General features: G+C 32.0%; 1 protein-coding gene across 1 annotated transcript; it reads right to left on the bottom strand.

Annotated features, from left to right (window-relative positions):
• Window positions 1-258: 258 nt before the first annotated feature.
• Window positions 259-45406, bottom strand: LOC125054721. Its single transcript, XM_047656751.1, has 6 exons — window positions 45265-45406; window positions 18860-19291; window positions 12868-13048; window positions 6284-7313; window positions 2147-2148; window positions 259-1507 (listed from the first exon to the last, which is right to left on the bottom strand). The coding sequence occupies exons 2-6, from the start codon at window positions 19236-19238 to the stop codon at window positions 439-441; spliced, it is 2661 nt and encodes an 886-aa protein (XP_047512707.1). The 5' UTR covers window positions 19239-19291; window positions 45265-45406; the 3' UTR covers window positions 259-438.
• Window positions 45407-51976: the final 6570 nt, after the last annotated feature.

Below are 51976 nucleotides of genomic sequence, written 5' to 3' on the forward strand. Positions count from 1 at the left end.
ACTCACTGACCTTAGTGGTTTAAATTTGTGAAGCTTGTATACTCGCAACTATCAGTTTTAGCTTTGTAATGCAAATGCTACTGATTGATTGATGTTATACAGCTCGATAAGAATATATTTCTGTATTATGATGTATTTGAGAAAGCTTTTTATACAGTTACCATAGTCAAGCACCTATTGTGTAAGGATAATGTAATTTCTATTTTTTGCGGGTTATTAAATGCATCTGATGTTCTGAAGAACTAATGAAACCAAATATAACTACAAAACCTTTAATTGATAACATAGCACTTACATCGGCAGTTTTTATTTCCATTATCCATAAAACTATTACCTTAAAACAATCATAAATATATAAATAAACTTATCTATTGTCAAACATTATTAATTTTATTATAAATTATGTTTAAATGCATTTTACTTGGCACGGCCAATTTGTTACACAAAACTCTCGTTACTTTTAAAATCGTATACAAATATAGTTTTATCTTGCTCTGGCACACACACATATCTGTTTCTATCACATTCATGCACGAGTGTTGCGCATACGTTGTTAGTTTTAGCGTCTAGATTTAAAATCTGTATTTGCTTATCAGGAACAGTTTCTGAATTTATTTCAACATGTACTTCTATGTCGCTAGGTTTTTCTACTTTGGCATCACGTTTAACGTTATCAGCATTTATAATGCTATCCAAGTCATGATTAAGTTCATTCATCGCTGCTATGATCTTCATACTATTTCGTCGTGTGTTCTCGACATTGATAATTTCACCTACCTTCATCTGTTGTACTTTTGTATCGAAGATTTCTTTGACCTCCTTAATTTTCTTACTTTCTCTGTTTAGAAAGAGTTTTTGTGAAGAAGTTCTATTACTGTAGCGTCTCCAAAAAGAATCGTTAGCATTCTGACTGCTGGAAAACCCAGTCGATGTGGTAGTATTAAAAGTGTCTCTTCTTTGCATATTTTCCCTCAAGTTTCTACCACATCTCATCAATTTGTTCACTCTCAACAGTTTGACAAATCCTTCTCTAAATTTTGAAGACATCAAGTTGTACAAAATCGGATTGATCGCTGAATTAAGGTATAGCATTACTCTACAAAAGTATAAAAGTATATAGTAACCATCTATTCCTAATGACATTATTGTCTCTGGGGGAAATACAATTATCCATAGCGTCAGGGCCTTAAATGGAAGGAGGCAAATAAAGAATGACAGAACAACAGTTCCCAGCATGAGGATCACTTGCTTCCTATACCTCAGTACGTTTCCTGCATTGTTTGTATTTTTGCTATTATGAGCAATAAGTACGGGATTCTCCATTAGGTTCTTAGCGATTACACTATATAATACTAAGAGGATGCCAAGAGGGATGATGAAGAAGATGGCGATGATGAGAATGAAGAATAGAGCCGACCAGAAGGTGTCAGCTTGTGTGAGGCAAACGGGAACTTCAGTACCGTCGTCGTAACGTTCGTATGTAAACGTTGCAACAGCCAGGATGGGACTGTGAACAAAGAAAATATTATTTATTTTATTTATACGAATTGTCGTACATGTATTGCTATGATACCTTAACGTAAATATGCTAACTAGTAAAGCCATATATTTTCAGCGACACAACCTACATATGCTATGTAGGTTGCCATGCAGGTTGCCATGTAGGTTGCTATGCCATATTTTTTAGTTTATAAAAAAACTCAATAATAAATTTTAGGTTTTTTTTTCAGATAAGTCTGCGATTTGTTATTTATGAGAGAAGGCAATTTCATATCCTAAAGGATTCGAATAAATTAAATATTTTCATATATATATCATTTTTTATCACACATAACTATGAAATAAAATAAATACCTATGTATAAGGTTATTTTGCCATCAACAAACATAGACTCCTCTAACCTAGATCTATAAAGATACATTGAAAAAGCATCACCTATATTGCGAGTTAAAAATCGAGGCTTTATTAAAGTACTTCTGGCTTGAAGTCAGTTACGTCTAACATAATATTAGTTCCAGCAGAGAATGTTTGCTCGGAAAATATCTCATTTCAACAATTTTATAAAAATACTTTCAAGGTGTTTACTTTATTACATTAATAAGGTATGGTTAACCTTTTGTGTGTGAACTGTCTGAACTATTCATACACCTTTTTTTTTTATATCAGGCACGCGATCAGGCAGTTCTGTGGCCGAGAAGCTGGGCAGTATGTCAAATCTTCCCTTTCCTAAAAAGGGACTTTATTTGCTTAAACTTAGGTCGAGCAAAGGCCCGCCCGGGCGACAACTTATAAAAAAATATTAGGCGAACGCAAGAAAAGTTTTTCGTTGATTTCTACGGTCTTACGTACGCATTGCACTTGCGATAGTGTGATATTTAGGTAAGTAAAATTTCAGTTTAAAAAAGTAAACCCTTTAAGTTAAATTTTGTTTATGTTTTAAAGAAATACATAATTACCTTAATACGATTTCATAACTTTCATTTTAAATCATCCTCATAGAATTTCCTATAATATTAATGTAATAGACAGAATTTTTACCTAACGCTTACCATTTTCTGCATACTAAACGCAGAATTTGGTCAAAATTTGGTATTTTGATTAAAGCAGGATACAAAAGCTAGATGCTGCCAGTATTTATCGTACTTCTTTTGTTCAATACAATGCCTGTAGCAATATCTCTGGAATGACAATATTCGCATACCGTGTATACTCAGCGGGAGCGTTATAACTAGATTCTTTTGTTTACTGCACTCTTCCCAGTTATTGACGATTTATCATCTTAGGAACAACAGATGTATAACTGGTATTGTTTTTATCTGTGATATTATAGATTTTCAGAATTTGTCCGGCAGCAATTATTTTTAAATTTGTGTTGATGTAAACAATTTGATAACGCAGGACAAGGTGATCCATTCTTAACTGTACACTTCTGATTCTAAGCAAATGCTCTTGTTTACTTAACTATTAACAACGAAGAAAAAAATACTAGAAAAAAATTACTAAAAACCTATATAAATAAAAATTTATCGCAATATATGTGCTTAGCAAGCACAAAACTTTAAGGCGGTTGTACCAATTTGAGTATTTTTTTTAAATATATTCCTTGAACCTTGAGGAAGGATTTTATGGAGAAAAAAATAGTTTTATTTAATACTAAATAACATAATCATTTTATTTACAATTAAGTATACAGTATTTACAATTTTCTTCACCTACAAGGTAATAATAAAAATTATTAAAAAGAAAATAACTAGTACTTTTAGTACTTAGATTTTCATTCCGGAGAAGCGAACAGTCCATAGCAAAATGTTCCCTATGTTGGCTACTAAGAAGGTAGGCTAAATAAAAAACCAAGGCGAAACGAAGTTCACGGGGTCAGCTAGTTCAATATAAAACTAGTCGTAGTCACCTAATAACTGAGGAGGAACATGTGTGGTTGAAAATTGCGATCTCGACTGTTTTATAATATAATTTTCTAATATTTTTATATTAATAACTAGCTGAACCGGCAAACGTATCGTTTGTCATGTATATTATTTCTAGGAAACATTTTTTTATTTCAATAAAAATAACTATCTACTATAATAAAAAAATAGAGGTTGATCGTAGAGGGGTGAAAAGGGTTGTATGTATTTTTGTATGCTGTATCATAAAAAAAAACAAAAAATTTTGACTAAAAAAAAAATTTGGGCTGGACTACACTTACCATTTAGGGGGACGAAAAATAGATGTTATCCGATTCACAGACCTAACCGATAACAAAATTTACTAAAATCGGTTGAGCCATTTCGGAGGAGTTTAATTACAAACACCGTGACACGAAAATTTTATATATTAGATAATGATTATAAAGAAGTACAGAAGAAAGACTAGATTTTTGTATGCAACGAATAAACTCAACCACTACTGAAATTATTTCATAAGAATGCTACGTTATCTCTGGGTAACAAAAGCTTTGCAATACGCATTGTAATCCGATAAAAGTGCTCTTATAGAGGTGTCGTAAGTAAAAGTCAAGATGTGTATTGTATATAACATTAACCCTACAAAAGCTGACACTATAAGAGGAAATTCAACCCACTCGTTTACTCGATATAACTTGTCTATTCGCAGCAAATGCGATACGATGAGGTTTCAAGTGGCTGAGATACGAGCGTCGAGAAACAGACCAATATTACTCATGAGTAAAATATAGTTTTATGATCGTAAGGTAAGAAAATATTAGCAATTCTTAACCAATAGTGGATATTTTTCTTGATTTGTGGGACTTATAACTTTCTCAGAATGGTTTATCTTTGAAATTGTAATTAATAAATTGCACTCAGTTATTTTTTATTAAAACTATTTCGTAGTGTACTCTAAGTATATCGCCGTGTATAATTAATATTTATTCGATTCCATACATCTTCCCTATCGAGTATTCTATTCCAGTCTCGTAGGACAAAAACTATGAAAATTCTAAAATTAGCTAATACCATTTTTATTGTGTTCTTATTATAACTATACTATTAATTATTCTAATATCAAACTTCGCAGATTAAAAAACGTTTACATAACATGCAATAATTCATATTTTTAATTAATGATACTTATAATTGTTATAAGGAGAAAATGCCTAATAAAATTATTAGTTAAACAGACTCTCATAATATAGAAGCCGGAAAACTGTAAAGGGAAACCGTATGTGAAAGCCAATAATCAAAGTTCATGTAATAATAAAATAACAAAAGATTAATATACATTTATTTACTAATTCTTACAATAGTCTTTTTGGGGAAGCATAGAACCTTAATTTTACTTATACTAATTTGGCACCTTGTTATATACATTACACAATCCAAATCTGATTTAATAACGCCTTTTGACAAGCTTGGATATTTACTTAAAATTATGAATTATTTAGTATCATCATGCAACATTCAAATTAATATAAATAAACTATGACTTTGCATGACTGAAACTGTCAGAGACTTTATTTGGGACTTTTTCTTTTTTTTCTTTTGTTTTTGGTAGCAGTATTTAGTGTGTGATCCTATCACCGTACTGCCGAACTTCAGCTTTGGAGCAAAATAAATTGTTACACTGGCCCGTATGGTGAATATAAACACCAAGGAAACTAGCATGCCTTAGACTCAAATACATCAGCAATATAAAGCTCATGTAGATTATCCTTATTAGAGTGTGTCATAAAGCTGAATCAACAATTACTAGCAAAAATTATTACCAGAACCAAGAACGTAGAGCTTTGAGCCAGTGTTAATAATAATTATCTAATCATAAAAAAGCATTGGTGCTAAAATCCTTGGTTTTCAAATTTCTGCTTGTATTGTCTTTATAGGCAAGGCGATTATCTTCTGTAGATAGTGTCCGAAAACACCGTTAATGGTCTCCTCACGATGCTTTTTGAGTTATGGGTGTTTCATACACGTAAAAGTAAAAGTAGAATGTGGCTATTTGTCAAGCTCTTATGTGATAGAATTGTAAAACATTACAGAAATAAAATTATATTTGTTTACAAGTAAATTAATACATTCATAAAAAACAGTGCAACACACGAATACCGGACTAGCTAGGTGGCAATTGATTTATGAATGCAAAACGGAATTAATATACTATACACGTTTTAATTAGGTATATCTATGTAAAACAATAACTTAAGTAACAGATTACATTTACATTTACTCGGAGTCTTTTCATCCTTTAATTTCCCTTTCTACGGATCGTAAAATATTTAATTTTGTAATATTTCGTATGTAAGTCGGATGTAAGAAATCAATGTTGTCTATAACATTTGAGTGTATGGAAATATAACAAAGCAAACTCAGTACATAAAGCTGTCGGAAAAGTTTCAGTCATGGCTTAAATAACCGTATTTGCTTATGAAAAGATCTGACTAGTTGAGGTATTACCAAACTTTGCACAATAAACTCTAACTCCACAGCTAAAGAATACACAGTAAACAGCTAAAAAACTATCCTAACTATCAAGAGTATCATGCACAAAAATAACAAATGTCTTTTTATAACGTTTAATGTTTGTACGATATTATACTCGTTAAATAAGGTTACACAATTATTATGTTACAAATCTTAAAAAACTCCAAAGTCCACGCATTTATATTAAATAAGGTATAATTTTATATATCATAGTCATTCGTATCAATTTCCACTATAAATAAAGGCATATATGGCAAGGCTCATGATTTGTAAATTGGGGTTTCAATACTGCTCATATTTTATCTGTGGCACATTCACACAAAACTCTCTGGAAAGTCATAATCCACACTCTTGGACTTGAAGCCGACGACGCAATCAACCTTTATCTTTTGATAGACAACGAACTTTTTATTGTCTTCCAAACTCTTCGCCTTGGCACTGTTTATCAGGACCGTTCGCCTCAGCGATCCATGATCACGATTACCATCCAGCTCAATATCCAATCTATTTTTAGTATTAACATTGGAATGACCGATAAATCTCGGAGTGTCTCTATCTCCAGGCCTATCTAGAGGCAATATATTCTCTACTTCCGTCATATTACCTTCACTACGCATTCTGTTTATTTTCGGTTTAGACTCGCACACCGGAGCTGACTGCTGCCTTATAAATCTCTTACTTGTAAATATGGCGAAGAAATTATGTCTTGCGACGTCTTTGCTTTCCTTCTCCGCCTCTGTTTCGCTTTTATCGAAACTAGTCCGGTGTGTAAACAGTTTTTTCAAGCTATTAGTCGTCCTAGATAAGCTGCTACTTGTCGTTGATCCATTTGTCACTGTTCTCTGCACTCGCCTGTTCTGATTTCTGTCCGTTGCTCTTTTATAACAGATGCATACTTTGCAGAAGCCGACGCGAAATTTCGAAGACATCAAATTATACAGTATTGGATTTATCGCGGAATTTATATACAGCATTATTCTAGAAAAATATAACAAGTTGTACCATTTCTCAGGACTTATATTATCTGACAACTCAGATGGTGTGATTATTATCCATAGAGCGAGAACTCTATATGGCATTAAGCAGAGAAAGAAACATAACACTACAGTTCCCAACATTAAAATAACTTGTTTTCTTGCTCTTACATTGTAAGGATCTACAGTTTTGTTCATCACGACCTTGGAGGCTGCAGATATTAAATTCTTAGCAATAACTGTATAAAGAATTATAAGAATAATGAGAGGAAGTATATATAAGAGAATTATGACCATCACGAAGAACGTTATTTCCCAAACAGTGACGGCTTGAGTCAGGCATTGCTGGACGGTACCATCTTCTCTTGTTACGGAGTGAAGTTCAGCTATGGCCAATATCGGACTGAAAAGAAAATAATAATAATTAGAATCACATAATCAATATAAAAGTACTACCAGCAAAAAAAGATAAATAAGTAGAAACAATCAATCCCAACCAAAATACGAAACAGAAGTTATGAACGTGACAAAGAAATATGATATAGACGAATATGAAAAATGATATGGAGAAATGAAAAGTGCGAAAAAGCATTGTGCAATCAAGCGAATCGTACAAATAGCTGTCAAAGTGTTGTACGAACCTTGTCAGTAAGGGTTCTATGCATTTGATATCATGCATCACTCGTTATTTCGTAAGCACTCAAACGATTATTGGGTGATGAATGAGCGGTGCGGCTTCTTTCAGATTTTGTCAGGAAATTGAAAGAATGGTCCTGGACATTTATTATTTTAATATTCAAGTTGTGAGAAATAACGTTCGGATTTCCATTTCTATATGAAATAACAACGTAACATCGGCGATGCACGATCCTATGTATAATTTATGAGATTTTAAGATTTCATTATAAGAAAATGAATGAATGATCAATAAAACAGAGTTACTGGATATGGCTTAGTAATATAACTTAACTAAATTTCGACCTTATACATATCAAATACATGTTTTTATAAATGTATATTTCCTTTTTATATCTTAATAAAGAGCAGTATCAGCAATCGGGAAAAAAACGCTTCGAATAGGTAACACGATATATGAATGCCCCTAGCCCCTCTTGTCATTTCAGTTTTATAACTATCAAAATGACATTTGGTAAGTTGTAAACTGACGAGAGTGTACGAGTAACGAGCTCTGCCGGGAGCGGCGATAAACTGCACGCTTGCACTGGACTTGATGATACGGGCCATAAAAATACAAAAACATATATTTTATACTAAGGATTTTTCTTTCGCTTCCTGGCTTGCTGTTGAGTGTTTAGGCAAATGACCTTAACATCGTCTATTGACTGACGAAATTTGTATACAATTTATGTATATAATGGATTAATTTATCAACTATTGTTGGTGTGTCTGCGCGTCATCGGTATGTCCGTCACTTATAGGGACATCACATTAGTTTATATTGTGGGATGATTCAACAAATGTTGGTTTTGATTGATGAAACAATTTTTTTAATAGTATTAAATTTACGAAATATACTTTAAAATGTAAACAGAATTTGTGCATACTTTCTCCGTGAAACAGTAATGGAAAAAAAATGAATTATAGATGCCAATTTTCTCCCCTATAAATCACTAACAAATAATTTGATGCTTCAAATTCTTAAAAAAAGTATGATTTTTTATACAGAATACTTATTTAAATATAGATATATACAACGCCATGATTGTATTTACGTTATATGTAAATCATAGAATATTTTCTCTCTAGTTTAAGTGCCCAACCATAATACTCTTCTCCATTTACAGGATAAGCTCTAATTTAATTCTTAATTAAAGAAGAAATTTGCATTTAGTTAATGTGGCTAAAGCTGAGGCAGCGAAGACAATTTCATAAAGCATTATTCTTTTTCCTTCTACATGAAACGGAATCATATGAATTGTTGCTAGTTACTCGCTATTTACACTTAATAAAATAATAAAAATGCCTTGAAGAACAGGACAAGCTTCTCTTCATCCAATTATTAGAATAGAGTATAGAAGATGCTTCTATAAACTCGTCTAAAATTACTAAAACAGTCGGTAAAATATGTATCTATTTAAAACTCGTTTTTAATTATTTTACCTACTAATTACTAGCTGAATCAAATTCCGAAATGATATGGAACTTCGCCAGTTCTTATTGGATTGAAATAATTTTAGTTACTATACTGTGAACATCAAAATTAGTACATTTTATATAAAAATAGCTGACCCGGTAAACGTTGTTTTGCCATGTACCTATATTATTTCTGGAACATTTTTTAGTTCAATAAAAATAACTATCTACTATAATAAAATATAGGGGCTGATCGTAGAGGGATGAAAATTAAGGGTTGTATGTATTTTGTATGCGGTATCACAAAAAAATTAAAACAAAAATTGTCTAAATATTTAGGGGTGGACCCACCCTTACTATTAAGGGGGATGAAAAATTTATATTTTCCGATTCCCAGACCTAACCGATATGCATACAATATTTCACGGAAATCGATCCAGCCATTTTTAAATTACAAACACCGTGACACGAGATTTTTATATATTAGATAATAATTAGATAACTAATTTTAATACCACCTTAACAAAATAATCAATATTTGAATCTCAATAAAAGAAATGCTCAAATACGCTTCAGATAAATGGTAGACAGATAAATTGCACAAGTTTCGATAGCGTCGCATAAACTACAAATATTAATATTTACTATAACAGAACTCGGCTGATAAATAATCTATGAATTGTCAGAAATACAATCCCTTTCGATGACTAATGTCATATTTAGCGTAAAATATTGAAGTGATGTGTCAAATTTCTTTAATCTGTGGTAAAAATATATTTTTTTACAGACTATACTGCGTGTAAAACGCTTTAGTTGGTAGGTATAGAGTAAATATGAATTAGAGCTATAATTATAATTTAAAGACACCATTTAATATTATATAATTTACGCATACTTTATATAGTTTTCACCATTACTTTGGCTATTAGTACCTTTTCAACTCAATGAGAAAAAAGAAACATTTACTTGTAATTAACGCGGTGTTAAATACAATTTGTTGATTAACAATCAAATAAGTACTAAACATCAATCCTTATAGTCTCACAAGAACCTAGACAAGTTTATGGCCATAATAAAATTTAAACAATAAGTGCAAGGAGAGTATTGCGAACTGTTGTTAATCTGTGCTATATTCAGCTGTTTTATTACCGTTTTAAAAGTGTCAACCGCAGAAGTATTATTATAACGCAAAAAAATATCAGTTTCCATATAAGCGAACTTTGCATTAATTGGTGACAGTAAGTTTCTGATTTGATTCCTCTGACAAAATAATAAGGATACACATGTCACAATGTATGGAAATAATTAATGAACTGCATAGATTAACAGACGATTTTAATTGTCCGTTGAGTGAACTGACAAAAAGCCTGCTTCATGTCAGTTCCTATGCTGTAATAAATAGTCTTTTTATAAATATTTTAAACTGTTGCTTAAAGGAAACACTTTTTTAAAGGATTGAAGCTATGTATTATTATAAACTTATAATTATTTTACATAATTTTAAATTTTTTCATACGTTTCGCGTGCTTTACAGCGTGCGTGGTCACGGTTACTGAAGACTAAAGGTGTTGCATGTCAAAAAGTATCACAGCTGTAGAAAAAGTTATATTATCTGTATTTATTTAAAAGATGAAGGGTTTATGCAGAAATGACTCACGTTGTCCTCTATTTTCGTGTAAAATAATTATAAGTTTATAATAATACATAGCTTCAATCCGTTAAAAAAGTGTTTTCTTTAATTAATGTGTAGAAGTTATGTTAATAAAAGACTATACTATTAAACTATTACTGTTTTATGTTAAAGAATGTTTATGTTTTAATGGTTTATGTGTTTATGTGTTAATGTTTATGTTTTTTCTATATGTATGACGTATTTTGTATTTGACATAAATGTAAATAGTTGCCGCATTGGAGTAATCTGTAATGGTACTTTATTTTGTTAAATAAATAATAATACGTTAACTTCATTCCCATTAACGTTGTGATATGTTACCTACATACAATAAACAAACCGAACAACAAATTATTTTTCGTGATATCATAACTATTTTCATTTAATGATATCCTAGGGGCTTGGTTAATTCAAGAGTTTTCGTTTCGTTTCAGTTGCCCAAACTGAAAAAAATGTTGATATTGAAATAAGCGTTAAGCGTTTTGTATACTATTTGATTTTAAAATGCTGATAACTAATTTTAAAATTTCGTAGACGTTGTACCTGGAGTGAATTTATTTGACATTTTCATATATCTGTGAAATTTATATAACATTGCCGACTAGTTGAACAGAAAATACCTTCATATTTTAAGTTTGTAGGAAAACTTTAAACCTTTGAAAATGAAAATACTATTTTATGACTTAACAGAAAAACCGTGCTGAAAGACTGAAATAAAAAGTTAGAAATCAAAGGTGCATAAGCTAATAAAGGTTTAAATTTAAACTATTGTAAAAGCTGTAAAATCTAATTTCGACTAACAACTGTTGCAGAAGTTATTTTATTGAAATAATACATTTGAAAAAAATTTAACAAATTTATACAGAAATTGTCTTACATCACTTTTAAGTACCACAAGTACAGTAGCTATGTATACAAACATAACTAATTTGGGCAAATATTAATGTACTTAATTATTTGCCCGAATTAGTATTGCTTGCTACAATCGGAACTCGAACCAGTACAAAACTCAATCAACAATAAAATTCAACAGAAACACAAGATGTACTTCAACATCATCAGCATCAAACCCTATTAGCTGATATTAATATATTTATATTAGAGTATTGAATAAAACCTAAGTTATTTTTTTCGAAATATCCTTACTGTTATTTACGATAGCAACTTCCAAATACTACTAAAAATTCAACAACCGACAATCTCATCCTGCTCTAACTTCCCTTCTTCTAGAAACATTAAACTCCGGAAGGCGTTAATGTATCTTTAAGCAATCATTAAATTTTAATGACCAATCAAGAGTTCAGTCACTAATGAGAGCTATGCAGTACATACAAAGTTGTTCCAATTTGCACTTCGCACCCGAACTCCGAGAGTCGCCCTGACGTGTTGTCAAACTTTACAATTAGAAACTTTGTCTTCCCTTGAATTTAACGGATAATCCTTCGTTGAAATGGGTACTATAATCCGGACAAACTGTTTACTAAACTTTTGTGATATCTACCCCTTTATTTTGATCTAAATACTTTTTAAGTTATGACAGAACTGATAACAGGGTTACAAATTTTAAGAAATTGTATTTTGTTTATCGATATATCAAAAGTACAGTGATTTTAGTAAATGGCATGTGTGACAAAAACAACTTTTGAAACTGCAGGCTCACATAGTGCAGTTTTTTTGATGTCATGAAAGACGGAGACATATCTCGTTTTGTTCTTTTCGTACTAGAAGACGCTTAGATCTATTTCAATAGTCCATTATAAGTAAGATCCATGATCTTAGCGAAATTATTCAAGTGGAGTCTAGGCACATTAGAAGAGATATATATTTTTATTAAAAGTTTTATACACCACTATTCTTACGAATAAACTTTATAATATCTAGTAACATAATTTATTCTTAGCAGTTCATTTATTACAAAAAATATATTACTAAATATAAGTATGAAAACGTTCACAATAAAAAACAATCTAGGTACGAGTGAGTTACTTAAACTATTAGACGCACGTAGTTTAATTACGTAAATTATTGTATATATATGAGATATATAATAATATTAACAAACATTCAAGCTATTTAAAACGAAGTTATTAAAATTCTTCGTATGGACTTGTCCGTGGACCTTTCGTTTATGACTTGCGGCAAATGGCAAGCTTGTGAGGCATCAACTTCACACTAAGCAAAACATACAAACCTCGTAAACAAAGCGGCAAAGAACCATGCCAGTGCGCAGATGAGTGTTGCTCTTGTCTTCGTACAGACGTATCCAGCGCGTAGAGGCTCGCAAATAGCGTAATACCGCTCGAAGCTTATCGCGAGAATCGTGAGGACCGACGCGTGCGCTACCGTTAGCTCCACAAATGGTACCGCTAGGCCTGGAGAAAAAAAAATATTTATGTTATATTCATAAATAAAGGCTATAAGTTCTTATTTCAGGACATATTTAATGATTTTATAAATTTCATAGTTTCATTTACAGCTTTAGTCGCGGTCTATTCCTGACCACAATAATAAATAACTCGAACCGTCGAAATATGTAAATAGTAAAATAAATTCGCGTTTATCATAGAAGTTATATTTAAATGGACCGTACTAGTGTTATACAGAATATTGTTGTTTCAGTTATGCTTTGAAAGCTAAAGATAGCAGCAAAATTTTGCTTAGTAGTAACACGTCAAGCAAATAAAATATCCAAATAATAATATAGCGTCAAATTAACATTTGCAAACGTCTTAAAACCCGCAGAAATTTCTAATTAAATAAATAACATCACAAAAACTTTTCCGAAAGATGATAATGAGCGGCCCCATTTCTCAAACAGCTGTCAATTAATGTTGTGAAAAAGATCTTTTTCGTATTATTTTGTATTTTCTCGGGTTTTCTAGGTTTATTATATGCCTGCACTTAGCGTAATGGCGGCGTGGTTTCTCGCCGATTGCTTTCCGATGTGTAAACAAATTAGCGAGATGGATACCGCGCATTACAATAAAACTCATAAAACCTTTAGTACAGTGATTTATAAGATTGTTAATCGTATGAATGCGGATTATTTGAAAGAAATACTGAAGGATCTCGACTCCTAACTTAATTAACACAAATCAAAATTTTTGGGGACTGCTACTTTTTTCTTATTTTGTATTATTGCTATGATAGGATAAGTTGCTATATCTATCATAATATTTCAGTAACAGCGTTGTAAAACGAAGTTGTAATATTTTAACGCTAGTACTAGCGGGCTACTTTCAAAGTTTGAGACACGAAGTAAAGTTTACCTAGTATTGCCTCAGGGCATAAAATAATATTTTATGATGCTCATTAAATTCACCTTTTTCTGATATTAAAATGCCTTGGAGTTATATCCGTATACCTCTAAGGCTTTTCCAATAAGGATACAGTCCTTTTAGTCTGACTCTCAGCGAAATGTATACAAATTGATGTAAATATACGAAGTGAAGTGAAGTAATCACGATTATATAAATTTTAAATTTAAAAAATAATGTAATTGATCTTTCTTGTATTACACTATTTAGTGAGAGTTAAACTTTTGGCAAAGAAAGGAATCGGAAATATAAAACAAACGACAGTCGTTGGGAATTGCAAAGGGCTTGTCATCGCCATAAAAGGAAAGAGAAGAAGTAGATAGGACACTGACCTGGGCTGATATCAACCGCAGGAAATCGGTATCCAGAAGTTTTAAAAGAGGTCTTCGACAAGAAGTGACGACTACAATTATAATAGTGAAATAATATTGTAGAAATAACTTATTATTATTTTTTATCATATCCCGATCTATCATTATTTCAACCTTTTCTTGACATATATAACATATATTTACTTGTTTAACACCATCAAGAAGTCGAGACAACGAGATCCACCATCACTACTATACGTATTTATAATTATAAGGTTATCGTTATAAAATGGAACACTTTACGTTGAAATTACAAACCATTTTTATATAAAGAAAGTTTAGTTCTTAATCTGAATATAAAATCAGCTTTAACACATTATATACCTACATTCCTACCAAGGTCCAATTCACTTTCATATAGAGCTGGTGAATGGAGGTCGTAAATTATGCCCGCATAGGGGTGATGCGTCCCTGTCAAGCCTTGCCTTTATTATCAGACCTAAATTAGCTACTTTCACATTACATAGACTGGATCCCGTCCGTATCTCTAATATGATAACGCATACGCAGTGTAAAGTAAGTTAATGGGTCTAAAAATATTTTAATATAAATTTTATTATTAATTCATATTTTTATAAATCAGTCTAATTTCACCATTTTAACAAAAGTACTCATCTTCTCCTTCCATCACAATATAAACACAATTTGACAGACAGAGACGATAGAGTACTTTAATATTAAGTAATTTAAGAATGATTTAGTTTACGAATAAGGGGGGTTAGTTTTCTATGCATAGACGCGTTTTTAAACACGTATTAATCATTTACCATAAATATAACGTAACGTAATATATTATGACGTTGTAGTAAATATAGACAGGACACGCAATTAACGTCTTTAATCTAATCAAAAATCGACACACACATAGAAGTTTGCGATATTTAACATTTGATTGTCAACCTTTTTAGAGATCAAAGTCAATTTGCTATAACTGTGTACAGATTGAGCTAAAATTAAATTATAAAGTTATCAAACTCCAATATTGTGACAAGCGACAAGCGATCTGCCGAGAGATGCGAAATGTTTTGGGGCATCCACACGCTGGCTGTTTGTCACAAACACCGCAAACAGCAAACGAAGTCCCAAACACCAACCACAATCACCCAACACAAACAGCCATCCACATGCTTGGCGAACGTTCATAACATTCCGAATCGGCAAACATGGCGGACGACGAGCTTGTGGCAGCTATTACTTTCAGGTTGACATATTTTTATTATAAATTAAAGCAAGAAAAAGAAAAAAGGAAAAAAAGAAGAAAGCAAAGACGATGGTGGATGATTAAAATACATAGAAAGCGTACAAGGCTTTAGATCTATTATTTGGGCTTATATTTGCCGTGTTTTTTTAATTTTACTTAAAAGTTACTTAGAAATGTCAGAATCGTAGGTGCTGACCAATCAGACATTTTTTACGCTTTGCGCGCCAACGAAAAAGTGTAGCAAGTAAATACGTCCGCCTCCCGCAAGCTCGCGCGCATACTGATCGCTGCCAAACGTGTGGATACGTAGCAAACTGTTTGCCAAACATCCTTTGATCTGGCAAGATAAACCGACACCGATGCCGAACACTGCCCAACACAAACACAAACAGGCAAACAACGACAAACACCCATCCACACGTCCGTGTTTGCTGTTTGCTGTTAGCTGTTTGCCATTGTTTGTCAAGCGTGTGGATGGGGCTTTTGAATTGTTTTGATATTAGTTAAATTGTTTGTCGAATAGTTCAGTAAATTTCCTTATAATTATGGTTTCGCGCAAATAAATTGGGTTATATATGTTATTTCTTTATTTAAGTATGTGTTTTTCATAAAGCGTGTATAATTATTTGAAAAAAATCGAGTTGCGGCTATTTTTTAAACATATTTTTTGGATATAGAAAAATTTTAGGTATGGGCCTCAGATTTCTGTATCTGTTTCATGATCATTTGTCAATCTAATAAGCAAGTAGGTGATCAACCTCGTATGCATGATAGACGCCGTCGACTTGGCATAAGTCTTGGTTCTAAGGCTAATAAAAAAAGAAATAAAAAAAATTACAATATTTCATGGTGCTGCGGGATGCGCGGTGAGCCGGCCACTTATCCGACAATATTCTTTAAATATTTATAGACAAGAGGCAGCACGGTTCACCGCGGCTCTCGCTTTATTACCTGCTATTAATACGATTCTCGAACTTAAAACTTTTTTCGCAGAAATCTTCCAGGTGCGACCTGGAGGAGTTTAATACTTTAGCATAATGCTCCACAGTTAACCTTGTATTAATTTGTTGCTCCAGATCGCACCTGGCTGGAACACTGGGCATTCTAAAATAAGGTGTAATACGATGTGTTGGATATCGAGGCACACATGCAAGCAGAGCTTGGTTTTAAATGAAAGATTTGATAAACGCATGTCCTGTCAGATTTTTTTCTTTGAGTAGCTTATGACCGTTTTTTTACATTGTTTGTCGAGCTTGAAGTGAGGCTCTGACGGTAACGTTCATCTTACGAGATGATTTGAGAAAGTAAGTGTACATTTATATTTTATTTTTTAATTGTTTAAGTGCACAGGTGCTAATTAAAGATTTAAGTTAGATAGTACTGCCTGGTAGATAGTACCGGTTACCCCAGAGCTGGTGCGTTCCTCGCACATAGAATAAGTATCGCTATATATAGGGATGCTGACGCATTCCTGCAAGCATTGTACCCGGCCTCCCCCAGCTCTATAAAACAGGATGAATTGGCCGATGTGAAAGGCCTTTGCTGTGCCAAGGTCCATTCCACATTATTCGTGGCCGTAGAGGACCGTAATATTAACGGTTGATCGCGTGGCTGGATGCGAACAAGGCTACGCTGTTACCGTGTCCTGCCCCGGGCGATTGCTGGTGCCGCCGTGGGGTTTTAGTGGGTATGCACAACAGTGAGTCCCACATCACCCTTCCCCACCAGGTCAACCATGCCGCGGGAGGGTATGCGTAACGCATATCCCCGAGATCTATATATTTAGTAATTCTTTTAAATCAATGACTTCTTGTGCGGATATAGTGTCAGTAGCTTTTTCGCCATAAAACAATACCAAACCAATTAAGACGAAGACTCACTTTCCTATATTTTAATGAAATGTTATATGAGAAACCTTTATTACACTTATATAATCAAAACTGCACTTACAATAATTACCAAGTAATGTCTGGAATATCAAAAAATGCGGTTCTCGCGGTGGTTTTTAAGAAATCACCGATTATTATAATCAGCACAATAAAATACATTAAGGCGAAAACCGCTAAAATGAATAGCAGATTTGTAATGTTTTGAAAATCATTTAAGTTTGTTTTATCTTTATATTTAGAAATTGATTAATTTTAGTTGATTAACAAATTTAAAATTATATCGCTATTAGGATTTTATATTTTGATTGTTAATAATAAAATATTTTGATCAGTTAACCTCGATATGAATTATTTAAAACTAGAAAATACAATCCTTATTAATGTTATTTTATAGAGTTTGTTACCCTCCCACTAGGGCATGGCACTTTGTATCTGTTTCATGATTTTTATAGGCATTACGTAATAATATTATAATAAAAATTATTTCTAACCTTCCAATGGGTTATGAAATACACGTAGCAAGCTACTAATCTGTGCACTTTATACCGAAAAAAATATCTTTCTTCAATTCAGGACAGGGATTCCAGACGTGGCTTCGGCCTTTAAAACTACCAGAATTCTCCAATTATTACCAAGAACAAGGCCTGGCTGTATGGACTTAAGTCCTTTGCCTTTCCCATTAGGGATAAATTAATATCATCATCATCAATTCAGGACAGACTATATCCAATCAAACCATAACCAACTCGAAGATTACCCAGAACCCAAATTACGTAAATCGAACCAAACAAAACAATTACGCATAACATCGTCGATAATATCCCTCAGTATTGCCACTTAAAAACGGTTACGGTACTTAATTCTCCTCAAAAACTTTTTATTAATATACAATGCTCGAAATAATGTTATAATGGGTTATTTCGATTGAATTTCATATTAATTTGGTCACTTATTGAAATTTAATACGCATTGAAATTCCGCTCAGTTATTGAATTTTTATGTAAATTTCTATAATATTTGTTAAGATTTTAAAATATAATACAAACTTTAATAATAAAAATATTTATCTTACGAGTTCTAGGTCAACTTAACAATTTGTTCAGAGAAACCGCTGCCGTTTTCATAATATTTTCATTAATTAAATTAATTACGTTATTTTATATATTTTGGATTGTGTTGCAAAGATAAAGATATCAAGGTTATTAAACAAAATCATAAACACGAAAAATCTACGTGCAAATAACGTAATACCTATAGTTCTCAAAATTTCAAAATACTAATAAAGACACACTTAAAAATCAATGCACATAATACTAGATTTTATATAATTTTTTGTGTATTTCTCAGTAGGTACTATAGAAACGATTCATAAAGAAAATATATAATTATTAAAGTAGATACTTACATAGCTCCTTGCCAAGCACCCACGTCTCCGGCTTCGAGTTGACTTCCACCAGCACAGTAGGTGTACACACTAGCAACACCATGAGATCAGCAATACTCAGATTCACCAGGAAAATGTTTGTAGAATTCCGCATATCCTTGGTCTTCAGAATCACAATCGGCACCATTACATTACCAATAACTCCTAAACACATTATGACAATACAAAATGTCATAGATGTCGCTTTTATGTAATATGGAATCTCTGCGTATTCAGTAAAATTTGGGAACGTCGTGTTTGTGTCAAAATCAACGAAAACGTCACGTGTGTGCGTCTCATTTTTGTATGTTATTGGCTCCTGATTTATCGATGTGTGCGTGAAATTTGCTATTGAAATCATGTGCGTGCGCGCTTCACATTTTTGGGCTAGGCTTTGCAGGCGCTAGATGCTGTCTGAAACAAGAAATTTAGATTAGCTTTGTACGAAACAAAAGTTGGCTTTATCACAGTTGGTACAGCCTGTCTTGTGTAATTTTACTAAATTTCATTTGGTCCGGAAATACTCCGCATTCTACAATCCACAGATCTTTCGATTTGAAGACTTCAATAATAAAATTTATAGTAACATAAAAAAAAATATTTACACATTTAGGGATTTTTTTTATAAAGAGAGCGCAGCAGTGGGTGAAGAGTTGATAGCCTTGGTTGATTATGGGGACATAGTGAAAAACTATTTTAATGCGGAAGCTTCGAAACACAAACCTTTAAAAAATAATCTATCAGTTATTATAAAATTCAATCGAATTAAAAAACCAAACAAAAACGATTTTTAATACATTGTAAGTATTAATGGACCGAAAGTGTGTCAAAAACCTAAATATAGGTTAAATTGGGGAAACAGGAAAAATTCCCATAAATTCCCACTATCTCCAGGTATCCTGTCTATCCTCTTGATTAATGACGGGCGAAACAATATTCTTGTTACTAATAAATAAAGAAAACAGATTATTTCTGTCGAAATAAATCTAAGTTTCTCAATCGGAGATAATATAGGGACTAAAATCTATAGGAATGACAAGGAAATTAATTGTACTTTTCAAGATAATTTTATCTTCAAACAGAATCGTCTTCTGAATTAATTTTGTGTGAAAGTTTTGTTCTTCGTTTTATCTTGCCATAGTATTAACCATATTCAATATAACAATAATTAGATCTGGCTGTCCGTCACGTAATAGCGTCAGCGGGGAGTCGGCCCTTACCCCAACTAGGTCACTACGAAGACATACTTATAAACATGAAGATTTGCGAACGTACATAAATATATAAAATAAAGATTTTTATGACTCAATAAGTAATAATATAAAAAAGCATCATTTGTACCTATTAATTCATAAAAATTATGTAGTTCAAATAATGTTAAAACAATTGGTACCAATGGTTTTAAGCTGGTCCAGTATATGTATGAGTCGAAATCTTATAGGTACCTATATATTAGCAATAAATAAAAAAGAAATGAATTAGAAAGAAAACAATAAATCCAGATAGAAAATTAGCTGCTAATAGTGCCGAACTCAAAATATATAAAGCGTAGTGTACAAACGCTATCAGTTTTAGTTAAAACTTCACAATATTATAAGAGCTAGATATTTTATAATAACTTTTTGAAGTGAAAATTCTTTATCGGGGTTGAAAAAAAATTTAGTGTAACATTTTTTCGTTACGCGTCACATTTTTCCGTTACGCGCCATCTTTCGAAGTGAAACTTCTTTATCGACGTATGGGAGAAATTTTGTAGCAGGTTACGCGCCATGTTGCTTTTTGAAGTCTTCGTTCTTTATCGGCGTTGGAAAAAAATTTACCCACATTTGTCACATTTTTCGGTTACGCGCCATCTTTTTCTTGTCCCTACCACGGTTGATCCGAAGAGATTCGAAGCCATTAGTAACAAAAATATATAATAACGATAACAATGATAGTAATACTAATAATTCTATTACAATTAATGAAATTCTGTAATAATCTTAGTACTACATAGTAGTACAGCAATAAGTTAAAATGAAATAATTGTATTCATGTCTATGATAATAAAAGCCTTTTGTTAAACTTTATCTAATTTAACTTTATTTAACCAATTTCTGTAAAGTTGCATATAGTAGATCATTTTTCGAAAAATAAGGTCATAAAGAAGTTTCACTTCTTACGTGTGTAGGTACACCTAGTACACGCACACATTTTTTATTTTTTATTGAGAAAAAGCTTGCCAACGCTCGGCACACTAACACATTGGTAAAATAAAAACAAACACAAAATACAATTTTTAATGTGACAAGCACTTAAAGGCAAACATGACATACATATAGAGATTATAACCTATTATTAAACAAAACAAACATTACAAAAAAAAAACAATTACTAATCAAAGAAAAAAAAAACTTAGGATAAACTTGCAAAATGACTGTATTATCTATATATTCCAGATCGTTTATTAAATTGATTTTTATTTAAATACATTGTCACGTAATAGGAGAGTTAAACCAGATGTAATTACAAAGTTTCCATACTCATTTCCCAGAGGAAAGAACTTAATTAAATTTAAATCTAATTTGTCCTTAACAAAGCGCTATAGAGGCTTTAGTTCGTTTCATTAAGAGTAAAATGAAACCTCTCTTAACTGATATTGTAATTACGGTACATTAAATTTTTAATGATTTATAGAAACCTAACTTTTGATTGGTGCTTTGCGCGCGCTTGCTAATAATTTTGAAAATGGCGGGTTTTTCATGCAAGCGTTCATCTATAACCTAGGGGCGGAATGATCATAAATTCTTTGAAATATATGATGTTCTTGTTATGGTATAAGATGCATCAAAAGTTAATGGCATAATGCATTTTCAAAGCATTAGGCGTTGTCCTAATTGGCGAAGATCGCACGATGACACGATGCGGTCTCGTCGTGCGATGAGTTCAAATATACAGATTTCATCAGAGTGTCCTATTTGAACCTCGCAAGTAATCGTGCGAGCACATGAAATGCTTTAATAACGATCGTACGATGCGTTTGATCGTGCGATCATGTAATCAAAGCAACAGATCTCTTTTGAGTGTTCTAATCGGTTACTACGCGATGCGTCGACGCGCGAGGGGCGCCAGCCATCGAATATCGCGCGATCTATTAGGACACCTGTTAGGTCATCGCACGACCACTTTGATCGTGAGATGAAAAACGCATCGCGCCATCGTACGATCGCTCCCAATTAGGACGCCGCCTTATAGTACTGGGCTTTGCGTTTATGAGTACATCCCACAGCCTAGTCGGTAACAAATAGTTTTATAGTTTCACCATAATAAAACCTCTATCAGTCCACTTAACGAACAAATACATTATTTCTCTACATCTTAGTATAAATATATTTTGACAGAAAGATACTACTTATATTAAGATAATAACATCAAAGTTTTTGAACTGAATTAGTTTAAATAAAAATAGTGTCTTTAAATTACGGACTTCAAACTATCCTTTTGTCATATAAATCATCAAACAACTTCGAAAAATTTATCATATTTACTTGTTTATTGTTTAAGATTACTTTATACGAGATTGCGGGAAAACTGTTACTTGATTGAAATTTCAAAAATCAACTTAGCTTTATAACGTATAATTAATTTAGAGAGAAATAATATTTTTATTGTATATCCTTTGTATGTTAATGAATTAGGGAGACATCGTTACTTTTATCACCTCGTAAAAGCAGACCAACAAATTCTATGGTTATAGTTTTGAGGTTAAGGTTCTTGTACACAAAAGTCTTGATAATTTATAAAACCAAACAATTCAATATTCTGTGCCTTATGATGATCTTAAGGTTCATAACTCGCCGGTTTCTTCAGAAAGAGACAATACAAGAGGTAATCGGGTACATAGAAATAAAATCGGACACACGATCTTAGATATCAAAATGCAATTGGATCCACATGGATTTTGCTAAGTTCTATTTGTGAGTGCGTTGGGGATAAAATCTGTACTCTGCTTAGTTGGCCCAAAATATGGGACCAGTAGATAAAACCTGGATCACAGCAAACAGGTCTATAGCTGACACAACCTTGTGAGGGTTTTTGCTAGACAGACCTTTTACCAGACAAGGTGTTCCAAACGTATCTGCTGGATTTTCTATGTAGAGATATATAATGGCCCCGGAATTCTAAATGGTTACAAAAAATTTCAGATATTTAAACAAAATATTTCAGCCACGTTCAGCCTCTTTGTCTAGTAGCTTCAGCGTGTGTCCCTGGGGTCGGACACTGACAGTGCACCAATGGAGTTTCTATCTATGTGCGCATTTTACACTCACTCGTATGGAGAAGGAAAGGAAGGAAGGAAATATATCGTGAGGAAACCTTAGACCCAAAAAGTCAACAATGTGTGACAGACACGGTTGGCTGATCACGAACTTTCCAATTAAAAAAAAAAGCAAATAATCAAGAAACAGATACAGAAATCTGATGCCCGGAACTAAAAAGTGTATGTCCCTCAGATAACGCAGTCAATTAGCTTGTTTTATAATATTTTTACTATCCACTAATAATAAAGAATTTCTGAAAGCAAAAGGGCTTTGTGAATCAGGGTTTTTATATTGCTAAGATTTATTCAGAGCGTATTCGTCGTTTTGACGACGGCAAACGCCTCATTAATTTTGGGTCTTTCCACGAAATGTCTCTCTTACATGCGTTTGCGACATTATCTGTTTCGGAGCTTCAATTAAACGAATTGAGCTTTTTAACCGACTACAATAGGTTAAACCGTGTATAAGAATATCACCGACTAAAAAGCCCCAGAGTTATGAGTATACAAGCAAGATTGTGATTGTATTCTTATGTATATTATTATGATGTAGATCTTTTCGAATTTCAGAAAATCTTGTAGCTGTTTCAACACGCTATAGATAGATAATAATAAAATCTGTAACAACTAACTAAAGGTAGAATTTTAATTTAAAAAAAACTCTTATTTGATCGATATTGAGTCAAATTGATAATTTATAAAAACTGATTGTAGAACAATATTAGGATCACAAAAAACAGGTATCTGAAAATATAAATGGCAATTCGTTACTAGATATAATGGTTTAAATAAAAATCAAATTATCAGATTCAAGATTTTTGCACGGTCTCGTGCACTTAACTGTTCAATATACATGACAGCGACAATTTTCAGTTCCCCTTAAGTGCACTTCGTACTTAGTATTAAAGGCAATGCAAACACTAGACATGGTTGAAATACAAAATTATATCAGATTTACTAGCAAAGCTGTTTAGACTGTCAACACTAAGATATTGTTGATATCTATTTATTATATTTTAAAAAGAAAAAGTTTGTATTTTGTATGTGATATTTTACTTAAAGACTTCTGGACTGATCAGCTCTTTCACAATCATAATACTTTAAGCAGGTGAAAATGCGCTTACGCAGGCCCGCGCCTTCGATGTCGAGCTTGACGCGGGGACCGTGGGGCTGGGTCTGCACTCAAGGCCCTCTGCAATTCAGAGGGGTGGCGAGACCCTACCCACTAGAACCACCTCAGACGCAAGGGACCGGGCGTAAAAAAGAAATGTTGAATTGCCATCCTCGGCCTAGGACGTTGATACATATATCTTCGACCTCACAGTCTAATTTACAAGGTAGGATACTCATTGCCTACCTTACCAAGCTTACACTCCGACCGGGAATCGAACCCGATACCGCTCATCTAGCAGACACCTAATAATACCGCCAGGCTTCGAGGCTCTTTAACAATTATAATACTACATTATCCTTGAGTAGTAAATAAAAGTAGCAGGAAATAAAAAGGGTTATTATTATTATTGTTATCCTTGAGTAACTAAAATTATTTATTTCCTAAATATTAATAAATAAACGTCTGAATCTGGAACAGGCTGGCTAAATAAAAACCTCACATAGGCTTATAACATATAAGTCAATTCATTGTCATTATTATTGACTTTTAAACAACTTGCAATGTATATGTAATGTGTACTAAAATTACCGGTTTTTGCGTGTCGTCTAAATATGTAATTGTTAAAATTTGATGTTAAAGATCTCTTCTTCTAAACGTTTTTATTTATAAGAAGGACATTTAATTTTCTTTTATACACAACCCTTAATAATACGTAATACAAACACGGAAAATACGGAAAGTAAAAAAATCTATAGAACTTCAAAAGTCAAAAATCATTTATTCATATAGGTACACTTATGTACGTCAAAAAAGAAATATACATTAAATACTTCTAATTTTACAGCGAACGATAAACTAACGAATTCTAGACAAAACTATCGAGAAGTGTGTGCGGGGGCTTACTGATTTTGATTCAAATTATCTAAAGCTACAATTACCTTAATAATTTCTTAAGATCTAAGAGAATGGATTGTGTGGGTTGTAAGGAATAATAAACGATGAATAAACGTTTATAGACGCTGGCTATTGTTTATCTTGAGATATGGGCCAGCCGATTAGAAGTCATATGAAGAAAGATGTAAATATATATTCGTCACCATACAAAATATACAAATATTATGATGTTATTGTGTATGTAAGTTAATTCACAATTTCATAGCATGTATAAAATAGCTAGTCAAAATAATTTTATTTATTTACTTTATTTTCTAGAATGTCAGTAAATTAACACTATTTCGAAAACAAAATACATTTAACTGAATTGTTAAGTCTTGCGGCAGTCTTATGAACATAACGCTATAAATGATTCCTGCACCCGTTTCAAAAAGGCACCGCAAGTGTACCAAAAATTTTTAATTGCAAAATGCAAAATTGCATAGATTTTCTGTGGTGGTGGTTGGTTTGTGCGGTGTGTCCAATGGTTCTAGTCCCAATTTAAAAAAAGGCTAATCTTATTTATCTACATCGCAATTAAACATTTGCCTCTTACACTATATCACTGTTTAAACTATACATGTCGTACCATATGTATAAGGAGACAAAGTCGGGAAATAGTTACTAACACTTTTCGGATAAAATATCGATATTTCGATTCACTACTACACAAAGGGCAGCTGCGTAACACAACAAGCCACTTAGTAAGGTTAATACCGAATTCACATTATTTCTAGTTGCAATACAATAACTATAAGTACATTTATATAAAGGAAGAAGTTTGGTATAGAAAAAGCGAATAGACAAGTGTTCACACTATGTAGTACTCAGTATCAAATCATCGTAAAATATATCTGTTTCAAACTTAAAATTTTATCGTCACATATTTTACGGTAATGTTTAATTTGTCAAATTTATGTTTGATAAAGAACATTTTGGTCAGCTTCTATTTATAAAAATCTAAATAATAATTAATAAATATAAAATTAATTAATAATAATTATGTATTTTAAATATGTAAACGTTATTTTAAATATTTTAATACATCTTTATTTGAAGGCTACTTCCATTTTTAACTCAACAGCAATGACTTCAACAAATTATGAATTATTATTTAAATATTTGTAGGAAAAGATTTTTGTACCACTCTCCCAGAGTGCTTATTTTCATTATTATATAATTTTAAATTAAAATTTAAAACGGACGTATTTTTACATCATGTTTTTTGTACTAACAAATAAAGCAACGGCTAACAGCCTCTATAGAAAACAATATTTTTAGAACACCAAATACATTCAAATTACACCATATGTTTATTGTTTAATGATGTGTGGGTAACAAAAATATCAATTCTAGTATGAAAATCGAAATCACGTAAACGCTCAAATTAAGTGGAGCACTGGAAAAAAGCTTTTAGGGTAAAAGATTTATTTAGCGGTCGACGGCTTGATTGATATACTTTAATATCTACACAAAATGGCGCCTTCGATGCGTCTTACAATTTTACTTAGACTTACGAAATTGTTGTGAATAAGCGTGACTATGCATCTAAAGGAGTCTCAAAATCACTGGAACGGAACACATTAGTGTCAATGTAAATCATTGTTTATTATAGACAACTACAATATTGTTTAACAATACCTAATTACCGCAATTACAACCTAGGACCATTCAATAAACGCATTGAATTTATTATGTGTTGTACTATGTATACCACGGAGGCGGTTACAAACAAATCAATATATATTATTCATCTTACGACACATTTGTCATTGCTCATGTGTACAATACTATCTAATAAATTAATTTTAATGTGCATCGAAGCAAAATATGTTTTTATAAATATAAATGATTGCTATAACAATTTAAATAAACAAACTTCTTTACGAATACTTTATTTCTTAAATATTTATCCTTAAATTCCGTAACACCTTATTACATCGCAAACCAGAGAAGTGAACCTAATTTTAGACTAAATAAAGACCTAAATACGCTGGATGACGGATGTCAGCCAGGTCGCCCACTTGGGATACACAATTAATTATATCGCCACTCGCCACTGCACTCCGCTGACAAGTGGACCGCTTGAAATGTCACAGCTCTAAATACAATAACAAAATAACAGGAGAATATATTTTCAATATGTTTGTCGGATGGTCAAATTTGTTTAATAAATTAATTAATATTTGTTTATTTTGTGCATTTAGTGGCAACTATGATGAATAATCATATGAGAACCATTCTCATATGATTATTCATTATCAACTGGTGATAAAAATGTCATGTACAATCTCTTTTGATTTATGTTTTTTCAATATATTTACGCTGTCTAAATCTAGTAGGTAGTTTAAATTCTTCCTAGACTTTCACAGCCATTCGATTGTGGAATGGTCTGCCTTTAGCCGTGCAGACCTCGCAGATTAAAAATATAAACGTTTGACATTTTACAATAATTGACAGTATTGTATAGATTATCCCATTTATTCTCATCTAAGCATATAATTTAACTAAGAAGTAAAGTTTTTTAAGTGCTGTTTTCTATTTTATTTTGTTATGTGTGTTTTTGAAGTTATACTTCTTTTGACGCAAGAGGGAAGAATGATGAGAGTAAATTTTTACTATTGTTACTGTCGTTTTTTCTACAAACGATAATGCGAAAGATAAAATTTTTGAAAACATTACACACATTTTTTTGATTGCACACACACGTTTTTTTTTAATGTGGGGGTAGTCTGCAAGAAACAGTGTTTAGCAGTATGATATGATGTAAATAATATGTTATTATTGTTACTTTTAGGGCAGTTATATCCTCCTCCGTAAACTGCCACTAAACCATTGAATAACAATGGTTGGTACACACATAAAAAGGTGTTGAAAGTAGGTGACAATACGTATAAGAGGCTACTTAATACGTACCTATATGTATGAACACCTTTAAAGATTTGTGGTTGTGGTTAATTTAATTTTTTTTTTCTTTTTTACAATTCACACCAGTTGACCTAGTCCCATGCTAAGCTGGTGAAGCTTGTGTTATGGGTACAAGGCAACGGATATACATACATATTATAGATTGATAGACATATAAATACATATTTAAACACCCAAGACCTAAGCACAACACCAAATGCTCATCACATCGATGTTCGTCTCAGCCGGGGATCGAACCCGGGACCCATGGATTCGCAGTCAGGGGTACTAACCACTAGACCAATGAGTCGTCAAGAAATTTACATATAATACAATTTGATGTGTTTCGACTGTTAGGTTGGTCATACTGAGGTGAAACAACGACTCTCGTATCTAATTAGGATTAGTCATTAACCATAAGACTCAACCTTTCTTATTTTAAGAGAATATAGTCGATGAACCACGAAACCATTGTTCCAAATATTTAAATCTTCACGAACTTAAAAGTCCCACTTTAGAAACCCTTCGTGCTTTAAACTCCGTGACAAAATTGAATCAATTGGTGAGATCTTCGATCGTATCAGTTACCGCTTTGTATGATAAACGATTCCCTTCTGACAATACGCTGCAATATATAATGCGACTAAAGGCAGTGCACTAAAGGAGCGAGGTATAGGATAGCGTGTATTGATATTTTAATACTATTGGTTGATCCTTATAATGTTAAAGATCAAATTCTAATTTTTCATCAAAATTAGTATTTGAATAATGACGTCTACAATCAAACAAACACGTAACAAATCCTGCCGAAGATATGTTAACGTAAAATTGTAAACACCCTTAGATTGTAATCTATCTCGCGAGATTATAAACTGTCGAAAGATTGTGAACCTCAGCTTACTGCTTACAATTTAACGTATTATTATTCGGTAGATTTTACTACACTAACTTAGTTATCATTTAAACTGCTTTGGTCAATTACAGATTAATTTATTTCCCAACAATTTCATATAACTACCGAATAATAATACGTTAAATTGTAAGCAGTTCGTTGAGGTTCACAATTTTTCGACAGTTTATAATCTCGCGAGATAGATTACAATCTAACGGTGTTTACAATTTTACGGTGACATATACAAATATTTTCACGAGTCGACATTGCGCCCCTAGTTATTTAGGGAAATCTTAAAATATTATATGCAGATTTGCATTTATTACCTTCTCGAACTAATCGTAAAGATCAAACACGTCAGTCTTAATATTTACTTATCTCTACGGACGATAGAAGCTATCAAAATATACCATAAGGTCATTTGTAAAATGTTTACCAAAGGCATAATACTGTTGGCTGATGGCGCCGATTCGGTATTTTTTATGTAGTAGTCTTTATATGGAGTTTAAAGTTGCCATTGTATTAAAATTCACTGTCAATATTTTATACGTCGGTGCGACTAGTTCAGTAGTATGCAAATATCAATGGTTATGCGAATACAAAAGATTGCTAATCGTTATCATATATAGTGATGCGGTCTTTTTGAGCTTGTAACTGAACAAACAATCGCCTATACAAGGGTCTGTTCGAGTATCGGGGTTCGTGCATTATTAAGATAAAATACTACCTCGTTTTATCTCAAAGGTTCTACCTTCATACTAAACAGTTTCACAAAGTTTGGAATGCGTAGCAAATTTATTGATGAATACAGATAATTTCCATTTCCCTAAATAGAAGTGAGACAATTATTTATTAATAATAGTATATAACTGTCAGTTGTTTATGTACTAAGTTTTTGTGAGAAAGAAATGAATAAAGATTATTTTTAATGCAGATAATTTACTCTTTTTTGTGGGTAATTATGAATATTACTCTTGTCTCTAGTTAAGGTTGAAAATATTGTTTAGATCCCCGAAGGATTCCTGAAGATGTGTTCCCGATTCGAAGACAAAATGAATTAGATTTATTGATTTACAATCCTTTACACGCTCATTTTTATGATTTTCACCGAAACCTCGGCTTACATTGTAGGAAAGAACAACCAAGAGACTTGTCAGCCGGGTTAATAAATAAAAATGTATTGGATTAACTACAGCAAATCCTTTCCAAACGTTTATGTCATTCAAATAATAAACAGATTCATAATGTTTCACTTTTTAGTGTATATGGAATTTATTAATAAATCTTTCTTAGTTATAACTAGAAAAAACTCACTTTTTGAAAATACATATTGCTATTCCATTAGAACTAGGTTCGTACAAATATTTCATAAAATATAATATTTTACCAAGATATTGACCAGTAAAGTCATTCCCTAATTTTACTATAACACTCTTATAGTAAATCCTACAGTTATGAGAGTGTTTCCGGGGTTAGGACTTTTTTACACATTAGCAGACTGAAAAAGTTTCGTAATTCAATGAATCGAATATATTAATGCGGACGTTAATGTTGAATTATCGTTTTTTACACATAATAATACGCCCCATTTTTGTCATATCTGTCACGACTCGTTAATATAGCAGACATTAGATAAATTAGTTCCGTATTCAATTCCCGCTCGATTTCAACTAATTTTGTCATCTGACAGTTGTCAGTTGTCACTTAGAAGCGATGGTAACATAGCCGATTTACTGTGACACCATAAAATTAATTAGTTTTTTAAAGTCCTTGCCCGACCAAATAGGTTAAATAAAAATTATTTGGTACAGCCGCCATTAGGGTCACTGGTTAAAAGTTATTAAAAATATTGTATACAGTAAAACATTATTTTGATACCGTAAATACGTTTCAATAGCTCAATCTTAGTGATTTGGTATGACACTTTTGTTTTATAATTTTTTTTACATATCTATATCTAAAGTTGACGTCACAAGATCACTTAAGTCCTAGATATTCAAAACACGACTTTCTTTTTTCCCTTGAGACATAAAGAACAAGTTTATATATCACACAGCTAGGTAGAAGATAGGCCCACGCTACCATTTATTAAAACAACAGTTAACGAGTTGTACAAAAGGGAATTTCCACGAAATATCCACTAGTTTTGGCTAGATTATTGTCCAACATCAAACGGTTGGAACCGAGCCAGAGGTACAATCGCATAGATAAGTGATAATGTACGAAATATTTTGAAAGTTGTTAATGGATTTGTTTTAATATATAGCCCGGATATCCGGTGATATATATCTGCACCTAATTTGTCGTATTTTGCAAATTCTTATTTTGCGATTTTACAAGAATTTACGTTTAATATTTGGCATAGGAAGATTGTAGTAAATAACCTAGAAATGCTATATCTTTATTAATAGATAACTTCTAAATAAATCTAAATCTTAAAATTCAATAATGTGCGATAGGTGGTGGTGACTGTTTGTATATATTTTCACAATGAAAAGGAATTAAATACCTTTTGTTCAGCTGAGTTTTCATAATCATAGATTCTACGACATTTTATAACGGTAGTTTTTATTATAAGTAAAAGCCAAATGCGTTCATATTCATGAATTTCGTCCCGACTGTACTTTATATTAGTTACTGAGTCTCAAATATTAATTGTAACGTAGACGTTAACCGCTCGTACTTATGACACTGTAATAATAAACCTAATGGACCTGCGTCACACACGTCAAATTGACCGATGAATTATTTGCACAGTTTTTGCGAGATTTTGGCAGATTCGTCGCTGACACTATTACTTGAAACAAGTCACGTGTCGAAGCTCTTTATCAAATCTATCTTTAATTCATACCAAACCGCTGTTGAATATAACTAAACTAGCTGTACCCCAAGGTTTCATCCTCATTAATTTGGTTGAGTTCATGCTTAAAAAGAGTTTGCCAATTTAAACGTTGAATTTAATAAACAAACTTTTGGTTTATAAATATCTATATCTAATCTTTAAAAAATTACAAAAGTCACTTTGATTCGATTTATCTCTGATTGCAATGCCTGTGCTTGAGCTCTCTTACAAAATATCCTAAGTATATACTGTCTATATAAACAATATGTTTTGCTGAAGGAGTTTTTAAAAGTCTCCGGTGCGTGCACACTGTTAATAATATTAGGAAGGCTATTGAAAACTTTTGCTCCCTCGTAAGTACCCTTTTCCATGGTTCTCCGTCCTAGGTCTAGGCAATATCAAATTTAATTTTTCTGTTCTTTCTTCTTTTTAATTTTCAAACTGCCTAAGTGATTCTTTAACATTGTTCCTAGGGCTATAAACCGGCCCATTACGTGATAATATAGGACCGGGCGGTGGATCGACCTTTTCAAGGGACAGCTAAACATTAGTGTATACATACTTTTATTTGTCAACATATTCTATCCCTGTGGAATAAATGTTTGGACTATTTGGCAAAATTTTATAAATATTTCTTACCTTTTGTCTAATATTTTCCATAGTAAACTAAAACAAAACATAGACTTTTAGGGTATGAATTATGATTATCTAGAGACCTAATTTGTACATTTTATTTTTACCACAGATACTTCTATTATAATCCAGAGACAAAAAAATTACTAGATCAAAGACAAGAAACAGACTATATTAGCATAATTTGACAGATTATGTTAATATATTCTCTTTCATAATACCTCAGTCCTTTGACCCGAGCTATTTATAGATCGAGAGACGTACGGAATAAGAACGAATAGAAAGAACATTTAACAATTGAAACTTAACTCTCTAAATTGACTTCTAAACTTGTGTCGTTTGAGTTTATCAAATGTTTTAACTGGTTTAAGTATCGTTTCGTGCCTAGCAACAAAGATGTTTACGTTTGACCTTAGAACATTTTGTTTTATAACTTAAGTTTTTTAAATATTAATAATGATTTTATGATAAAAAAGAATAAGATTTTACGCACTAAATACGTCATTTTGCGTCATTCGACATTGGTTATATTTATTAATTGAAAAAAAGCCGACATAGGACTTGCGGTCAATTACGTTGGACCTACACCATAATAATTACATTGAATTATGTTTCAAAAGATTGATTAATTTATTGTGAAAACAACACAAAAGACTTTTGCCTTCACGCGCCAAGTTAAAATACCAACGTGAAATATTCTAACTTAAAATCGTGAAATCAATTCAATTACTCATACCAATAAAATACTGCAATAAATGTTTATAGAATTATAAATATAGAAAACCGTAAAACATGGTACTTTATTAAACTTTACTTAATGATTTGTATAAAATGCGAGTGTTAAATGCCATGCTATGTGCAAGACTGCAAATGATTATTATACTCGTATTTATAAATCTTAAGTATACGTTACTTCTTTCTATATCAAGCTTAATAGGCCTAGTAGCATAAAATATGATATACTTTACAAGAATAAAATTTTCCCCCAAACTTTAGTAACGCCAAATTAATGGCGCCAAAACCTAGCGCATTACGCTGCAAAAGCTGCCAAATGTCACAGATATGTTAAAACCCTTGGGACCATAGACAAAAGTCTTTTGCAGACATAACCTAAAAAATTGTATGGATAAAATGTATGTTAGTATAACAGTACTTACGCATACGAAAACTTTTCGTAATTTTTGTTTAATGCGAAGGCCGTAAAATCACTGTATATTCAAACAAACAAAGACTGTAATATGTTTCTAGGATTAGCAAAATTATTGGTCTTGAAGTCTAGAGTCTAGACAAAATTTAAAGTTTCTTAAAGAAACATTAAAGCTATAAAATACTTATTTCTTACTTCCTATTACACATTAAAATATTATGATCAGTCTTATAACAATGTAAGTAAAACTAAATTGCTCATCATCGTTGTTGAAGCTGTGATGAAAATAAGCAATATTTTGACAAAACTTAATACACAACACAAGTTTTATTAATTGTTTTTCAAACATATATTACTGTATACGACGGCTTAAACGTTACCTACATTTCATATTACGATCTACAACGTTTTAAAATTTCTTTTCCCACAACCAACAAAAGTCTATTTCAGGCTTTGACTTGAAAGTGCGCCAAAGAAAATGGGTTATTTAGGATTAAGTTCAGCTCAAGTTCTGTAGAGAACCTCATTTAACATCCGACGCTTCGTAAGAGCAAGTTTTGAATTGCTTTTATGATGTTGAGAATGGAATTCTTATGGATTCATTAAATCCTTTTTAAAGCATTAAATGAAAAACAAAGAGTTTAATAATGCCAACGCGAAAACGAAGATGTCATAAGTTTGACGTGGGTTTCATATCTCGTGAACTTTGATCGTGAATAAAGCTATTTTGATTTATTTATTTCTCTTTTATGAAAATACATGGGTTTTTACATTTGCCTCGAAAATGAAACGGCTTTTAAACTAAATTCATAAAAAGTTATAAATTCAAACAGAAAAAGAAGTATTGAAGTTTACTACCGAATTTTGTGTTAGTGTCGCCGATTTGACTAATAGATTAAGGGTCGATTCGACCAAACTTCAATTTATACACAAGTAACTATACCAATAATAATCTATTCCATGATTTTAATCTCGAGTAAATCCATAGTCGTTTGTCCACGTAATCGATAGTATAATTGTGCTAGGAATAACAATACGCGAATAGCAAGAGAATGGTGAACGAAAATAAAACTTGGCAAATAAATGTTGTTCTACAACGGGACAGTGTAAGAGCATACATCATGTCAACTCGATTTTGCCGTATTATAGTGTGAAAAAGTAGCTTTTAACAGGTGTCAAACGACAACAAAAAGTTTGAGGCTTTCGTCTAAAAAAGGAACTTCTGTTGAGCCCAGTTGAATTTCATTCTAATATTATAGAAAATAAAAAATCTAAAAACAAATAAACAAATAATAAATTGTTTAAACGTTTCATTATACAATGCTAGACTATTAATTTAGTGCGTTGCGTTTACTTGAAATTAAAACACAGAATACATATTTGTGAAATGACAGAAATCAGCTGATTGGACTGACTGACGCCATTAAATTATTATTCTAGGAATAGCTGTTATTCCGTGCGAAACGGCGGTATAGTAACAATTCCCGAATAAGCCCACTATTCTTAGAATTTGTATTTGGTAAAACGTAAAATTTATTTACTCTCGATTAACTGACGATTTATTCTAAGATTAAGATTTACTCTTGTTTGGTCGAATCGACCCTAAGTATTATTATTTTATCACGTGGCTCGCCATATGCCAATAAACAGGCTTACATATACGTATACTCTACCAATCCTCTGAATCTATTCCGTGTGTCAGACATTAGCTAATTTTTTTTTCATACGACCAAAATCTGATTTGCGGTTAAAGAAATATAGTCAGTACTAGAATATATATCTACTCATATTCGCCAATCGCCTACCACATAAAACGTGAAGACGTAATAAAATAAACGTCAACATTTAACAAGAATATCACTTAATTTTATAGGCGCATTGACTCGACAACCGTCTGCTAAACAAACACTAAATTCTACATGTATTAATACGTTTCAGAATAAACTAAAAGGACGAAGAATCAAGGACGATTAATAGAAGTCTGTACAACATTAAATTGTCTTAAGTTTTTAATAAATATTAAGAGAATATTGTAATTTAAATATTTTTATGCAAATATCCCTCCTACACTGTCCTATTTTGGACATCCTTTTAATTATACCAGTGACATCAGATGGACGGCTAAGATAAAGGCGCCAGATTCATCAAAGATTTCTTTTGTTATTTAAGACATAATATAGTATTTAATTGTTTCGGGATCGTTTATTAGCACTTGTTAAAGGTCAATTAAATACGGTCTTTGTCTTATAGGAGGTACATCGTTTTGTAAGAAAGGGATTGTAAATTAAATTTAGGGGTTAAAAACGTTTAAGGAAGAAATATATCCGTTTAAGAAAAACTAAAGGAGAGATAGAAGTATGAAAAAATTCAACTATTTATGGGACTTATTAATACCAGCAATTCTATACCTGAATATAGTATGAACAGCCGCAGACATGTTCCTAAGATTAATATTTATACATTTATCCCCACGTCTGACTTAATAAATCATATATATTCCATTTTTACGGGCAATACATTTCAATAATGTCATTCGTATGCAGCGCTTCAACACTAAAAAATTATTGACATGCATTTAATTTATGGCTAGTTCGATATTTTACGAAATGCGGTATGTTTATTGGCTTAAATGATGACTCAAAGAAAATGATTAATGTCGAAAAATACAGGGATTTTTGTAAGCCCTAACATATGAGCGGTAACCTGAAGTATTTACTTGAAAAACCATCTTATCGCAGTTAGCAATTCAAAGTTTCCTTCAGGGACATAATTATCGACGGGGCATTCTACGTTAACACTTTCATAGGATTATAAATCTCACTCATGAAGGAATAGGGGTGATTTTGCCTTGAGTTTAATTCGCAAACTCGTTCGAGATAATCGCAGTAATGTCGCAAGTTAGCGATAACACTTGCAAGTAATTCCTTTGCTAATGTTGTTTTAACGTTTTTTACCCAGTTTTGAATAATTCTGATACAGCATACTTTTTTTCAAATCGGTCTTCGACTATAATTATCGGGTATTTTTTAAATTTTTATATTAAAATTTAAATGTATTTATGCTATGTAGTGTAAAATTGTAAATTGTAAATGTGTAGTAACTGTATAATGATTACAAATTTATCTTAAATGTTTTAACCGACTGTGAATAGCATTATTTATTACTTAAATAAATATATAGAGAGTATAATAAATACATATATTTACTAATACTCCACCCTCAAATTTTTAATACGAAAAAGTTATGTCCAACTTGAATAAAAATAATAATGTCTCTATCAAAATAAGACAGTTAACTATCGAGAGACTACTAATATTATTTTTAAATTAACTACCAAAATCTTGCTTCTTCTGTAAAATAATCCAATATTAAAACAGCTAATTTTCCATGAACGTGGTTGCTAGTGTCAACTCCTCTATAATTACTAAACAAACGGGGTGAGCTAAATAAATTTAATAAACTGATTAGTTCGCTGTTAAATAATTTTTAATTTAATTTAATTTGTTTGGTTAGAATTTAGGTTTTATTGTATAATTTCCTTATATTACTGATAGTAATCTGTATTAAATACTATTCTGTAGTTCCTTTTTTTAAATTTGGAACGTCAAAAAATTTACCGCCAATCATTGGCTGGAGTATCTAATGAAGGAGGTTTGACACATGTATTTTACTTTCTAAAATATCGCGTCGTCATAAACATCCAGAGAATCACGATAAAAGCATATTTCGTATCGAAATTCAATATTATACTGCTAGGATTCGGAGTTCATTCTCTGTCGGATTGAATCTGTAAATCGCGAAATATATGCAAAACTGATTTGATACAAACAAGATATAGACTCATTTCATTTACAACCCTCAGTATAGTATGTAAACCAGATTGTGTAAACAACAATACCCCATATAGTCTTCTATATACGCTAGATATACATATACAGGTCACGAAGAAAGTTTTTCGGAAATGACGTAAAAATGTAAAACAATGTAACAAGAAATCGGAAACGGGGCTCATAAAGGCATATAGGTTTTTGCTTTGTATAACATAGGTTTTTGAAATGATATTTGAAAAGCGAAAGCTTTTGTACGAATATGTCAAACAAACGAAACCACAGACTTGTACTTTGAAATACTCATTACGCGTGGTTTTATAAAACATAAAATAATTCTATATTTCTATAGGAAACCAGCAACATACGACTCGCATTTGGATACAAAACCTGAGGTTTTAAAACCAGATATCACAGTTTAAACTGAAATACACATTCACCCATTCCTACTGAACTGTGTTTACATTAAAAATCGGTTGTCTGTAAAGTCGGTTTACTGACGATAGTTGAACGTGACAACGTCACGAATCGCTCACTCAAGTAGGAGAGAGAGAGATGTCGAACGCTGAAAAGCGCGGAGTCCGATTGTGCCTCTCTGTCGCTTCGCGCTCTCGCTTGCACTTCAAGCCTTAAATGGAACGCCTCAGAGCGAGGTAACGCCGCATGAGTCATATTTTTTCGTGCGTGCAGCCGGCTCCATCGAATTATAAGACGTTGTCACGTCAAAAACGAAACCGTCCGCTTGAATGTGATTGGACGGACGTATTATGTTGCGTGTCACCGCGTATTCGACTAGAATTTTTCTTGACCAATCACAAACAAACGGAACCTTCGTCGTTTCGTTTTTCGCTTTACTTACTATAATCGCTATAATCCCTCTTTATAAAAGTGTAATTTGACTAAATTAGTTTTTTTTATTGTATGTTGTAATCTGTGGTTTGACTTTCATGCTTCCACGCAAAGTCGTGGAGGCATAATAAAAGTACAAATAAGTTCTTACCATACGTAGTCAAAGTCACTGTGCTATAAGCAACAAAACAGTTCGCGAGATATTTGCATTCTGTGCACAGTAGAACTTGACTAAACTTTGTACGTACCAGCAAACTCGATTTAACTTCCGTCTTCGATTCTAAATATTATTTCGACTCCTTAAACGCTTGCTATTCAATTTCACATATGATATACATATATTTAATTTTTATTTCCGGACACCGGTCTTCTTCTTCAGATGCCAGTTTATTTCTAAAGGCTGTTAACAACTTGAATTGTTTTAAAGCAGTTTTGCCGCGTACCACCGCTATGTGGTACCAGCTGCCCACTGAAGTATTTCCGAACCAATTCGATTTAGGGTCCTTCAAGAAAAGAGGGTACCAATTCTTGAAAGGCCGACACACTTGCGAGCCTTCTGGCAATGTGAGTGTCCATGGTCTGGACACTTAACACCAGATGAGCCTCCTGCCCGTTTGCCTCCTATTACATAAATAAAAAACAGTTCCTCGGCGGATGTGATGCCGGTCCACTCCCGTACCTGCCGCAACCATGACTTCATCCTTCTACCAGGCCGACTCTTGCCTTGAATTTTGCCCTATTTGCACTTAAGTTTAAAAAAACTTAAACTTAAGTGCAAATAAATAAATTAAACGTTATACTTTACCGGCAAATCGTATCGAATCGTACCGTGAGCCAATTTACTATGATTTATAAGGAGGAGAAAATCTATAAGTCAATGTAGGCCATGCTACACTCGAAGATTTATTAGGAACCCGACAACTCCTAAGGTACCGTAGAGTGGGTACTTATAACTTACTAATTGCTTAATTACTTTCTCCGTAACTTCGATCAAATTTACTCTCTTTTGGAGTATACATTATGAGTATTTAATATCAATGAAATAAGGTAAGTGTTGAATGCTTACACACATTTTTTATCATACATTTTACGCCAGTGTTTTATACTTTGTCAACCATTGCTCACGTTTGTTAGTAGTTAGTACACATACCAAAAAACATATTTATTTTCTGCTTCACGAATCTCATTAAATTAACAGGTCTAACATTATTAAATCACAAAGTAGGTCTTAGAAAATAACAGGTTGCCCTTCGCAGGTAACATAGTATAGGGTGTAATGTAGGGTTTAACACATACTTCAAACGTTATTAAACACTTAAGCCGAAGTCTAAATGAATTTAGCTTTCACTATTTAATATATTTTATAAACGTTCGCGCGTGACGCTAAAGATGATCTAAAGATCTGCGGACTACGGATTTTAAGATTTATTGAAGAACACTGAAATAAATAAGCCGCTGACATATTGCTGATGTAGTGGCGAATATATCACCAGCTTAACATTTCAACAACTGATAAATCTTAAATTTGTCGAGTTAGATGATCTTAGTGGTCACCGTTAATATTTATGGTTGTAGAACAAATTTGAGATAATACAATTTTAAAGATTTTCTCGACAAAATAGTTGAACTATATTACCTAATAGCAGGAGTTTTTTTATATTATGTAAAGATAAATCTACAAATTTAGTCAAGGGTAGTATACGGCGCATATTTTGATAACTAACTCCCTTATTCATAAAAACTAAATCAGTTTCATTATTTTTACTTTTTTGTCTCTTTCTGTCAAGCTATGTTTACGCTGTATGCTATGCATTGTTTTACGAGTTTTTAGGAGTTTATCGACGACATATTAGCCGTTATATTATAGCTTTAAAAAAATATATATATAATAATTTATTATAATATTATATTATTAGAATTAAATATATTATTACTACTATTATAATAATATATTATTATAATTAAATATATTTTTTTATAAAGTTATAATATAACGGCTAATATAACGGTGTCGTCGATAAACTCGTAAAACAAGGCATATTTTTTATTTTCATGCATTTTCAATTGCTCTTATCATGGATTCTCGACAAAATTTTCCGATATACGGAGGCCGATATAAGTTAAAGAATAATATAAATATTATTTACATTTATACCACTATTAGTGTTCAAAACGTGTTCAAATATAAGTTGCATCAAAATAAGTAAGTTTCATCCAACACTTCGTAAAAAAACTTTTTAAAACAGCTACCTCATGTTAATACATATGCGTTGTATGCCAGACAGAGGACTTGTCGTTATAAATACTTGGGCTTAAATATTAGTATAAATCACAACAATTCTACCATGTTAATCAAAATAAGCCATTGGTTTCATGATTGGCCGAATTATATCGTGACAAGCTTATATTGAAGTATTTAACGGGCGTAATTCACGGAATTGTGCGTTCATAAAAATAAACGGAAATCATAAAATCGTTAAGGCACTTAATCATTTTATTACTGGACCAAGTGTTACAAGTATATTATATATATCCATTTGGGTTAACATTTGTTTAGGTCTTTACCCTGAATTACGATTAAATTGGTCCTTAATAAACTGAAATAATTAGAGAATATTGAAACTTGTAATATTCGATTAATATATCGTACGAATATTACTAAGTTTCCATAATTTATTTAAACTAATAACATTATAATAGTATGACCGAACTCCAAGACTTATTGAAATGCCCTGCAGGTCAAATTTCAGAATGTACAGCAGGCTGATCATATGCAATGTGGAAATATATCTACCTCGCACACTAGGCTTCAATGTATAAAGATAAGGTGTTATTAATCCGTAAAAAAAACATTTAAAAAGCGTTATTAAATAATCAAAATAACTATCAAATAATCATTAATTATTAATAAAAATATGCTGAAAAATATTGATACTGATACTTTAGACCCGTGACAAAAAACGGTCACAGATTAGTCGAATCGACGCGACGACGCACAAAGAAGTGTTTTGGCGGGTGCTTGAAATTAATTATTTGAATACTTAAATGAATTAAAAAATATTTTGGTTCTATAGTCGCTGATAAATAATCTGAAACTTTTTTTTAAATCTAGTCAAATAGCCCATTAAGATTGAGAGAATTCTCAAGCATAACCAGGACACACTGTACGCTCATATATGTTTTAGCAGTATGTCCATAATTATAAACGAACGTATCGCTAACAGTAGATAGATTGCTAGTCTAAATTGAAACTTGCTATAAGTTTGAATTTATCATGCAATCAACGAGATTTATATGATTGCGGCCCTTGCATCTCTACACGCATAATATAGAATATTATATTTGTCTTTTTTATACTCACTACTTTAAAATGTAACAAATAAGTTGGTAGAAGAGGATTTTTATAAACATGAGCCATATTCAGATGGCTAGACTTAGACGCTATAGGATCAATAAATGATGGGCAGGCAAGAGTGACCCCTCTTCCTGTGTTTATATTAAGATCTAGGCCATGTAGTATGCACATTGCTCCATATCATATATCCATTAGGACAGTAGGGGACATACGTATACATTAAATTTTGATCAGAAAATATAAAAATATCCATATATCGACTTGATATCACGACGGAACCTTAAAAGATCTCTTTGTCAAGCAATAGTCTTGTAACCTTCTTGTAACAATGTTTATGATTCATAACATTCAATAGCCATAGATACAGATCACGGTTTCCAAAATTGGAATAACCATTTAAACCCACAGATTACCATAACAGTAAAAAAGTAATCTAAACTTTATAGAGGTCAACAACCTGTCTCGGAAAATAGGCTTATATTAGTGTAACTTTGTAATAACTTTTGCTCGCAGAGCTAAACGTTATTCAAGGACACGCTCCGTGAAAAGAGGTTGAGGAAACCTTTTTTTATTATCCTTTTGATAATTTTCTATATAGAGGATTTTAGGTCTATGGTACAGCTCTTTAGACGATGGTTCCTTGTTGATCCGTCTTATAAAGACTTATTAATTTCGAGATGAAATAGTATTTTTTAACTATCGATGAATTAATCATTTATTTCGACGAAGCACAATAAAATGTAGAATTGAAATGATATTTTTCCGTCTTTATATTGGTTGTTTTTTCACTAAATAATGAACCAGATATGTATGCTCTTCTTAAATAGGGTAGGATACTTTCCTATTGTATCATCATTAGCCGTTGAGTAGTAGTAGTAGTCGTTGAGTATGCTTAACCACTATTAAGCATAGTCAACGACTACAAACGCACGAGTGCACGTGGTTTTTTTTTTTTAAGAAAAATCTTTATGAATCAACCTTCATGTCTTAAACCCAAATATGACCACACCTAACGCATGATCCTTTAAACAAAAGAAATACTACAAAAAATAATTTAACGGGATAAGACCCGTAGAAGGTTATAGTATAATATATGTTTTTATTTATTAAACAGGGGGCAAACGGGCAGGAGGCTCACCTATAGAATTAGTATGCTCTTTGCTTAAAGGATCCTAAGTCGAATTGGTTTGGAAATACTTTAGTGGGCTGGTTCCACATAGTGGTGGTGCGAGGCTAAAAATGCATTAAAATGCTCAGATGCGGTCAGATGGAGGTGATGCAGGTGGAATTTTGTATTCTGCCTCGACGTCCGATGATCTTGTATGAACCTACATTTCAAATAAAACTGAAAAATATAACCCTAACCCTGAAAACGTGAAATAAATTATATAGGCCAATTTCAAATAAAAGTATGATTTTAACGCAAGCAAAGACGCCGTCAATGTATAAATATTATTTTACGCGGCAGTTTATTATTGCGTACGTTGTTAACGTAATAAATTGTAACGTGCGACGTAAAGTAATTTAAAAAAGTTGCTACGTTAGTCGTATTCAAATACTAAAGTGGAGTCTTACAAGCAACAATCATATTATTTTTAATTTATTGCTTATTTCTTATGCATTGAAATGTTGATTAATTTTTACTTATTCTTTTAGAATATTGGCATCCTGAAAATGTTACGTGTTTGCAAATACATATTTGCGTCGTCTGACAAAAACGTCGTGCGTAAAAATACTATTTTGCTGGTAAACGACCTTCTGTTCACGATTAGTTTATTGGGAACCGAAAATATTATCAAATGTTTGTCTAATATTGTTCTAAGCTTAAGCGTAATATACGTGCATAAGATAGGCAGTTTTGATCTAGTGCATGCTCTGCCTTTCAATACTTAGGTCGGAATTGAAATCGCGGACAATGGACTCTACTTTGCGCATTTAACACTCGCTCGTACGGTGAAGGAAAACATTGTGAGGAAACCGACATATCGTAGACTCAAAAATCCACGGCGTGTGTCAGGAACAGTAGGCTGATCACCTCGCTGCTTATTAAGAAAAATAAATGATCACGATATATACTGAAATCTGAGGCCAAGAATTAGATGGATATAGTGCCACTAGTAATTTTCTAAGAATAACATATTTTATAAAACATTTCCAATGTTCTATAAAATAGGTTTCAATATATGTATTAACTGAAGTCAAAAAAGTTTTTCAGTTTCACCCTTTTTTATGTAGTTTTTTTTTTAATTGGATTGAGTGGCAATATATTAGGCTTCCGACATCTGAATTTCGTAAGTGTGTAAATAAAAGTTTTTTGATAATTAAAATTAAACTGTGATGCTCCATTTAAAAATATAGTATATTCCTGCTCTCTACATCAGAAAACAGTCCGAGTTTATCGAATCAGTACATATATGAAATTCTAGGGGGAACATGTTATACAATATATCTCGATAAAGAATGTTGTAAATTGTAGTTATCGAAATACTTTTATTGTCTTAATTCTTAATTACGGTTGTTCCATCTTTATTATTACCTTAAAATGAAGAACACTAGTGACTGTATTAGATTTACCTTAAACTCTAATGAAATCAACACACTTTTGTAGTACGTTTAGAAAAATATTAAAAACGAATCAACGTATAAATTAAAACAAAATTGTTACTCTTATCAGAACTTCAGATTTTATTTGTGCTCTTCAAATTTAGTTTACATATCCTCCGTATCCGGCGGTATCGACTTTTGTAGACTATATTGATGGACAAAATTGGGGGTAAATCGAATCCTGGTAGGCGCAAAATGGCTTGATTACGGAAAATCCGAGAGTGTCAGTGGAACAACTGTTTATATGGACAAGAACATAGACCGACCATCACTAATTGGAGAAAAAGAAGAGTTAAACTTATATGATATGTATATAATATTATTATTTGTAATAGAATATTGTAGCAGCTACGTTTAAAGGTTGTAGAACTCTACGTGGGCGCTACGAAAGGTTTTGTCTATTTTTCCTCTCATGTTCTTCATTAAATACATATTTCATATTTTATGTGATTTTTTATTTTTTTGGTTAGCAGTGGCAGAATTTTACCCTACTTATTAGCCTTAAGAGTGGAAATGAAATTATCTGTAAATTATTTTTAAAGAATTATAAATTGGAACATTTTCATTGTTATGAGTTTAAATTATCAAAGGGATATATTTCTACGATATTGCGAATTTAATACATATTTACAATAAATTAAAGTCATAATGTAATGTCAAAATTTTTCTTGTCACACACTACGTAATGTAGATTTTATTTCTCAAAACTGAATCTAAATTCACTTAAATACCCTATGTATTTATTTTACATTAGTTAATTTAGAAAATAATTTAAATTATTGCTTTACTATCTTATCTATTTATCTATTTAATGGCTCACTTTTCTAGTTATTAAAACAAATAAAAAGTTTTACGTAAAAAAATATCGCTCAATAATTTTGTATAAATTTTAAAAAATTAAAGTTTTAAAAACTAGTAGTAAAATTACTAGGAGACAAAATAGGAAATAATAATTAAATAATTATGGAATAAATATATACTTACACATTCCAACGGAACACAAATTACTGAAAGACACAGACAATACACCTTTAATTACGAATTGTTCAAGAACGTCGTGAACGTGAACTTTTACGCGCGAAACTTGCTCCGATCGGCGTAGACACAACTCATCAGCACGCGTACGGCGCGTCAACTGACGTCCTTAGGAATTTCCTCGGCCGAATTTTCATATTTCGAACACGCACAAAACGTTGCAAATGCAGACATCTTTAACATTTTAAGGTTTTTGAATACAATCGCGAGAGCTAGGGTATTTGTATCACCGACCAAGAGTGTTTTTTTTACAACTTCAAGCCACTTAAACAAAATTTGTCGAAGTCATGGACTTCAACTCTTATTATCTAGGAGATGTTTGTCTCTTTTCAGCTCAAATATACCTAATTTATTGTATTGAATTCATAGTAAACAAAACTTACTAGCGCTGGATGTTTTCTATTAGAGCAACGTCACACTTTAGTGGTCATAAGTTCCAAAATAATAGGGCCAGAGATTTCAATTTCAGATTTCCAGATCTCGGTATTTTTGGGTTATTGACTTTTTTAACGGAAGATAACGCGTTATTAGCACTCGGGTTAAATTTCTCCAGAAACGAGGCGAGCTGCTTCAAAGATAGCGTCAAATTTCAGTGCTCCTCAATATTTTGTAGAATTCAGTTTATTTAAGTAATTACTGAACAATTTGTGACTTGGTGTGATAATAAAGTTGTTAGGGAAATGTAAAGGGAAGAGAGAGTAATAGTAGTAATAATAGCAATTATTATCTTACAATGTAATATAACAGTGATGTTGACATGATTACTAAATTCATTGGTTATAAAAATTGCAAAACCACAATCACAATAGGTCGATTAATTTACTTAGTATATAGTCAAAATAAAAAAAAAAACTTAATAGACCTAATAGGTGACTAATTTAATCTATCTTGATCCACAAAGAAAGTAAAAAACTTGATTGCGGATATAGCTAAGTAAGGTAAAAGAAATTACTAGACACTACCAAAATCATTGTTGCACAATACTACTTTTATAAAGAGACTAATATGGTCGTCGTGAGTGAGCAGTGTTGGCCTAGTGGCTTCAGCGTGCAACTCTCATCCCTGAGGTCTTAGGTTCGATCCCCGGCTGTGCACCAATAGATTTTCTTTCTATGTGTGCATCTAACATTCGATCGAACGGTGAAGGAAAACATCGTGAGCAAACCGGCTTGCCTTAGACCCAAAAAGTCGACGTGCGTCAGGCACAGGTGGCTGATCATATACTTGCCTATTAGATTAACAAATGATCATGAAACAGATACAGAAATGTGAGGCCCAGACCTAAAAAGGTTGTAGCGCCACTGATTTATTTATTTTCTTTCGATTTTAATAAGGTCGTCGTGCTTTCCACTTATCATACCTTTAATAAGTCTCTATCTATCTCTATGGGTTCCTCTATCTCTATGGTTTAACTCTATGTCAAAAAGTGACAATAACGTAAAGATGTTTTGATTACATCAGCTTGACAGTACTTTCAAACATTGGGGGCAAATTGTACGGAATTCGGAAACATCGGCATCGCTTCATTAATATCTGTCTGTTAACAAGTCATACAAACTCGGAATTTGTGTGATGATTAATTTCTTTCGATTTAGTGTCTTTGCGGGCGTTTCGGGGGCTAATTTGAGGATTGAATTTAATAAAAAGTTTAATTGGAAGTATACAAATAAATATGTATACATTTTTTAATAGTATTGATATAAATATAACCCGAGGAAGCATTCTAATGGTGAAAGAATTAAAGTGATTGTGAATACAAGTGTTATCCTGTTTATAATATTCTTGAATACCTTAAATACCTGTCTTAATAACCAAATTATTAAGGACAGCATAAAGACAAAAAAAAACAACAACAACATGGCCACAGCCTACATTCTGTTCTAATTTTAAATTGTAGGGAAATTAGGTAAAATGAATTGTTTCCATAGACAAGAAAATCTAATCTAACCGTTCTCTCTAGTCTATAGTGGAAGTCTCGAAACGTTGATAGATTGATATTAATTGCGTCAATTCGAACGCAATCTCCGCTAAATTCGCGCCATTAATTAGTAGATCGCTCTAGACACTAATGTGCTTAATAGTTAATAAAGTTTCCGATTTTTTACGGTAATTTATTTAGAAGTACGATTAACGACTTCTATTTAGTCTTAAAATGAATGAAACTGCATTCGATGACATCTTAATAAACTTTTATAAACTCTTTCGAATAAAGACGAAATACTTGAGATATGACGTTTCCTATCATTTTAATGAAACCATACCCTCGTTTATATCGCTAAATACTTAAGAATCAGACTTAGGGCGATTCGTTTAAACCAGTTTCTCTCTATTAGAATCCGCCCTCCTATTAATCACATAATAGATCAAAGCACACAACTGATGGGGTTTTAAAACGTGTGATTTATCAAACTAAATGATCCAAAATGCTTATGATATATTACGTGCAATGTCCATTGATATTTTTCATGTATACCAGGGTGTTCATTTTTGTCTTGCCACCATAAAACATAAAACAACGAAATCATTCTTTATATCTTTCAGTCAATTTTTAAGAGACTTTTCAGACCGTTTTGTTCTAAACACTCTTATATCTTGCTATACATATTAAAAATATGAATATTTATTATGAACAGCCTTTATAGCGTCGTTATTTATACAGGTCTTGTTTTGTGTCATGTTTTATGGTCACGGGTTGGTTTCAAAGGGATTCCTATGATGCAATCTCCATTCTGTTTGTCTATTACGATCTAAATGTGAATTTCGTAAACACATTAAGGCCGACAGCACGTCCAAAATACACTAAAACTTTGATTAGCGAAAACTTAACAAAAAAAAGGTCTCAGAGAAGTCTCTCGCTTTTTAAATCTTCTTTAGTCCAGTTCGTTTCCTGTCTTATTTTAAAGCGTTTATCAATGATATCACATTTGTATAACATAGATAAAAAGAAGCACCTGTAATCAGATGTTGGCAACATTTTTCTTTAAAAGTTATGTAAATGCACGGTTCCGAAAGCGCTTAAACTTTTGACAGACTCCAGCAGCAACAGTAAATACAAACTCTTTAAAATTGCAAAAATAATTTCAAGTAATACCATGATTGTTGTATAGTATTCAAAACAGCGTCTGTAAAATAATTTATAATTAATTTAAAATAATATAGTCATAAAAACGCTTTTATTTAGAAAAGTCTTCTTTTTACTATTTTTTAACCTCAAACATCTTGTAGGGAATAACGACCTACAAAGGAAATAACTAAAATAAAGTTTGAAATTGACATAGTTTCAATTCATGCGAACACCGTTTAATTACATTTCAGTTTGTATGTTTAATGAATTATTACTACCGGTCCCAATGTGCCTAATCGTTTTTATTACAGAAGTTTATTTGTAGTAGTAGGTAATAGAGTCCGTAAAAGTAATATTGCACATTATCATCATCATTTTATAGAAATATAATAAAACACATGTAAATTTAATGAGCGTTAATGTTTTACGCATGAAGGTTATAATGGAGGTGGGCTGGAACCGTCGCAAGAGCTAAAGACACTTGGTGGAGTAATCGAGCCCTACATTGGCATCCACGCCATGGGACAAGAGTGCCTATTCGCCTGTGTTACTGGTCCGACGACCTGGTGCAGCTAGCCGGTGGCACATGGACCCGACAAACCCAATCAACTTTGGAAGGGCTTGGAGGAGGCCTCCCGGAGGATAAGGAGGCCCCTCATGGGGTTCGAAACTCTAGATTTAAGAATTTGTACTATTATTACTTAATTGTAACATTTTTAGAAATAAAAGGTCTTATTGTTATAATCGTCTCCGCTAGATTGTTTTTTTTTTTAAAGGTTTTCTAACGAACACTACAGGAACACACAAAAATAACAATAAAAAATGATTGTACACTCATTAACAGGCAAACACAGCATGCTTTATACTTAATAACTATTGCTTACTAACAAAATTCATACAAACTATAAACTAAACGCGAGAGATATAAATGATAAGTTACTAAAAAAATTGGAAAAGATAGGTCTGTGAAACTATGAGTAAGAGGTGGAATGAATCTATTTTGATGATACATATTCATTTATTAAAGCTTGCCAACGCTCGATAAAGAGTATAATTATAATGTAAAAGTCATAATTTAAAAAAAATAACATAATAATACCAAATTAATTCAGAAATAATCAAACAATAATATAAATTAATAAATGTGTAAATTTATATGTCCAATAAGCCTTATATAGTGTACCTAGATTCAAGTATAGGCATGTGAAAGTTTCCTCTGCTTTTAAGGCGTTTACAAATAGATAAACGTAAATATCCATAGAAAGTAGACGAAAACCACATATAAAAAAGCAATTCTTCATATCATACTATGTATTTTATAATAATTGTCATAAAGTTTTATTTTCATTATTAGGAAGAATAAGGTCTTATCTATGCATAGTTTTTGAGCTAAATTAAATCTAAATTAGAAGAAAATAAATTCACATCGCTTTTGGAAATTCCCTCAACATTTTACGTTTTACAGAAAATAATAACGCTTTAAAAAGGTGTGCTAGGGTTGGCACTACGATTACAATGGCTGCACTGACAAACAGGTTCAGGGCAAACATATTTGAATGTCCTGCTTTTGGATCATTGTTCGAAGCAGATCAGTTTGCAATGAGACTCATCTAGCAAACGTTCATTTGAGATAAAACACATTTCAGATTCACACAAAGATACATTTCCAAATTTTCCAAGTTATCCGTTTTATAATTTAAGTAATATGACGTGTTAATGTGTATTGTATTCTCAGAGGACATTTTCGTGCTAAGTACATCACCTGATGTCATTTTGACGGGACGGAATATTGCATGCTAACCTCAGTCCTCACCTTCTTTCTTTACTTTTTGGGTGCTGTACGCGACGGACGTAAGATAGGTCTGCGATTGATTTGATTTCAAATTCTGATCGTCAAGAGTATTTAAATTGTATCTGTATTTATCATCTTCATAATTCTTTTCCTATTATCTTGATAGTGGTCGAGAAACGCACTTACAAATGATTGCTACTTTTGTATGAGATTATTTAGTCCCGATATTCAGCCCTAGTCGTAAATAAAGGGAGTTGTAAACCCTGAAGCCTGACCAGTGATCCTCCCACGGTCAGTCGAGAGTATACTAATTTGAATAAGTATTAAAATTTTACATATTCTAGTGAAAACTGTCACATCCCTGTTTGTAGTGAAATCCTTTGACAAGGTACTAGATTTTATTCCCCTACAATATAAATGTAATAACAGCCGCAGGTGACAGTCACCCGTGAAATCTCTTATGTCAGATTATTATTGTAATTATATATGTATATGTCGCAGCCAACTAGCTAAATTAGCCGTTCAATTAACAGCCTAGCCGTTTAACTAGCGGCCTGAAAGATGTTCAGCCAGTTGATTAAACAGCAACGAGCGAAAAATCCAATATAATATATTTTTTACTTGGAATCTGAAACTGGAAATCTTCAAATTCAGTTCAGTTGATGATGGGTTCGAAAATGCATTAAAACAAATGATTAAGAAATTGTCATGATTCATGTGATTTATTATTTGTTTTAATTGTTAAACCAACAGTCTACCTAATTACTAAACTAACAAAAAGTTCAGTTAGGTAGAGCGCAAGTATATTCATTAATATAGCTTTTAAATTGTGACTGTTTCATACAGAAAGAGTCCCGAACAGAGTCGGTAATAAATCAGATTCCGGATTTCGTTCACCAATTTCCCGGCTGAGCTGCTCTCGGACAATAATGTATTGTTATGTCACTTTAATTAATGCCACGAAACTAAATAAACATTTTGACATTCTTATTTAAACGATTTGAGTCAACGCAGCTTAATATTATAAATTTTTTAACCTGTTTTAAATCTTAATTGATTTTTATCTCATTATATGATACTATAAAGAATTAAAAAAATGTTTCTGTACTCTTAGTACTGGCAAGAATTTTGCAGTGTAAAGAGAAAAGTGCCATCTCGAGGTTCTGGTTATCAGACGCCTACTCGTACTAAAATCTTAATTATGGTAATGGTCTAAGATCCCGCTATACAACGACCTTCACCGAGATGCTTATTTAATGAAACTTATTTTATATATAATTTAATATGTCAATAAATATAATCCATATGGGTTGCCTAGCAAATTTCAGTCCAGAGTATTTTTAATTAATTTAAAAAAAAATATTTTTTTAAACATTTCACCGGTATGATTATTAGATAAATTCTATACCAATCGAAAGTATGAAGCCCATAGAATATGCAAAAGTTAGGTTGTTTTTAATCAATTAATTATTTATGTGTATATTTTTTATGTGACACTAAAGTATATATACATCTTTAGTATAAAAGAAGGTTTTAGTGATACATATAAAATACTACCCTGATTAAAAATAATGATTGAAAAAAGTTCAAAAAATTTACTACATGCAAATTATAAAAAAAAAATTTTTTTTAAATATTAATTAAACCTACTCTGGACTGAAATTTGCTAGGCAACCCATATGGATTATATTTATTGACATATTAAATTAAATATAAAATAAGTTTCATTAAATAAGCATCTCGGTGAAGGTCGTTGTATAGCGGGATCTTATACTATAACGTATGGTCCAAGAGTCACTACTCCA

This window comes from Pieris napi, chromosome 12, assembly GCF_905475465.1.
Source record: "Pieris napi chromosome 12, ilPieNapi1.2, whole genome shotgun sequence".
NCBI classification, from domain to species: domain Eukaryota; kingdom Metazoa; phylum Arthropoda; class Insecta; order Lepidoptera; family Pieridae; genus Pieris; species Pieris napi.

Bases quoted from the DNA above. Each gene is read 5' to 3' on its own strand.
- LOC125054721 (XM_047656751.1), bottom strand. From the start codon at position 19,238: ATGATTTCAATAGCAAATTTCACGCACACATCGATAAATCAGGAGCCA. The intron at 13,049-18,859 runs GTAAGTATCTAC...TTTTTTCTCCAG, and splicing joins GGTGCTTGGCAAGGAGCTAT to GCCTAGCGGTACCATTTGTG. The intron at 7,314-12,867 runs GTTTGTATGTTT...TTTTCTTTTCAG, and splicing joins TTTGCCGCTTTGTTTACGAG to TCCGATATTGGCCATAGCTG.